The sequence below is a fragment of the Alnus glutinosa genome, chromosome 4 (assembly GCF_958979055.1).
Source record: "Alnus glutinosa chromosome 4, dhAlnGlut1.1, whole genome shotgun sequence".
Classification (NCBI taxonomy): domain Eukaryota; kingdom Viridiplantae; phylum Streptophyta; class Magnoliopsida; order Fagales; family Betulaceae; genus Alnus; species Alnus glutinosa.
The window spans coordinates 11,682,970-11,743,850 of NC_084889.1; the positions used below are offsets into that span (position 1 = coordinate 11,682,970).

Consider the following 60,881-nt stretch of genomic DNA (forward strand, 5'->3'; position numbering starts at 1 on the left):
TACCCTCCGTTGTCACTAGTGTGTCGTCTCCCTTTGAATTACTCTTCAATAAATCTCCTGATTTTAATCTTCTCAAAGTATTTGGCTGTGAGTGTTGGCCATATCTCCAGCCTTATAACTCTCACAAAATGTCTTTCAAATCTTTGTCTTGTGCGTTTTTGGGCTATAGTAAACCTCACATTGGCTATATATGTTTGCATATTCCAACGGGTAGGGTTTACATAGCACGTCATGTTATTTTCCATGAGACAAAATTCCCTTTTCAAGTGCCTTCAATGCCAGTTGCTCCCTTGGAACCAGCCTCTACCCCTTTGCCAGTTACCTTGCGTCTTACCCGTGTCTCTCCAACTTTGTCCCCACCTATCCAAGTGCACAACCCATCTGTGTCTGCTTCTTCTACCAATTCTGTGTCCCAAACTTCTCTAGACTCAGTTGCTCCTCCCTCTCCTCCCTCACAATTACCATTGTCATCTCCATCTAATGACCCCCCAACTCGTATGCACCCCATGGTCACTAGAGCTTAAAATAATATTCATCAGCCCAAACGTTACAATGATGGTACTGTTCGTTATCCTTTGCCTCGTGCTTATACTACCTCTCTCATTTGTGATGATGTTGAGCCCACTTCCTATACTCAAGCTGCCAAGAATGTCAAGTGGAGGGCTACTATGGCAGAGGAATTTAATGCCCTCATCAAAACAGGGACGTGGACTCTGGTTCCAAAAACTGCATCTATGAATATTGTTGGTGCTAAGTGGGTCTTTCGCATTAAGCGTAAGGCCGATGGCAGTATTGACCGCTACAAAGCTCGTTTGGTTGCAAAAGTTTTTTATTAGCAAGAAGGTGTTGATTATTTTGAGACGTATAGTCCTGTTGTGAAACCCATTATTATTCGTACCGTACTCTCTTTGGTTGTTTCTGCAGGTTGGTGTATTAAGCAAGTTGATGTGAGTAATGCTTTCCTCCATGGTCATCTGCAAGAGACCGTCTACATGTCTCAACCTCCTGGTTTTGTCAATCCCATGCATCTTGATGCGGCATGCCTTCTCAAGAAAGCTTTGTACGGTCTTAAACAAGCTCCACGAGCTTGGTATCACAGGTTAAGCTCTTGTCTTTTGGAGTTGGGGTTCCAAGGTTTGAAATCTGATAGCTCCCTATTCATTTTTAAATCTGCTTCAGTCACTATTTTGGCCCTAGTGTACGTGGATGATTTAATTCTAACTGGGTCAAGTTTGGATGCTATTGATGAACTCCTTCATAATCTCTCACGTGACTTCCCAATGAAGGATTTAGGAGAACTCAATTTTTTTCTTGGAATCTCAGTTGCTCGTGTTCTTGAAGGTCTCCATTTGTCTCAATCACGGTATATATCTGATCTATTAGCCCGCACGAAAATGTCAAATGTCAAGCCCATTACTTCTCCCATGGCAGCAACTACATCTCTCAGTCAATTTTCTGGTTCTACCTTCAGTGATGTTACACTTTATCGAAGTACTGTGGGAGCGTTACAGTATCTCTCTCTCACACTCCCCGACATTGCTTTTGCTGTCAACAAAGTTTCTCAGTTTATGCATGCTCCACGTGATCTTCATTGGTCTGCTGTCAAGAGGATTTTGCGCTACTTAAAATCCAATATTGATCACGAGTTACTAATCAAGAAGTGTTCCTCTCATCAATTATTTGCTTACTCTGATGCGGATTGGGCTGGATGTCCTGATGACCGTAAGTCCACATCTGGATACTGTGTTTTTCTAGGTTCCAATCTTCTATCTTGGAACTCTAAAAAGCAACCAACAGTCTCCCGCTCTTCCACTGAAGCTGAATACAAAGCTATTGCAAATGCCGCTGCTGAACTTATTTGGCTTCAAGCATTATTTCGAGAACTTGGTGTATTTCTCTCTTTTGCCCCTATTTTATTTTGTGACAATATTGAGGCCACCTATCTCTCATCTAACTTTGCATTTCATGCCTGTACTAAGCACATATCCATTGACTACCACTTTGTGCGAGAACGTGTGGCATCCAAAACTCTTGTGGTGAAATTTTTATCCAGCAAAGATCAAGTTGCTGATATTTTAACTAAATCCTTGGTGCCTCATCGGTTCAATCAACTCAAAACCAATCTCAACGTGTGCTCTCCAACATTGCGATTGCGGGGTGTATTGAGACTATTGATTCTATTGCATTAAATGAAGCCATTGACGTTACTATACTAAAAGAGAAGTTATGCAGCAATAGAGCTACTGCATCAAATGAGAAGTTACACAGCAATTGACAGCAACACCTTTTTGTCTTCATCTTCAATTTCCTTTTCAGTTACATACAAGTCATTATTGTTTTAAATGAGACCTTTTCATTTCTTACACATGTATGTTTCTTGTTCTTTATTACCTACCATAGATGTACACAAGTATATATACAAAGCCTGCCCAGCGTATTTTCTTGGGCTGTTTTCACTACAATTTATTTGTCATTATACTCTCACGTCTTCTCCTTCACACAAACCGTAGAACAGCTCCTCTCTCTCTCTCTCTCTCTCTCTCTCTCTGTTTCTGCGTTTCGTCTTCTTCCACTGGTATGAAGCATCTATTTTTGAGATCCCTATTATTTGAGCATAAGTTCGACAAAATGTCTCTGTAACTTGATATCCATATTGTGACTATACTGCAAGACAAGCTTGATTAACTTCTTGGTTGGGGTGGATAGAAGTACAAAAGGATCCGAAATCTTGATTAACTCCATACAGCCATTGGTAAATAAACAGATCCGAAATATACTCAAAATCCAACATTTAGTCATCAGGATCAAGCAAGTACTTCTCATGATGCACAAGTAGACAAATGGAGCCCAAATGTAGTTCGAATTTCCCCCAGTTGAGTCCACCATGTTAACAAGTAGACAAATTTGTGTTGCTCTGTTCTTGTGTATGTATAAATACATGCACTCAAAGTGTTTGTCAAAATGTCTCTATACAAGTTGCCTTATAATAAAAGAGTACTTGAGTTTACTGGACAGAAATGGTAAGGGGAAGAAAAATGGAAACGAAACCATTGGTGGTCTGTACGAACACACGAACCGTTACACGCATGAAAGCATCATTTGATGATGATGATGATCCTTCTGAAGAGGCACGTCGGCTTCCTGTATAATAATATGTTCTGTTTTCTTTCTCATTGTTTGATTGTCTCCCTTCTAACACGAGGACTTAAATATTGTTAGAGCACTTTCAATAGATTATCTATTTGCAACTTTAAGCTAAAATAAATAACAAAAGTGCTAAAAAGAGATTTCATCTGCTTATGTATTCCAACTCTATAATAGATTTTTCTTAATTCCACTAATCGTGCAACTCTACAAGTAGAGTTATACTATTCACTTATCTATTTTTTTTTTATTCTTTATTTTCATCTTTTTTGCTCTTTTTTTTTTTTTTTTTTTTTTTTTTTTTTTCCTCCTTGACTCCAGATCTTCCCTTTTTTTTCTTCCTTTATAGTGGAGATCTAAGGGAAAGTGTGTGAAGTAGTGGAGTTATCAAGCGAGACCCACATGGAAAAAAAAAATACTATAATAAAAAAAATTAATGAAAAATAATAATAATAAAATAATATAAAGTTAAAAAAAAAAAAAAAAAATCAGATGTATGGTGCATTTTAAAACTCATTAGCTAAACTAAATAAAATTGATTTTGTTTAGCTATTATAGATTGAGATATACATAAGCCATTGTGAGTACTCTTATGAGCTTTTGATATTTGGTGATGGAATTTGTAAAGAAGTAACAATAAAAAATAATAAAAGACAGCTTGGCACTTTAAGGGGCCAAATCCTCCTCTAGCACACAGTCACGGGTTTTCTGACGATAATATTCTTGATACCCATTATATTAATGATGCTGAATTTAAATACAAAGGATTCAAATAACTACCCGCAAGAATACTGTAAATAACTACACACTACCCATAACATAGGATAACTTCTATGATTGAGACCCACTAATACTTAACTTCCCCTAAGACAACTACCCACTAACAATTATTACCCATTAACAATTACCCTCAATTACGTAAATTACAACTACTAAACATATTAATTCTACAACTACTAATTAAATACATTAATCATGATTTGGCCCATAACAAACTCCTCCCCTTCGAAGCACTTTGCCCACAAGGTATGGTGTGAATGGATCTATTTCTAACTAAATTCAGCCTAGCCCAAGCTATTAGCCATTCCATACGTGTCCTTTCAAGTGATTGAGAAGTCGATCTTTGCTCATCATCAACTTCATTGTATTCACTGGTTGGTTGGACAAGATTCTCTTCATCCTTGAGCTTTTTGTCATCTTCAATAGCTGGATCATTTCTTTGACTGCTAAGAACAATGATTGTATTGGATGCAACAATTATTACTGATGACGAATCAGAATTGGAAGAAGACATTCCAACAAGGATCGTCCCTTTCGGCTGAACTTGTGTGGGCTGTTGTTAATGCACTTCATCAATTTCTTAGCTCTCCACTTCTATCATTTCTTTGTGCATGTGACTCAATGTTTCTTTTAAAATCTCCTATTCTTGCAATCTGGCTAGCCCAAATGCTGCACCTATTGAGGTTGGTTTCAACATGGCAACAGTAATTCTTACCTCCTCCTTAAGATTACAGATGAACATACGCAGCCAAAACTCTTCAGTCGAACTTATGAAGATTCCAATGGATAGTACCTTGAATAGTATTTCGAACTGTGATCGGTACTTCTCAACTGTTGATGTTTGTTTAAGATTGATGAGAGCTCTAATAGGGTCATCAAAGGCACTTTTTTCTCTAATCGTAATCATTGCTTCTACTAACTCAGAAATTCATGTAGCTTTTGCCATTGTCGCAGGAACCTGGCTCTGATACAAATTGTTATGGGCCTAGATATTTGGTGATAGAATTTGTAATGAGATAACAATAAAAAAAAGTAATAAAAGACAGTTTGGCACTTCAAGAGGCCAAATCCTCCTCTAGCACACGGCTATAACCTCACGGTTTTCTGATGATAATATTCTTGATACCCATTCTATTAATGATGCTGAATTTAAATACAACTAATTCAAATAACTACCCACAAAAATGTTGAAAATAACTATCCACTACTCACAACATAGGATAGCTTCTATGGTTGAGACCCACTAACACTTAACTTCCTCAAAAACAACTACCCACTAACAATTATTACCCATTAACAATATATTAGGTAGCACATGCTGCTTTGTTCGAAAAAAATAATTACCCCAAATTACTTAAAGTACAACTATTAAACATATTAATTCTACAACTACTAACTAAATACATTAACAATGATTGGCCCATAACAGTCTGATTGTTAGTACACTTTTTGATTTGCAAAATAATGTCTCATATCTCTACAAGTAGAGTTATATAATTCACTTATCTATTTTTGTTTTATTCTTTAACTCCACCTTTTCTGGTCTCTTTTTCTTTTTTTTTTTTTTTTTTTTTTTTTTTTTTTTTTTTTTTTTAGTGGAGATCTAAGGAAAAGTGTGTGAAGTGGTGGAGTTATCAAGCGGGACCCACGTGGAAAAAAATACTATAATGAAAAATAATATAGAATTAAGAATAGATAATCGAATGTATGATGCATTTTAAAACTCATTAGCTAAATTAGATAAAATTGATTTTGATTAGTTATTCTAGATTGAGATATACATAAGCCATTGGGAGCGCTCTTAGGGTCCGTTTGGGTTTGCGATTTAAAATAACGATTTTAAAATGTACGATTTGAAAAAGTGATTCTTAAAACCGTAGTTAAGCGTTTGGCAAAATCACAGTTTAATATTTAAAATCGCAAATTAATCTTTAAAATTTCACATTTTCAAAAAAGCATCATCTGACTTGCGATTTAAAAAATCAGATTTTCTGTGTTTTAAAATCGCAATTTTTAAAAATGCAGTTTCCAAACGATTTATGTTCTGCGATTTGATTTAAAATCGCACTTATTGTCTAGAAAATCGCAATGTCAAACGCACCCTTAGTCTCCATTAACTCTTTTCTGTTATTGTTTATGCTAATATGGTGATTGCTTGTTTCTTGTTCTTCTGCCTGTTGCCTTTTTATTTTCTTCTTCTTCTTTTTTTTTTAATTTTTTTTTTTGTTTATTCTGTACAACTGGGAGACATGAATGATCAATTCCATGAAATAACGAAGAAAAACAAGACTTTTTTTTGTTGTTGTTTACTAGCAAAAACATGAGCAGAATAAGAAGTGTAAAAGTAAAAACTCGAGTACTCTTTTTGTTAGGTTAGATTAGATTAGCCCTAATGACTTAACAATCTTGAGTGTATTCTTTCATGTAATAATCTTTACATTTTCTGCCAATAGAAGGGATTTTTGTACCCTTTATTTGGACGGAATCCAACACAGTTTATGTTTGGTTTGCGAAATTTGATGTTAACTTTTGATTTCTTACTTATTGCTTCTCTCGCTTAGGATTGACACCATTTTGGTATTGTTTGTAGATGGATGAAAAAATTCTTCCAACAATTATGGCCGCAGTTGCATCTATCTTAGAAGATACTAGATCTAGGAGATTATTACGTCGGGAACCTCATGTTAATTGAGAGTATGAAAGAGGAATTTATATGGATAGTATTATTTATGAAGGCAAGTAAGATTGTATTGATCAAATAAGAATTGAGTCCTATAGCTTTCTTTGAATTCTGTAAAATTCTTGTTGATAACAACCTCATACGTGACATGTCTATTAAGGAACAAGTGTTGACGATTTTACACGTTATTGGGCATAACGTGAGGTTTCGATAACATATATGTTATTACAATCAAGTAAGATACTAATTAACTTGATTGTAATAACATAATATGATTGAACTTGGATGGCCGTAGTACATTGGCCAAAACTTTGCAATATTTGTGGTTAAACTTGAATGGTAATATTTATGATTGAACTTTTGTCGGTAATTTAAATTTATTGTTGGATGTTATTTATGGCTCTCTCAATTTGAAAATATATGATTATTGTTAGTCAATGTGTATATCTTAGTTCAACATATTTTTTTAGTTTTTTATTATATTATTTTACGTTAATATTTTTATGTTGTGAATAAAAAAGTATTTTTATAAGTTAATATGATTGAATGAAAATATAAAAAGTATTTGTGATTTTCTGTATATGTCAAACACCGAAAAATGTTTGCGGCGGAAATCATTTTTCAACATTTTCTTGAAAAATGATTTCTCTGAAAATATTTTCAGACGAAAATCATTTTACGCCGAAACAAACGGAACTAAGTGAATTGCTAAAAAATGTCCCTCTTTTATTTAAAATGTTCTCGTCTAGTCATTTATAGTCTTTTACTCAACTGTCTTTTTATAAATATTCTAGAATTTTTATTCTTTAACTATGAATCAGAGTCATCAGACCATTCAAAACTCTTATTGTCCATTTGTCCCTATACTTTATTTTCTTAAACCTCTATGATACTTTTAGAATCCTCTTTTGATAATTAAAATCCTATTCAAAATCATCGATCAATTATTTCAATATACTCTCACAATAAAACTAAAAATCCTTAATCCTTGTAGCCAAAAATCCTTACTCAAATGTAATGCCACCATAACCTTTAAAACATATTTGCTCCTCAAATAGGTCACAAGTCCCACTTATGCATCCATAAATTATTAGTTTGACTTTTCTCAAAAATTCCATAATTTAGATAATAATTTCTTAAAATTTCATAAGTCGTCCTTATCATCAAAATTAAAATCACATTTCTAAGGGTAAAAATCAAGCTATTACACACACATATACATTCATCTATATAATATACATATAAATATTAAAGATAGTATTGTAGTTGCTCAGTGGAAAAAAAAATAAATAAAGTGTGTTCCTTCATATTTCATATCCCGTTCTCTTATATATATATATATATATATATTTTCCATTTTCCATTTTTTTTTGTTATTTTATTTTATTTTTAATGTAAGTGACACGCGTCACACTTTGATTGGTGTTGATGTGGCACCAGGGGCGAAGCTACATAGTAGCTTAGGGGTGTGGCCCCCCAAACCACTATGTTTTCCTAAAAAAAAATTTTATAATTCTTTAAAAATTAAATTTTTACCTCCTAATTTTTGTTTATTTTTTAGTTTTGCCCCACTAAATTCTAAATGGTAACTCCACCCCTGTGTAGGGGTGAGCATGGGGTCGAGGGGTGGTTTTTCGCCATTTTTGGCCCCGCCCTACACCCTTGTGGGTTGCACAAATCCAACCCCTGAAATAAATGTAAGGGAAATCCATGCGGGGCAGGGGTGTAGGGCAAAAAACACATCAATGCCTTCAAGGAGTTCAAGCCACAAAAATTTTCTGTAAAAGCCTTCAAGCCACATAAACCCAAAAGCCACCAAATCAAATCAAGCACAAAAACAAACCCAAAGATTGGCGCAGTGTGAAGAGAGGAGAAAAATAAAGAGAAGAAAAAATGACTCGAGGGTAACTGAGTTAGGGTTTTGGTGAAGGACTGAAGATTGAAGATGATGAAGTCATGAAGAGGCGAAGATCGGCACAGTTAGGGTTTTGGTGAAGGACTAAAGGTTGAAGATCGGCGCAATGTGAAAAGAAGGGGAGGGTCGGGAGGCTGAGACGCTAGGATGAAGGGCAACGACGGACTGGAGCTCTGGAAGTGCAAGAAAATAAAGGAAAAAATTATTGGGGGGGGGGGGGGGGGGTGGGACCGCGGTGTTAGGGTTAGTGTTTTAGGAATTTAGGGTTTTATATATATATATATAATCAGGCGAGGTGGGCGAGGTGGGTCGGGTCCCTGGGGTTTGTTAAAACTCCAATCCGCAATCCACCCTGCATCGCACGGATTGGTTAAAATCAAACCCGTACCCGTAAAAAAAAAAAAAACACTAAAAACCATGTTTTTAGGGTTGGGTGGGTGGGTTTTTGCTCACCCCTAGCCCTGTGTGGCACTTTAACGAATTTTCTTAACTTTTCTAACGACATTGGCTAATTTGCTTTTTTTTTTTTTTTTTTTGCTTATACAATGGATTGATTAATCATTTTTTTAACTTGTGGAGCCATTTTTAAAAACCTCAAATCACCTTAACCAAAAATGCATTGACCTCTTTTCTTTTTAGGGTTAAATACCTTTCAAGTACTTGTGGTTACGTTCGAAATCAAAACGCCGCCTCAGTTTCTAAAAGTGTCACGAGTAGTACTTGTCTTTAAAGAAAAAACACGGTTGGTACTTCTCTCTGGTCTCCGTCCACTTTTTTAATGGTCGTCCACATAACCCCCTTTAAAATGTTGATACCTGTCCTAAATCCTACGTGGCGGTGTATTACAGATGATATCCATGCTATCGGGGTGGCCGGCCATCTCAAATATTTTCTTCCTAATTTTTTGAAACCAATGCAACTTTTTAATTTCTGGGTAACCACAAGTACCTCAAGGTTATTTAATCATTCTTTTTATAGCATAAAATTCTTAGATCTATCATGTTAAAAAAATAAATAAATAAAGTCCCAAAACATAAAAATGGATGGAATACTTGCGTTGCTCTTTTGTCATTCCTTAAATATCCATTTTTCTTTTTACGGCATAGAAACGAGTATGTCAGTGCGTGTGTTCCCAAGTCTCTTTTTTGTGATTAGATAAAATATATAGGGACCGATTGTTGCAATACAAGATTGCACAATAAGTGCCTTTCTCCATCCTATAAGGGTGGGCCCATCCTCGTGCGAGGGAGAGGAAGAGGAATGCACAAATTATACAATTGTGATAAAATGATCATTTCTCAAATATATATAAAGAAGTGTTATGCTGTTGTAGTAAAACTAGCATTTCTCATATATATATATATATATATATATATATATATATATATATATATAGTCTATTTTTGGTCATTTTGTGTTCCCAACGCTACTATTTCATCTCATTCTTTTTGGGAAAATGCTTCTTGCACAACAATCATGCACAATAATTACACAACTCTATTCACATGGGATGGAGCCCATGTGAGTGAGACCTACCACATGAGTCTTTTTGTAGCATAAAATTATTAGATCTATCATGTTAAAAAAAATAAATAAATAAAGTCCCAAAACATAAAAATGAGATGAAATAGTAGCGTTCCTCTTTTCTTAAATAACGTTTTTTTTTTTTTTAGTAATGATTCACTACGGCCCAAAGATACAATTTTTCACCATATTGTTTATGTTGTAAGGTGGTTCACCACCTTATTTTATTTTTAAAATTCAAAAAATTGTAGAGACCACCTTATCACATACTCAATGTAGTAAAAAGTGGTATTTATAGGTGGTAGTGATAAGTAATATTTCTTGCACAACTCTCATATAACTTTTGTACAACTCTAACTATTTTTTTGTAATGATCAATCATTGGATTTCTTTTCGTACATATGAACCATAAATATTTAATAATTGATCTTAAAAAAAAATATTAAAATTATGTAAAATTATGCAAAAAAAATAATAATAATAATAATAATTTAACTTAGTGGTGAATCATTACTCTTTCTTTTTATGACATAGAAACGTGTGTTCCCAAGTGTCTTTTTCGAGAGCAGATAAAATATATATATATATATATATATATATATATATATATATATGTAGCCTATTTTTGGTCATTTTACGTAAGCCATCAGAGTTAGTTGGTCCAAAAGGATGTTACTATTTCACAGTACTTTCAAAGTAAAACATTAATTACTTACCGTCCAAAACAAGTAGTGCGCAAAATGGAAACGAAAATAAATTTAAAAGAATTAACACAAAAGGAAAAAGTGTCGACACTATCGCGCTCATTCCCTTACAAAAAGTTGAAAGTCAAGCTGCGACTTCCTGTGTTGCCCTCCGCCTTTCCTCAAACTATGTCGACACTGTGTTTTAATTATGTCCCAACATTCTCTCTCTCTCTCTCGGACATATTCCTTCGTCGGCATCGACACGGAACTCGATGAAGGTTCTCAAATGCCACGGTGCTCCCATGTGCGCAGGACGAATATCACTCCACCCATTCTCGGACAGATCACATCTCCGGGCTCTTTTTGGTGCATAAATTCGATATTCGCGTCCATTGGAAGCCTCTCTCGGCTTTCCAATCCGCTCTTTCCATGTTATCCATTGAGGTTCGTTCTTCGACACCCTTTTCCTTCTTCTCTCATTGGGAATTTATTAATGATGATCCTGATCCTGCCTTTCTAGGATCTCTGGCCGCTGTTTATCTTTGAAGATTTCAGAACAAAAGCTCGGGTTTTCTCAGGTAATTTTCAAAAATCAATGCCCCACCTATTGGTTTCCGTACGTGTAATACAAATTGAATTCAATTGGGCCAAATTGGTCGATTCAGGGTGGCCTTGCAAAATTCAGACTTCTTTCAATTATCTGTTTTTCTTGTGCAATCCGTGAAAAGTTTTCTTTTTCCGGCGGCCGATTTCATGTCATTTTGTACATTTTCCCAGCAACCAAACAATTTTCATCCATAGCTGACAGGAATTGGTTTGTTTTGGGAAGTATCTAAAATCTGGGAATTCTTTGTTTTTTTTTGGACCAATAAAGACTCAATCCACAAGACAATCTTGGAATCCATGGCCAACGCGAGCTGCGGAGGGAGCGAGTTAGAGACGTGCCGAGACGAGTCGGCCGCGCTCGACCTCAAACTCGTCGCCATCGCGTCGATCCTAATCGCCGGCGTCGTCGGAATCGCCATCCCCCTCGTCGGAAAGAACCGCCGCTTCCTCCGCACCGACAGCAACATCTTCTTCGCCGCCAAGGCCTTCGCCGCCGGCGTCATCCTCGCCACCGGGTTCGTCCACATGCTCTCGGACGGGTCGAACGCCCTCTCGGACCCGTGCCTGCCCGAGTACCCGTGGTCCAAGTTTCCCTTCTCCGGGTTCTTCGCCATGATGGCCTCCCTCTTGACCCTCCTCGTAGACTTCGTGGGGACCCAGTATTACGAGCGCAAACAGGGCCTGGCCCGGGCGAGCGAGGAGAGGGTCCGGGTCAGTTCTGCGGAAGCGGGTCTGGAGCCCGAGATTTTGCCGGTTGCGGATGATAAGGAGTGGAATGGGAAAGTGTTTGGGGAAGAGGAGGGCGGTGGAATGCACATTGTTGGGATGCATGCGCACGCGGCGCACCATAGACATAGTCACCCGCATGGCCAGGACGCATGTGACGGGCACGTGAGAGATCTCTCTCCGGGGCATGGGCACGGGCACGGGCACGAGCATTCTCACGGGTTTGAAGATGGTGATGGCGAGGATGGTGGCGTTCGGCACGTCGTCGTTTCGCAGGTGATTTTGTCTCTCTTAGTGTTATTAATTACTATTGACTGTTGAGTTTTACAGTGTTCTTTTTTTTTTTTTTTTTGGTAAAAAAGAGTGTAAAAAAGTTTTTATTGTTTGTGGGCAGATTTTGGAACTGGGGATTGTATCACATTCAGTAATAATCGGGCTATCACTGGGAGTTTCACAAAGCCCGTGCACAATAAGACCCTTAATTGCAGCATTATCATTCCATCAGTTCTTCGAAGGATTTGCCCTTGGAGGCTGCATCTCCCAAGCCCAGTTCAAGAATCTTTCAGCGACGATGATGGCGTGTTTTTTCGCCATAACAACCCCAGCGGGGATTGGGTTTGGGATTGGCATCTCTTCCTTCTACAACCCCAACAGTCCGGGTGCTCTGGCTACTGAAGGAATCTTGGATTCCATCTCGGCTGGAATTTTGGTGTACATGGCTTTGGTGGACCTGATTGCTGCTGATTTTCTGAGTAAGAGGATGAGCTGCAACTTTAGACTACAAGTAGTTTCTTATTGCATGCTTTTCCTTGGGGCTGGACTCATGTCTTCACTGGCAATCTGGGCTTGATTCTCGATGCTCTGGTATTTAACTTTGTGTCTTTCTTTGGGCCAATGCTCCAAAAATTCTTTTTTTTTGGTTTCTTTTGGGAGGGATAGGGAAGGTGGAAAAGTGAAAACAAAAGAAATGAGATTTCTAGTCTTTAGCTTCTCATCAAATATATATCATTTGGTAATTGTTAGAAATACAATCCGGCTGAGTTAACTCTTGAGTGCCTTATGAGGACCAAGCCTTGACTTTGTTCAAGGTAGATTGGGCCGGAATTTTGTTAGTTCTTTTAGAATTGGAAACTCATAATTTCCTCCTAGGTTACTATTTTACCTTTCACTTTGGCATTACTTTTTTAGATTTAGGTTTATTGTTGGGGAGCTCATCCCTCTCCTTTTATGTTTGTAACCCATCTTGTTGAATGAAATTCGTACTTAAAAAAAAAAGTTCTTGAGTGCCCAGCTACAGGAGAGATGCTCACAGTTTAAGAGAGCACTCAAGACAAACATAAAGAGAGAGAGAGAAAGAGAAGACTTGAAAATGTTTATTGGCTTTTTCGTTTGACTTGTATTTTGGGCTCACCATCTAATCCAGGCACTATGCTTGGCGCTGGCCTTATTAGCCAGTAATAGTAACACCCAATGAAAGCCATACATTATGCTTGGCTTTGATGGGGCTTTATTAGTCATCAAAGCCAAGCATAATATCTCGTTTTGGATTAGGATAGATTTTCAAATTACCTAATTTAGGTGCGTCTAAAAACACTTGGAAAATGCCTCATATTAAAAATTGTAGTATGTTATCGAGGCAGTCAAAAAGAATTTGTTTTTTAAGATGCTTCATTTTCACTTTTAAATAGACATTTCTTCTTCATAAAATCAAAGTATAATTTTTTGCTCAAATTTTTTTTACGATATAGAGATAAAGAACCTAATGAAAATATACTCAATTTATAATTGTAACATGTCACATTTTCAAAAGGTGAAATTTTCCAAGCGTTTTGATGTCTAGAAACCGCCAAAATTACGTAATTTAAGAATCTATAATTTTTTTGAAATTATAGATTATCCTAATCTGCTAGCTTTTGACATATTAGTCACGGCTGCCCACTATGGGTGCCTGCCATTTACTACATCTTCCACTTGCACATATGGGGCCCGACTTAGCCATGCATCTCTCTCTATTTGTTTGCAATCATGTTCATAATGATAAATAGACTGTCTCACCACTGAGCATAACCATAGAAAGGGTTGGGAGTAGTATACCAAATATTGTGAATGCCAGCATAACAACATCCTTGTAAATGTCTCATTATACCCTGAATCATATGGTGACGTCAAATTAAGTATCTTTAATACATTTCGAGTCCAATATCTCATAGCAACCTCTACACAAACATAAGTACCCACAACTATCACTACAAAAATACAGGCATTTTGTGACGCTTTTTAAACGTCACTATTCACACAAAAAAAAAAAAGCGTAGCTAATACGTTGGTGCCATTTATTCAACGCTTGCTAAGCGTTGTGGGTTACAGGTCTGGAGTTTTTTTTAACGACCCTTATTCAATAAGCGTCATAAATTTATGACGCTTCTTCAGTAAACGTCATAAATATATTTTTAACGACACTTCTTCTGTAAGCGTCATAAATGACAAATAATGTCCCTTTTTTTTAAAGGACGCATTTTTTTGGTGACGCTTACACAGTAAACGTCATTATTTTGTGACAGTTACTGTTTAAAGGATGTTAAAATTTTATGACGTTTTCTGTGTAAGTGTCACAAAATTATGTCATTTACCCAGTAAACGTCATAAACATTCCACAAACTAAATTTTTTAAAAAAATAAAAAATAAAAATAAAATTGGTTATTATATGAAATTTCCCCCTTTTTAAAAATTTGTTTTCACCTCATAAAACATTTGCAAAATAACTTGGTCAAAAACAAAATCATATGAACAAAATACTATCATTAGATTGCTAACAAATACCTTCAAACAATGTTTCAACTAATCCAAAACAAAACCATATATACACAATTTTATATACGCTATTGAAAAAACCATTGTTTCAAAATAAACAAACATCTAAAAGCAATGTACATATATATGGTACCATTGCTTCAATTCCTTAATTACAAAAATAAAAAAACCTACAAAAAGACCAAAATATCATATTGTTTCGCTTGACGTCCTGTTGTATATCAACCTTGTTCTACACCAATGAAATTCAACAGCTGCTCTAAATCCTACAGTCAGAGGAAAAAAAAAATGTTAGGGTCATCCATATAGTAGTCAAATAAATCAATACTAGTCAAAACAATATATGTTAAGTGAAAACAATATTCAAAAGCACTTAAAATTAACTAGAATCTTACCTAATGATACAAACATGAAACACCAAAGTGAGTTTTAAAGCTTAACTGAACTATAGGAACTCACTACGTATACAGAGTCTCAAAAAATTACAGGCGAAGTGTAAGGTTTGTTGCTCTCTAAGTTGATAAGAACACAAACGAAATAGAAGTTACTATGAAGACGTTTATGAATAAGTGCTTCTGATATTGCAGAAACTAGGAAATTACACATCGATCTCCCAAAACTACAAAAACAACCATAACTAGCAAATATAGAAACACATGATACTTGAGCGCCCAAATATTTGGTTGGACAGGGCCATTCTTTAGGGGTAAAATTTAAACTTTTGTTTTTTGGAGCAAGCTTATTAGGTAAAAATGAAGCACAATCAGTACGACACTTGAAATAAAATCTATATGAAAATTAAAAGGACATGCCGATCAAAACAGAGAACTGATTTTGTTCTCTCTCTTGCACCCAAAACAAAGCATTGGTTAGTTTTTATCTTTTCTAACTTGGATAGTATTAGTAATTTAGCAAATAATTTTTTTCAACCCATACTCGATAGTTCAATGCACAACATAAGTAGAAAAGGAACCGTCTTCAACAAGTTGTATTCTGTCAAACAATAATTTCAGATATTCTTCACATATTCTATGAATCCTTCTAGTTAGGTCACTTTGGTGACTACCAAACCATTTCATAATATAGATTTCAATTCAAATTAATAACACCGCAAAGCAAATGGTCATAATATGCCTTTAACATTGATTATAGAAATATTAATGTATCTAATCAATAAGAAAATAACATTTAAAATAAAATGAAACGATCAATGTTTTAAAGACAAAATATTTATTGCCAAAACATTATCTCGATCATTTAAAGTAGCATTAAATTTTGCAAATAACAAGTATGTTTATGTAAAAGTTTTAACATCTGCAATTGTTCGTTAGGGTCCGTTTGGGTTTGCGATTTCAAAAAGTGCGATTTAAAATAACGATTTTAAAATGTGCGATTTGAAAAAAGTGATTTTTAAAAACGCAGTTAAGCGTTTGGCAAAATCACAGTTTAGCCTTTAAAATCGCGAATTTACCTTTTAAAATTCTGCGTTTTCAAAAAAGCACTATCTTATCTGTGATTTGAAAAAGTAGATTTTCTGTGTTTTCAAATCGCAATTTTTAAAAACGCAGTTCCCAAACGATCTATGTTCTGCGATTTGGTTTAAAATCGCACTTATTGTCTACGAAATCGCAATCCCAAACGCACCCTTAGTTACTATAAAAGATCTTCATAAACTGTGCATATTAATACACAAGAATTTGTCATATGCAAAATTTAACTATACGTAAGAATTTTTGTTAAAAGACAAAATCTTGTCATAAACTAAATACACAATATTTAAATTTTAAAAATAATTTCAGATATTCTTCACATATTCTAATACTTAAGGTTAACCACAAACCGAACAATAATGTGCAGAACAATGCATGGAAGTTCTCTTCATAATTATGCTAGGTAGTATAATCCTACTGAGCCAGATTACGGAACAGGAACATTTGGTAAACTGGACAAATAGTTTGAATAGAATCCCCACTAAATTTAAGATCTATATTGAGAATACTAGTTAATCCATTTCACCCAATATTGATTCTAACTTTCTAACAAAGCCTATGACTGAGTATATTCTTATATCTATTCCAGGGAACCAAAAATAATTAAAAAAAAGGGAGAAAACGGAAACAAAGGTTCAACACCCCTTTTTCCATGCAAGCTAGATCAAGAATAGATAATGCACTCTCACTCCCCTTGAACGAGAATTTCCACACAAGTCATCCAAACCATTTTTCATGTAAATTGAAATGCGGTTAGCCCAACAAGACATACCTCAAGAGCTTTAGCATAAGAGTTTATAAAAAGCTGAGACTTTCCGGCTATTGTGCGAGCATGCTGCCTCAAATATCGACTTATCTCCATCTGCCACCCAAAAAACATCATTTTGAATCCCCAAAAAAGAAAGAACCATAATTTCATTTACCACTACAGAGTACAATAGAGCAGAACCCAATAAAACAAAACACAGTTCTCACTTAGACATTTCATCAAACATATGATAGGCAAATTTTTCTATGGGGTTTTCTCAAGACAATTTGACAAATTAATCTAATTTTTTGTACATATCCACGCTCTGAGAATACAATAGAGCAACTTTTTCACAATTTGCAATAGAGAAAATTACAAAGAAAAGCACAATTACAACCCAAAAATTCAAAAACCCAAAAGCCTGTAAACCAAATACACACAAAAACAAACTCTTGTAACTCGAACCTACAACAGAAACAACAACAAAAAACTCAAAATCCAAACCATATCATCCCCACAAAAGGCTAACCAAACACAATCTGACGGACCAAAACCAGAAATTAGAGTTCGAAAGCTATATTTACCGGAAGATTGGTTCGATTGCAGAACGCTAAATCGATCGTCCTGATTTGGTTTTCAGAATTGGGGATTTTGAGACCGAGAGAAGTAAGGGCTCGCCTATTATAGGGTCGGCGTGGTTGAGATGGAAGAGATCGAGTACTGAAAGATCAGACGATCGATCCTTGTGAAGAGAGAGAGAGAGAGAGAGAGAGAGAGAGAGAGAGAGATTGTGAACGTAGATGGAGGAGTCTTTTTCCTTTCTAAAGAAGTATCAGTCCATCAGAGCATTGCTATAGAGTGATTATCAAAGAGAGGGAGATTGTGCTGAAACGTGGGAAATGGGAAAGCAAGGCGGGAGTACTTCAAAATATTTCGTTTGTGTCGTTTCTATTTAAAAACGACGTGAATAAAACCAGGGTGTTTATTCGCGTCGCTTCGACAAACAAAAATGACGTAAATTATTCGCGTCTCTTTTAAAGGGACGCGAATTCAAGTCATTTTTTTTTGTAAGGGACAGGAATTCGCGTCCTTTTTTAGAAAAGACGGAAATTATTCACGTCGTTTATTGTAAAAGATAGGAAATCACGTCCGTTTTTTTAAAAGGGACGTAAATTCACATCGTTTTTAAGAAAAGACGTGAATAATTCATGTCATTTCTGGTAAAAAAACGTTGTAATTTACTAAGTTCACGTCATTTATAAAAAAAAAACTTTGCGTCCTTTATCTATAAAGGATGCAAAAATTACGTCATTTTTAAATAAATGACACCAAATCATAAATTAATGTCACTTGTCGCAAACGACACCAAAAAAAAGTCACAAAATGCCAGTTTTTTTTTGTAGTGTATGTTGCAAAATCCAAGCAGTACAACCTGCCGACAGTGAGTATAAACACAATATAGATGTGTTACCAAATTTTCTTCCATTCTCACTCATGCTAGTCAACTTCAGTCCAATCACTTCCTTAGCAATTCCCCTTTAGACGTTATCATACACGGTCATGGGTAAGATACTAAAACCTCAAATTTGTGAGATGGTCAAAGGGCATAAATAAGGTCATTAACGATGGCATATGGGACTCACACAATGAGAAAGTAGGGATTGATCTACTCACCTCTATCATCAGTTGAATAAATACATGTAGTATGAAATACATGCTACAATGGAGTTTTCTTTTTAAAAGAGTGTATGTCTAAATTTAATACATCATACAAATCTTAGTCTAGTCGTTGCCCAAACACCTACCCCGAGTCCTTCATTTGCTCGTCATCTCAGGCACCAAACTAACGTCTCATGTATAACTTATTACACACTACATAGATTCTGGGCTATCCGTGCACAATAAATAAGATACATAAAACAAAATACAAACTTAAAACCCAATCTAAGCATATAAAACCAAAAAACTAGGCTTGGTTGAAATTTTAGAAGTTTGAGCTTGTTCTCTTAAACCATAAGCAAACTCATTAACTCATGACGTACATTGAAATTTGAAAATTCAAAACAATCACTCAAATATTGCACTTTTTTTTTTTTTTTTTCTTCTGAACAGATAGTATGTGCTACCATATATTGCTAAAAAAAGCCCGAAGGCAATACAGAGAATAGAGAACCAGGACACCCTACACTCTAAGCTAGAGTTAAACTCTGACTTGAAACAGCTGCCTAAACAATACTCAAGAATTACAGGAACACCGTTTGAGCCACTAAACATTTAAGCACACTATAACACAGAAAAGATGGCCGATCTAGCTACCCAGGCCAACAAATAATCCAGTAACATTTGGGTATTACATAGACAGACTGTGGAAATAGATCCCAGAATATACAAAACATAACAGAAAACACCCAAACAACAGAGCTACCGTCGGGGAGGAATTCCATCGCCAGAAAGACGGCGCGTGGAGGCCACGCGCCATTCCCGAAAACATCCTTGCAAAAACCGGCCACCAAACAGCACCGAACACGACCTGGAAGGCAGAACGTGGCCCACATGCATGGCCCAAGGAGGAAACCTCCTTGTCGAGTGCAAGTCACACGCCGCGCAAGGAGGTCCGACACGGCCGTGGTTGGCGGCGACTGAACCGGAAGAAGTCTGGGAACCTAGTAGAGGGGCACGTGTCGTATAGAAATCGGCAACAAGTTGTAAATCTATCTAGGAACACCGGAGACGCTAGAGGAAAATCTTTCCAAAAGACACCTCTTGATGAGCTTTTCTGCTATAAAACAAATAAGGAAAAAACAAAGAAATAAAACCAAAGAAAAGCTCCATAGTCCCAGAGGACTAGGAGGAGATCAGCTCTACTGGAAACAAAGCCAGGGAGAACAAAACTCCCCTGGATCATCCAGGAGAGAAAACAAAACCTCCACAGCCAGAAGGGCTAGGAGGAAAAAGCACCATGGAGGAGGGAGGCTCCTCCTTCACAGAAAAAACTAAGGCCTCTCTCCCTCGAAGAAAATTCTCGAGAGCTTCTCTCTCTTTTACTTTGAACTTTAACAAGAGGCCCACACAAATATTGCACATTGAATAGACCACAAACACAATGGAATCTGAATCATAAAATCCATTCTCATTCACATTAGAATTTTAAGAAATGTCAAGATTACATCCTGTAGCATCAGCAGGTTCAGCACATTGTTTTGACATTTCATAAACAACATCCCAAATTGTTTGTAACTACACAAAACTAAATCTCATAAAATTGTGGGAAAATTACAATTTAGCCCTCCTAAATTATCACCCGTTTTGCAATTAGCTCCACAAACTGTTGACACTTCGACTCCGGCCCCCAAATTACCAAAACGTTTGAAAAATGCCAAATTTAGCAAAATATGCTCATAATACCCCTGTCACGTGTCATTTTTCAATTAAAAAAATAAAAAATAAAAAACTAAACTAAAAAAAAACTTTTTTTTTTTAAGAAAAGGAAAATGCTTGGGAAGGGGGTGGCTCGCTGCCCAACCCCTTCCCTTCCATTTATATATATATATAGTTTAGTTTTTTAATTTTTTAATTGAAAAATGACACGTGACAGGAGTATTATGGGCATATTTCGTCAAAATAGGTATTTTTTAAACGTTTTGATAGTTTGGGGGGCAGAGTCGAAGTATTGGCAGTTTGTAGGGCTAGTTGCAAAACCGATAATAATTTAGGAGGTTAAACTGTAATTTTTCCTAAAAATATTAATCAGAAAACAAATTTATCATCAACAAAAACCTTATTTGTTTTTCTTCGTATTTTTAACTTCACTCTTTTTGTTTAAAACCTTGTAAAATTGTTTATGTAGCATTAACGAGATTAATGCTATGTAAGTAGCTTTGCACATAAGTTCGAAAAAAACAATTTTATTAAAAAAAATTAAAATTTTAAAAAATAAAAACAGAAAAAATATATTACCATTCCCCTTGCAAGGGGGACCCCCTTTGCTTGGGGTGGCCTCGTGAGCCACCCGTTTGTTGGGTGGTGGTCGGCCCTTCGCTAGGGTGGAAGGGTGGCTCCACCGCACCGGCTCATCCGTATAATTTTTTTTTTCAAATTTTAATAAAGCATTATATATATATATATATATATATATATATATATATATATATGCTAAAACCGGCTACATAGCATTAATTTCATTAATGTCACGTAAGCAAATTTAGACGGAAGGAACCAATTGAAAAACGTGAAAAGTTTAAGAAATTACAAATTGGATTTAAAAATTAAGAAGTTAAATTTTTATCTTCCTTATAAAGAAACATTGTTAGTTGTTGAAACAAAATTAAACTAATCATAGTCAAAATATTTGGCTTTAAATCTGGAGAAGGATTCTGACAAGAACTATTTTGGTGAAGGGATGGGAAGCTTGATGCATAGGTGATTTTGAGAAGTTTCACCAAAATTTGGTAAAATGTTTGAAATGCCGAGTTCAATACAGATGCTCTAACTCATTTCCAGTCCCGCGTAGTTCACATCTTAATATCTTAAAAGAACAAAAATTCTGAAAGAAAATTAGAAATACTAAAGAAATTGAGCAAAAGAAGCTAAAATAAAGAGACAGAAGATTAAGACTCCATTTTTTCGTAAAGAGGTTTATACATATATATTTGTGTTTAGTATAACGAAAAATCTGGATCAAACCGAAAACATTTCGATTGCTCAGTTTTTTTTTTTTTTTTTTTAAGGAAAGTTGAAACTTTCATTGATATAACTAAACATTACAACAACATTTCAGAATACATACATTGTAGCATTCATCCACTCTAGGTGTACAAACAATTTGAGTCCAAAGACTCAAATAAATACAGACAGTTGCAACTAAAAAATCCAACCAACAGAATGGTGCCTCTGCGTTGACATACACCTTTACATGAACAAGGAGTCGGTCACACAAATCGGGCAAAATCCAATGATTTCAGTTAAAACATCTTTTAAGTGGTGTAAAATGTTTTTTATTTTTTATTTTTATAAACCAGTTTTTGAGTTTAAAATTTTCTTTTACGCACGCATTCTCTCGCGCAATTCATTCTTTGTCGCCGTCTGAAGTCGCCAGTTGCTGCCACCGAAATTTGCTAGAAGTTGTCAGTTGCCGACTTGCCGTCAAAGTTAGCTGGAAGTTTTTTACTATCACCGGAGGTCGCCAGCCATTGCGATTGCGATTGCCATTGTCATTGCTAATTTTCTTAAAGTCAAACCCCCGAAAATATTTTAAGCTGAAATCTTCTACGGAAAATGTTTTAAATATTGTTTTTAACAGAACATTTTTTACTTGGGTAAAAAATGGAAAGGAGGAAGAACGAAAGAACTGATTCAACTGCAAGACACCAAACAGGTACTGGGATGGTTCTTTCCGACAGAGACACAAACACTTCCAGCACAAGAAGTGCGTCCGTACCGAGACACCCACTTCACTCACTGTGTGTCCAAGACTCTGATCCCAGTCGCCTTCTCAAAATTCACGGAAATGCCACTCTTCTCTCATAGTAACCGCCCCTCACCCTCTCTTCCCACCTCCTACTCCTCCAAACCCCTGAAGCCCCAAAAACTCAATTCTACCCCTCCCCCCTACCGCCTCCCCCTGCCCATTCTCGTCTTTTCACTCCTCTGCTTCCTCTTCGGCCTCTCCGGCACAATCTTCGCCGTCTCCTCCCTCCGCCGCCCCAGACCCGTGCCCGTCTTCCGATGCGGCCGATCCGAAGACACTTTCCGGGCATTCTATACGGCCTCCAGTTCTCGGCAGCTCGGAGATCATGGGGGCTTGGTGGAGCGCCCTAAGGTTCTTGGGTTCGTCGGAATTCAGACCGGGTTCGGCTCCGCTGATCGCCGGGCAGCCCTGCGGAGCACTTGGTTTCCTTCCGACCCAGATGGACTTTTGAGGTATCTGACTATTTTTTTTTTTTTTTTTTTTCATGAATTAAATATCTGACTTCTTTCTTCAGTTAAATCATTGAAATGTGGGTTATGATCAGATTTTATTGGGTGTATTAGCGTTTGAAATAATTGATGGGTTTTGCATATGATTATTGGTTGTTAATCTGAATTTTCAAAATGATTTTCAGTTCAGTTAGTTAAAATAATTATGTGGTAACATTTAGGAATTTTCGGTTTTACTCTACAGTTTCAGAGAGGATAATGGAATTTTACAACATAAAATATTTAGTTGTAGTAACTAACTGAAAAGGGAAAAATTAGTTTATGCTACGTTGCTTTTGTTAAATGTAAGGTACACAATATCTATAACTTCCAAGATCTTGACTATCATGATTTTCACAATAAATAGAATAAAAGAAACATACCAGAATCCATAGCAATAAAAGTCTTCTTCAAAGCTCAAACACTAGGAAATAATTTCTCTCACTTGACCTTCTTCAGATATACAACGTTGATAGATGTTGTACATATTTATAGGGTGTAGAGAGGACTAGTTTCCTTTGTTTTTTATCACCATTAATTCTACTTCCCATCAAAGTTAGAATTAATTAATAAGAAACATTAACTTCTCGTAGTTAATTAACCAACACTTCATTAAGGTGTATAAATTAACCATTAACCAACAATTAATTAAGGATGATTAATTAACCAACATTAAGAGTCTAATAAATTGTCTTATATGCCATTTCATGTGGGACATTAAATTTTTACATTCTCCCACTTGGCCCATATGACTAATACTATTTTAGACTCAATAAGGTTAACATTAGGCGCGCAAAAATTTAATCCATCCTTCAATTTGGTCAACATAAATACCATAATCAAACAACCTACTAGTATGAGTAATGACGGTTGTACATCAAAAGGCGACATAGTAGCAACTTGTTCAATCATGGTTCATAAATGAAAGTGTTCAAAATGGTCCAACGAAAATGTCTTTTGTCAAAGACTATTCCTGTTGTCATTCATCTAATCTTATATGTACGTACAAAATGAATAAACAGGAAAAATCAGAAACATATTTAATGAGATCTCGAAAGTGTCTAATAACATAAACAAACACTATGCAATCTATAAACATTACGGGTACAATAGGTTACAAGCAAGACCCATTTTGTTAACGTGTTCCTTAAAGGTCTTTGGTGGTAACCCTTTTGTTAATGGATCTGCAATCATAAGTGTTGTGGTAATATGTTCTATAGACACTCGTTGTTTCTAAACTTCTTCCTTAACGGCAAAATATTTAAGCTCTATATGCTTAGCACCATTAGAATATCTGTTGTTCTTGGAGAAAAACACAGCTGCGGAATTATCACAATAAATTTTCAGCGGCTTAGCAATAGTGTCGACAATTCCAAGTCCTGAAATAAAGTTTCGCAACCATAAACCATAAATTGTGGCCTCAAAGCATGCCACAAATTCAGCTTCCATTGTGGATGAAGCAATGATGGTTTGCTTTGCACTTTTCCATGAAATTGCTCCTCCAACTAATAAAAATAGATAATCAAAGTTGATTTTCTACTATCAATACATCCGGCAAAGTCTGAATCGGAGTAGCCAATCACTTCTAAATGATCAGACCTTTTAAAAGTGAGCATATAATCTTTTGTTCCTCGCAAGTACCTCATCACTTTCTTCGCAGCTTTCCAATGATCCATTCCAAGATTGTTTTGGTTTCTGCTCAACATACCAACTGCAAAACTGATGTTTGGCCTAGTGCATGTCTGTCCATACATCAAGCTTCTTACAGCAGAAGCATAAGGAATTCTTTCCATCTGTTTACGTTCCCATTCATTCTGAGGGCATTGCATGAGACTAAACTTATCCCCTTTTTGAAGTGGAGCAACACTAGCTGAACAGTTCTCCATGCCAAATCTCTCTAAAACTCTTTCAATATATTGTTTTTGAGACAATCCTAACAGCCCACGTGGTCGATCTCGGAATATTTCTATTCCTATCAAATAAGTTGCCTCACCCATATCTTTCATTTCAAAGTTTTTAGAGAGAAATTCCCTGGTTTCGTGCAACAAACCAAGATCACTACTGACAAGCAATATGTCATCGACATATAGAATCAAAAATAGAAACTTGCTCCCACTAACCTTCAAGTATATATACCGATCAACAGTGTTTTCCTTAAAACCGAAGGAAGTAATAGTATCATTGAACTTAATATACTATTGTCTGGAAGCTTGTTTAAGTCCATATATCGACTTATTTAATTTGCAAACCATGTGCTCTTTTTCCTTTAATGAAAAGCCTTCAGGCTGATCCATATATACTTTCTCTTCTAAATTCCCATTCAGAAAAACAGTTTTCACATCCATTTGGTGCAACTCTAAATCATAATAATTCTAAGTGAATCCTTCTTAGATAGAGGAGAGAATGTCTCCTTATAATCAATGCCTCCTTTATGAGTAAAACCTTTGGCCACAAGTCTAGCTTTATATCGTTCTATATTGCCTTTTGAGTCACGCTTGGTCTTGAAGGCTCATTTACACCCGACTGTCTTATATCTTTCAGGTAATTCAACGATATCCTAAACTTTATTTTGGTCCATTGATTTCAACTCATCATTCATGGCATCAATCCATTTAATAGAATTATTACCTTCAATGGCTTGTGAAAACGAAACCAGGTCCTTACTTGTCTCTATATCAAAATCAGATTTTTGTAAATAAACCACATAATCATCTGAAATAGCAGATTTACGTTCTCTTTAAGACCTCCTTAATGCTATTCCGTGTGATTCTTCTATAATTGGTTCATTGATGATAATCTCATCATGGAGTGATTGATCAATAACTTGTTTAACGTTGTCAAATGATTGTACAATTGTAGGAACAACATTTTCTTTAGAAGTTATGGATAGTGAGACTTGTACACTAACTTCTTGAATAACCGCATTTTGTGGTTTATCACTCCCACTGATTTCACCATTTTCAAGGAATCTAGCATTACCGGTTTCAACAATTTTCGTACTATGTGTAGGACGGTAAAACCTATACCCTTTAGATTTTGTTGGATAACCAATAAAGTAACCACTAATGGTTTTAAAATCCAATTTCCTTTCATGTGGATTATAGATTCTAGCTTCCGTTGGACAACCCCAAATATGCAGGTGTTTCAAACTTGGTTTTCTTCTAGTCCACAGGAGTCTTTGGAACTGCTTTAGAAGGAACTCTATTCAGTAAATATACAACGGTCTTAAGAGCTTCCATCCATAATGAAATGGGTAGAGAAGAATTACTTAACATACTTCTAACCATATCCATTAAAGTAAGATTACGCCTTTCAGCTACACCATTCTGTTAAGGCGTACCTGGCATAGTATATTGTGCACATATGCCATGTCTTTCAAGGAGTTTAGCAAATGGGCCAGGGCATTGACCCAAACCATCATACCTTCCATAATACTTACCACCTCTATCTGATTTGACAACTTTCACTTTTCTATCTAGTTGTCTTTCAACCTTAGTAATGAATACCTCTAAGGCATCCACTGCTTAAGATTTTTTATGCAACAAATAGATATAACAGTAACGTGAAAAGTCATGAATAAAAGTGATAGAATACTTTTCTCTACCAAAAGACGGTGAGTCAAAAGGTCCACAAATGTCTGTATGGACAATTTCTAGAAGTCCACCACTTCTTGTAGCATATTTCTTTGTGTGTTTGGTTTGTTTTCCCTTAATACTTACCACCTCTATCTGATTTGACAACTTTCACTTTTCTATCTAGTTGTCTTTCAACCTTAGTAATGAATACCTCTAAGGCATCCACTGCTTAAGATTTTTTATGCAACAAATAGATATAACAGTAACGTGAAAAGTCATGAATAAAAGTGATAGAATACTTTTCTCTACCAAAAGACGGTGAGTCAAAAGGTCCACAAATGTCTGTATGGACAATTTCTAGAAGTCCACCACTTCTTGTAGCATATTTCTTTGTGTGTTTGGTTTGTTTTCCCTTAATACAATCCACACACGCATCGAAATTAGTAAAATCTAGATTCGGAAGAATCTCATCTTTTACTAATCTCTCTAATCTTTCTTTGGATATATGACCCAATTGTTTGTGCCACAAGATGGATGGATTTTCATTAATCAGGCTACGCTTAGTTTCAACGTTATGATGCAGGGTTAGGAGGCTTTCAGCAAAATAGCTATTAAGATTCAATTTATACAAACCATCACATAGATTCCCAAAACCAATAAAAATGGTATTTTTAAACAATTTGAATTTTTTATTTCGGAATGTAAAGTAATAGCCATCAAGATCAAGTTTAGATAAAGAAACCAAATTACGAGAAATTGAAGGAACATAAAGTGTTTGAAACAAATCTAAGTAATAACTAGTTTCTAGAAACAAACGAAAGGTTCCGATGGCAACAACTTGAACTTTAATCCCATTTTCCATGACTATGAAATTTTCATTTGGGTTTAAAGTTTGGATTATAAGAAAGCCCTGTATCGAATTAGAAACATGAACAGTAGAACCTGAGTCAATCCACCAAGTATTGGAAGGAACTACAGTAAGATTTGATTCAAAACATGCAAGCTAAATGCTTACCTTTCTTTTCGAACCATGCCTTAAGTTTGTCTTATCAAAAAAAAAAAAAAAAAAACCATGCCTTATGTTTGTGACAATCTTTCTGAACATGCCCAAACTTTCTGCAAAAATGGCACTTGATATTGTTCAATCCCTTCTCATGAACCTCAATTGCTTGAGGAGGTCCATTAACTTTAGATGGCTCTATCATTTTGCCTTTGTTAGGCTTCTTCCACTTCTTTTTGGCTCCATGACTTACAAGATGAACTGAATGATGTCTTTGTAGCTTAAGCCTTGCCTCTTCTTGAACAAGCATGCTGGCCAATTCATTTACATTCCACTTATCCTTAATAGTGTTGTAATGAATTTGAAATGGCCCATACTGAGGAGGCAATGAATTCAAGATAAATTGTACGAGAAAGAACTCATCCACATTCATCCCAAGAGCCTTTAACTTAACAACTAGATTTGTCATTTCAATGATATGCTCATGCATTCCACATGTACTATCAAATTTCATGGTGGTAAGTTCAGCCATCAAAGTCCTAGCAAGAAACTTGTCAGCTGAACGGAAACGTTCTTCCACAATTGTAAGGAATTTTTTAGCACTGTCACATTTAAGAAGTGTTGACTTAATATTACTCGCAATGCTCATTCGCATAAACATAATGCTTAATCTATTCGATCTTTTCCAAGACATGTATATAGCTTCTTCTTCCGCACTGCTTGAATCAGTAATGGCATGCGGTTTCTAAGTGCCAAATCAAGATCCAGAGCACCAAGGTGAAACTGAACTTGTTCAGCCCAGTTTGAGAAATTTGTTTCATTAAGAATCGAAACAGATGAAGTAAGCAAATGTAGCGAAATAGGAACTGACACTGCAATTAAATTAATGCTCACTATATTAATGCTTTGAGTTATCAAACATAAAATATTTTAATAAATAGTAAGTAGTACTATTGCAATTCACCTTTGGGTGGAAATTACAATATACTAAAAATATAATCATTATGGTGATTCCCATTCACCTATTAGGAATAATTAATAATGCATCTGCAATTCGATAGGTCCGTTACCTTTGGGTATTCGGTTCCAACTCTCAATTAAGGATACACATTAATTATCCTATCTCAGTTTATCAATCACTTGAAAAGTGGTGCACCTTTGGGCTAGTCCAAAATATTATTGTGATTTGAAAAAATTGTAAAAAATTTACAATGTCATTATCTTAATACTTGAGATTTGGGTATTAAGTTTCAAACATACGACTTAAAATCTATGAATCCTTCTAGTTAGGTCACTTTGGTGACTACCAAACCATTTCATAATATAGATTTCAATTCGAATTAATAACACCGCAAAGCAAATGGTCATAATATGCCTTTAACATTGATTATAGAAATATTAATGTATCTAATCAATAAGAAAATAACATTTAAAATAAAATGAAACGATCAATGTTTTAAAGACAAAATATTTATTGCCAAAACATTATCTCGATCATTTAAAGTAGCATTAAATTTTGCAAATAACAAGTATGTTTATGTAAAAGTTTTAACATCTGCAATTGTTCGTTAGTTACTATAAAAGATCTTCATAAACTGTGCATATTAATACACAAGAATTTGTCATATGCAAAATTTAACTATACGTAAGAATTTTTGTTAAAAGACAAAATCTTGTCATAAACTAAATACACATAACATTGTATGGAAAATCATGAAAGTTACAACTCAAGCTCTGATACCACATGTTAAATGTAATGTACATAATATTTATAACTTCCAAGATCTTAACTATCATGATTTTCACAATAAATAGAATAAAAAAAACATACCAGAATCCATAGCAATAAAAGTCTTCTTCAAAGCTCAAACACTAGGAAATAGTAATAAAAGTCTTCTTCTACAACGCTGATGGATATTATTCATATTTATAGGGTAGAGAGAGGACCGGTTTCCTTTATTTTTTATCACCATTAATTCTACTTCCCATCAAAGTTAGAATTAATTAATAATAAACATTAACTTCTCGTAGTTAATTAACCAACACTTCATTAAGGTGTATTAATTAACCATTAACCAACAATTAATTAAGGAGGATTAATTAACCAACATTAAGAGTCTAATAAATTGTCTTATGTGCCATTTCATGTGGGACATTAAATTCTTACAGCTTTGTCTTATAAAAAGTTAAAGATTTATATTGGAAAAATCTTGGCAAAAAGAATACGTGGGCTAGAGTTTTGGTCTTTTGGATAGTAGCTTCCTAGAGGGAACTAGGCCTCCTCACAACAAGAGTTGTTGAGCTAAATTTCATCGATGATTTTATTAATTCCATGGCTTGTCTTAAATAGACTTACATGATGATAATGAGATAACAATACTAATCCTAAGATAACAATTATAATCCTAAATCTGATTATAAAGACGAGCCAAATAATCGATCCTCCAAGCTTTATATTCTCTATTTGGCTTTATATTCTCTATTCGGCTTGGCACAAAAGGAGTTCCCACTGATCTCTACTTCCTCACCCATGCAAGACTACTAGCCCGTAACATCATCCCCTGTTAAAGTTGACCTTATCCTCAAGGTCAAAAGAAAGGAATCGAAGCTATAAATCTAACTTATCCCAAGTGGCGGTAGCAGGAGAACAACCATGCAAATGGGCTAGAAGTTCTTCATTTCTTGGGTTTCCACGTTTGTCCAAGACTGCTTGTGGGAAGAGATCATGGGCCTCTTCATGCACGAGGGATTCGGCTTAGCTCTTGTAATTCAATAACAGGAGATCTCTAGTTATTGAAAATGGAGGGTCAAGATTAAAAAGCCCCTATTTTTAACACGGAGGACGTCGCTTTCTAAACGAAACTAACAAACACCTCCCAAACGGCATTTGCACAACGTCTTCCTCCTATTGTTCTTCCTTTTCTTCTAATACTCACGGAGTTTGAATGGCTCAACAGGCAGCATTTTTGGTGCCCTTATTATTAACACTTGTTCTATGAGTATCAAGTAATCACAACAGCCACATACTGTTGACCGAGGGTGAGCTTGGAGTTGGGGTCTGCTTGGTCTGCACTTGAAGAATTATGGCTGCACAGAGCACGTGCGGAGATATAGGCCCCACGTAGCTTATACGCCAGCTACCCCTCACCATTTTCATGTTCTTTTGCTGTCCTTTTAACTCTCCCAACTCCTCTGTTTCGCATGGCCCAAAACAGAGATGAACGGAGGAGTTGTCGTGGCTGTGAATGCTCGCAGATCATGTGTGCTGACTAGGCTCTTAGAATAATAGGCTTAACAAGGAAAGGCTACACATTGCTCTTCAAGGATTTTTTTAGACAGTCGTAGATGATATCAGCTGGTAACAGCTTGCCATCCCCAAAGGTAACAGCTTTCACAAGATCATTCCTTGCATCCTCCCACCCTGTATAAGCAGCAACCATGCTGATAAACCAAATCTTGTGCTGCCTTGTCTTGTCATATTTAATAGCTGGGATTGGACCCATTATTGTTTTCACTGCATCCACCAGCCATTCCAACTTCATATCCAACTTAGCAGCCCTGTCAAATATGTTGGTCGAGCCATATTATCTCTTGGTCCATATTGAATAACTTTTTAACTGTTTATGATTGAATGTGTTTGTGTATTTTGAAAAACCATTTGAACGAATGATTTGGGCCACACAGAAAGTGCACAAATTTCAACTGAAAATAGGATGTCTATAAGGTAATAAGACCTTAATGTCCTGAATAATGGCACTGTGGCTGCCTGGCTGCTATTATCTATCAAGTCAAAACACAATATGAAAGCAGTACAACAATAGAGGGTTTTGCACCAACACATTTGTTGCCCTGTTGAGTTTGAAGATAAGAAGTTACTACAGAACTGATCACATATCAAAGTGAAGCAGAACACGATAAAGACAAAGTCTAGAGCATTGGTGTATCATGGGGAACGACTCTGGACTCTAGAAGGTCAGAAACTAGGGTTCTGTTTGGGAAAATTTTCAAAAACAGTGTTCACTTCTCAAACACTGAACAAGTCCGGACTCTAGATGCTGCATTGTGGCTTTCAATAAATCATGTTTGTATTGGGCGAACGTTTTCCCATGTTAGTTGGAAATAGTTTTCCTATAAAAGATATATCATGCTATGACGTAGCGGAAGACTAAGGTAACTAATCAAAGAGCAGCATCTTTGATTCTGCAAGGAGAAGCGTCTTCGTCTTCTACCTAAAAAGATAAAAACAAGTCTGTAAGCTAAAAGAAAGATAAAACTCCGCAGAGTATTTGAGAGGAAATTCTCTAATTTGATAATAATTCAATTGAGTGAGTTTTACATAATAAGCAAGCCTATTTATAGAAGAGAAATACTTGTAGAGAAAGTAATCATAATTCTAATAGTAATAGTACACCTTATTCTAGTAACAATAGTAAACCTTATTCTAGTAGTAAAAGTAAACCTAATCTTAATAAGGAAAAGAAATAAATAAAGCAAATCTAATCCTAGTAAGTAAAGAAAATAAAGTCTAAATTCTAAATAAGGAAATAAAATAAAATCCTAACTTGACGATAAAGTCTTTCCTTTTGTACTTCCATTGTCTGAGAACATGTAAACTTTTAATCAAACGGCTCTGCTCCAATATTATTTTTGATATTTTTTCTATTTTCGTTTTCACCGAAAATATTAGTAAATTCCGTCCTACATCAGACACCCCCACTTGAAAAAAACTCGTCCATGAGTTTTCTTTGAGATATGTGACACGCGGCTCTTCTGAAGAAAGATACTTGGAGAAATCTACATAGATAGCGCTAAGACACGAATTTTCCTTTTCGTCTCCTTCCATAAAAATTCTTCCAAATAATTTCCTTTTGAGACAATCTTCAACTTTATGGTTTTCTTCAAAGGAATCACCATTGTTTTTTATTTCTGTGGTGATCGTGATGAGTTGCACTTGTAGTGGATATTCTTCCACTGGTACAATAGTTGGAACCAATGGTTGTGGTTGCACATATTGTTTTTCTGACGGCAACTTCACTTTTTCACCGTAACTAACATTCTCTTCATATACGGGTTTCCTATTTAGAGAGTCATAAATACGGTTAGAAACAGGTCGAGGGCAACTTACATCATTGTCACTAAGATCTTCATAAACCGGTGGTCGGTTTATGGGTGCAAGTCGTTGGTGACGAGTAGGCCTCACTCGGATCCCATCGTCATTATGGACAAGATTGTCCCTGTGATTATGAATAGGACCCATGTACATGCACTCTATCATCTCTCGCATCTGTCGCATCTCTTGTCGCATCGTCTGCCGGAACTCTTAAAATTCGGCTCTCCAAGGAGCCTCCCTGTCATGAACAACATCGTTATAGAAGTTGTTACTATAGTATGAGTTGGCCATCGAATCCGGATAACGCCGGCTCGGATACCCCATGAATTCGGCTCTCAAAAGAGCCCCTCCCCTACAAGCAGCGTTGTTGGAGAAGGTCGTCACCGTTACGTTGATTGGTCATGATCAGGATAAAGCCTGCTCTGATACCAACTGATGTAGCGGAAGTCTAAGGTAACTAATCAAAGAGCAGCATCTTTGATTCTACAAGGAGAAACGTCTTCATCTTCTACCCAAAAAGATAAAAACAAGCTCGTAGGCTAAAAGAAAGATAAAACTTCGCAGAGTATTTGAGAGAGAATTCTCTAATTTGATAATAATTCAATTGAGTGAGTTTTACATAATAAGCATGCCTATTTATAGAAGAGAAATACTTGTAGAGAAAGTAATCCTAATCCTAATGGTAATAGTAAACCTTATTCTAGTAACAATAGTAAACTTCCATTGTCTGAGAACATGTAAACTTTTAATCAAACGACTCTGCTCCAATATTATTTTTGATATTTTTCTATTTTCGTTTTCACCGAAAATAATATTAGTAAATTCCATCCTATATCATGTCACATTTCTGTCAATGAACTTCAAGCATGAATTAATAATTTATCATGGAGGGATATACTAAATTTATGATGTGATTTCAATGGAAATGTTTCATTATTACTTGGCATGGGTTGCTTGCCTCTTTCTGTTGTAACTCACTATTCCATTCTTCTTTCTCATTTCATTTATCACAACTTCTATGGTTTTACCATTTCTGCAATTACATATTCACCTCGTTTACGCTTTTTATAGATTGGAACAAGCTACTGGTTTAGCTTTTAGGTTTGTAATTGGACTATCGAAAAATGCAAAAAATATGGCAGAGCTTCATGAAGAGGTGGAGAAGTACAGAGATTTCATGCTTATTGATGTCGTGGAAGAATATTCAAAGCTTCCATACAAATCGTAAGAGTTGTCTACTTGTACTAGTCATAATGTTGATAGCTTGATATTCTTGGCAGCTTATGTGTTATTGCCTTTTCCCCTGCTTTGTAGGCTGGCATTTTTCAAAGCAGCTTTTGAACTTTTTGAAGCAGATTATTATGTCAAAGCTGATGATGACATTTATTTACGCCCAGGTACATTGAAGTGCACATTGATGCTTTAGCTAGTCTTATAGGAGATTGCAATGTAATGCTGTTCCTGTAATTTGTCAGATCGGCTATCAACTCTTCTAGCTAAGGAGCGAACACATTCACTGACTTACATTGGATGCATGAAGAAAGGACCAGTGATAACTGACCCTAAAAATAAATGGTATTTGGTTTTTCAAATTGTTTTCAAAATTTTGGCTTTGTGATTGCTTATTTGCTTTCATGAAATATATGTCTTTCTATGCTTCACAATTTACCAGAGGATTTATAATCACCAAAATTTCAGGTATGAGAAATCCGGACATCTGATTGGAAATGAATACTTTTTACATGCTTATGGTCCTATATATGTTCTTTCTGCAGAGGTGGTAGCTTCACTGGCAGCTGCTAGAAATAACAGGTTCATAATTTTTTCCCTATATTAGTCTTTATATTGTTATTTTCTCTTTGCCAGTGATTAGATTGTGGTTTTACATTTACATTTTTCCTGGATAAAATTTGTCCTGAACATATGTCGTAAGGCACAATTCTTGAAAATCAATAGATCAGTTTGCTTTGCTGGTGGAGTTTTTTAATCACTTACAATTTCCTTTACATCTAGTAATTGCTGGCTTTTTGCTTGTAATGCATCCAAGCAAATTTCTTGGTCCATCAAATAGATTGTTTACTTGATTGCAATAAATGGAGTAAAAGATTGTTCAAATTGACAATCATGATTAACAATTAATAATTCCAGTTATAACCAGGGTAAAGCTTCAAAAGCAAAAATTTTGACAAGAGCCTATATGTTTCTCTATCTTGAAATTGTAGAATTTATCCCATTATTCCCATAATTTCATGCTAACGATGCCATATTCAAGAAATGTTTGCATTGATGCCCAGCGTATTGTTGACTGATATAAACAATTTGGTCTGTATTGTTATTTAGATTTGATGTTTATAACCTTTCTATTATTAGTTTAGTGGTTAGTGAGACATGCTAGGCTAATGAATTATGATTTTATCTTACTGTTTAATATTACAATTATGTTTGACCAAAGTCCACCAAGTTCCTTTATAAAACTGATGAGGAGGGCATTAGCTGGGTTTCTTTGAATTTGTAGCTGAAAACTGAACCCCACCTGAACCCTTTTTTGATTTCTAATGCTCTAGATCTCCTACAGTAACAATTCTTTTATGAGTTACTGGGTTTCTATTATTTATGTCATGGAAAAAATGGGAAAGTGAACTTTAAAAAAAAGAAAAGGAAAGTGATGATGCTATGTTGGGACCTAATTATTGTTAGGGAAATTGCCTAAACCACCCTGAGTTTTCACCTGTTGTCAGATCTGGACATGAGCTTTTTTTTTTAATGCCAAATAAGGACCTAGGATTTTGATCGTTTGCCAACAAGATCCATCTATCCAACCTTCTGTCCAAGTTTTAACAGGAGGTTTGCAAAGTAACCAATATTAAGATGCTGCATGTAGTAACTGCCACGTTATGAATCTCAATTATACCTTAAAAAATATTATTTGAGGGTGGTCTGATCACCCCCTCAATGTGATTTTGGCCTCAGCTCCTCTTTTCTTTTTCTTTTTCTTTTTTTATAATTTTGAGGGGGGCATAATTGAGATTTCAGGTAGCTTAATTGATGTGACAACTCTGATACAAGATCTCCTATAATTTGGACGGATGGACCTAGCTGGCAATCAGCTAAATCCTTGGTCCTTATTTGGTGAAAAAAAAGAGGAGGTTTTGATCCGGTAAAAGGTGAAAAACTACCTTGCTTTATGAATTACTTACCAAAAAAGAAAAGATAATTGAACTAGCAAATTATCAACATCTATCCTAAACGGAAGCATGAAGTCCTAAGAATCTTAATGGCATTCATTCATTCTTTTGAATTACCTTGGTCCTTAGAATAACTTGTGGAATCAAACATTACTGTGTCCATTTCTTCTCTCTCTGACTGAAATTTCTTTATTTGTATTAGTTATGCCACAGCAATATCATCTATAGAACTCTTTAAACTGTAATGTTTTCCTATGGTTATTATTCTGCTTACTGGATGCACTTTCTAGCCTTCAGTTTGAGGATACTTAGCAATGAGGATGTCACAATTGGGTCATGGATGCTTGCTATGAATGTCCATCACGAAGATAACAAGGCAATATGTGACCCTCGATGCACGCCTACATCTATTGCAGTGTGGGACATCCCAAAATGTTCAGGTAAAGCTACTCTTCATGTCAGGACCTCATGCTATTAGTCCATTTCTATAAATACAGTTGACCAACTTAAGGGCCGATTCCTAACTTCATGTTCTATTTTAGAGCCTTCTTGTCGGTAAGTCATACTTAAATGCTGAAATTTGAAAATTGAAGGTTAATCTCAACAGACGCCTCGCAGTATAATAAGAATGTTATATTGGAGATAATAAATAAACACATTGTACGTCTTGTCAAGTGAGATGTCTTGCTCTGAGCTGTTTACTTTTATTGTCTTTACCATGTTGTAACACTTTGGCCTTCCATGTCTTATTGATTTACCTGTATATTGTTGTTAATTTAGTGAAGGTAGCACTGATTTAAAGAGGACGTGTTTCTTCTCTAGGATGCTTTTATAATATGAAAACTGTTGAAAATATTCAGGTTTATGCAACCCATCTACCAGGTTGAAGGAGCTTCACGAGATTAGTATGTGCTCCAAAAGTCCGACCTTGCCTCCTGATGACAGATAGTACGTGAAAATAGTCTGGCATGAAATTACACCCTACATGCTGAAAATACAGGAAGATGATCAGCTTGCTTAAGGGGGAAAAGATAAAAATATATAGGTCTTTGAAGCTACCTTCTGAAGACATGACATCTCCTTTTGTAGTCTTCCATCTATGCTTGTTGTGCAAGCCATGTACTTTTATTGAGCTTCTCCTATGACATCTTCCTCGGATGATTCCACTCATTAATCTACGGTACCAGTGAATAGTACGGTGTTAGTACCTGAAGAATATATGAATAGGATGGCGGTATATGAAAATAAATAAATAAACTATATATAAACCATGGTTTTTCTTTCATTTCCCAACATATAAACTGTCTATACCAAGGAAAAAAAATCTGTTCATACTATTTGGTTTATTTTCTTTATTTTTCATCTATAACCAAATAAAATCTGTTCATTTCTTTAAATAAGCTAAATTCGCATAAATTTCTTTAAATAAGCTAAATTCGCATAAATTCAGTTTGACTCATTCAATTTAGGCTGTAGACTAAGTTTATATAAACTCGACTTAACTCATTTAAGCTCGATCATATGACATGACGATACAATATAGATATAATGCATGATAAATAAAATAAACGTGTCATAGTTCAACACCGTACGGTCTATTCGAGATATTAACCCATTTTTAGCAGGATTAGTGCTGTTTCGAGGAACTTGTAGCACAACATCGATGCCCTGGATGTTGCAAACTATCGTCCCTTGCAGTGGATATGCCTATATTAGATTCCACACGACCTTCCACATAACGATAGCCAAGTCTACCTTGGACGCATTTGCATTGAACGTTCGACACTACCCTTACCAAAGCATATGTTTTCTCAATTCCAATCGATTCTTTAGTGAGGTACAAGACTACGAATAATTTTAAGGAGGACTTATGTCTTCTTTTGAGTCCTCTCAAAATTAATGTACCATTTAAAATCATCATTCGATATGTGATAGAGATATAATTGAGAAGTAGAGATATATAAAGCCAAACATTAAAATGACAACTTATATTTCTAATTAATGCTATGTTAATTTCGACAAAAAATATTTTTTTGGCGTTGTACTCATAAAAAAATAAAAAAAAAAAAAAAAAATGATCGGTGACTTTCGACAGTGGTCCTGCAGTTTGAGAAAAATAATCTTAAACTAAAAAACTAGTTTAGGAAATTTAAAAACGAAAATCATTACACTCAAAAATATGAAAAATATTTTACCACAAAAAGACAAATGAAGAATAAATTAATATTTCCAAACTTGAAACCGGAAACTTTTGGGCTTTTGGAAAGCAAGCCTAGCAGACAAAGTTTTGGCCATCAGCTTGATACCTCGGTTACTAGTACAACATAAAATTGACACGTCATCCTCCGCTATCTACCGTCCTACGCGGCAACCTCCATGCCAGCGTGACACCTCCCTTTGATCCCCCATTCATACACGCTATTTCTTTTTTGTCTTCACACTCACTCAGTAGCTTATGCTTATTCACACCACTCTCTCTCTCTCTCTCTCTCTCTCTCTCTCTCTTATATTCATGGAAGAGAATTCAAACTGGCTCAAATCTGAAACCACTGGCAGCCTCACATGGAGATTGGATGATCTGCTGACCGAGCTCGAGCGCGACAACGACATATCGTCGTCGGAGGAGTTCTCCATCAAAGAAGAGATGATAGAGGAGGTCATGCAAGAGCTGCAAGAGGAGATCAGTCTCTCTGCCTGCACCGAACCCACAACATGGCCCGCCAGTTTCCCGTTACCGTCATCTTCGTCTTCATCGACGTCGCCGTTTGCCGACACTAGCGAGAGATGTGGGGCGTCGGTGTCGGACTCAGCGTCGACGGTTATGGCCGGCATTGAGTATATGGGGCCGGCGTTGAAGATGGGGTCGCCGGAGAACGGGTTTTTGGGGGTTGTGGAGGGAGGAAGGTGTAATTATTATGGCGTAGGAGTTGCTGGGGAGAGAATGGACGGCTGTGATGGAGGGGAGTTGGATGATGAGTGGCTGGGAAGGCTACTCCTCTGGGACCCACCGCCGGTCGATGATCAAAGCTAAGCTATGCTGTGGACCTAGGAGTTCCGTACAGACCACATACAGGTCCCTATTCTCTTTCTCATTACTAGTTCACTCGTTTCGGCAATGCTTTTCTACCCTCTACCCTCTAGTGTCTAAGAAAAATTTAGTGACAAGCTAGCGTTTATTTTTTTGGTGGCTTTTCTGTATTTGCCGATGCCAGGGAAAAAAGTGTTTATTCTCGATCTCCCTAGCTCTCTCTCTCTCTCTCTCTGTGAACATGCATGCTTCTTTTTTTTTTTTTTTGGAAAATATAATGAGAAACTTGAAGAAAATAAGAAAAGATATGCAACCTGCAGCTATATATCGGCGATCTCCATCAACGGCGAAGAGGCAACAATGGTGATTTAGGAGGATTTGGTCTAGTCTAGTAAATAGTATTATGATGGGGTTGGGACCACGACCACGTACGGTCCATTTTGGTGATGGCTTAAACATGTAGCATTGCTATAATAAGAAACCCTACAGCCCTACGAGGTCGCCATTTATTTGCCAAATTTACAGCAAACGTTCCGTTGCCAACTTGCTCATACTGCAAACCGGTCACCATCATGGTTCCTCTTCGACCTCTTTATCTCTACTTTCTTTTAATTTTGTTTATGGTTTGAAGTCATCGCAAAATGCAAGATGCTACGTGGCTCGTCCGTGTTTCCGAGGCGTTGCCTACACTGACTGGCATGTATATATATCACAGAAAAATCATTTTTCTTTTTCTATTTTTTTTTTTTTTTTTTTTTTTGGAAAAAATACAATTAACTCCCAAAGTTTTATTATTTTTTTTTTTTAATTTTATCTCAAATGTTTAAAAAGTTACAATGTCCCCCAACAAAGTTTTCAATGTGACTAATCCGTTAGTGATTTTTGTCTTTTTTTTAACTGAAATGATTGAAAAGACTTAAATACCCTTCTTTTCATTTTTTTTTACTAAAAAAAAATTAATAAGTAAAAAAAAAAAAAAAAAAAACAAGAATAGGGAACGGCCGTAGCCACTCCCTTAGGCCAAAAGAGGTGGTTTGGCCACCCCCATTTGACCAGAATGGAGGTGGCCGAAACCACCCCCAAACCCTTTGAGCCACCCCCATTTGGCCAAGGGGGTGGCCAATCCACCCCCATCTGGCCGGATTGGGGTTGGTGAGCCCCGTTCTGCCCAGATGGGGTAGCTCAGCCACCTCTTTTCTCTAGTTTTTCAGTCGTCTTTTCTTCTTCTTTTTTTTAAACAATGGCATTTTGAGAATTAACATGTATATAAGGGGTAATTTTGGAATTTTTGTAAAAAAAAGGGCATGTGTAGTGCATGTGAGCCATTTTCTGTCAAAGAAGACGGAAATCACTAACAAATTGGTCACATTGAGAATTTTGAAAATTTTGTTGGGGCACATTGCAAACTTTTTAACATTGAAGGTAAAATTAATTGTATTCTCCCCCCCTCCCCCTCCTCCCTTTTTTTTTTTTTTTTAAGAAAATTGATATTGAATTTCTTGCTTACAATTCGTATTCGCATGTCGGATCTGAATCGTATTAATGCATTAATATAAGATTTATAGGTCAACCATAACCAAACTTATTTAATTAAATGGGCCAGACGCCGTAACCCTAACTCAATAATTTCGTGTTGGGTTCTTATTAAGTTTGCGGGTCGTATAAAAAATTACTAGATGTATGAAATGAGGACGTTTAGACTTTCCCTGTAATTAAAGGTTTAGCCCATCTAAGTATTACTAAAGTCTAAAGATACTGGGCCCAGGTGGTCAAAGAAAATAAAAAGGCTAAGTATATCGGCCCACGAAAGAAGAATTACAGTTCATGCATCTTAAAGGACGTGTGCATTCAACTCATATTTCACTGATTTCAGACCCAATTAGGATTTTCTGGCCTACTGAGGCTTACCAATTTCCCATCGGCCCAATTGGAAAATGTTCGATGAATCAGATGACAACATAGAAAGAGTTAAATGCATTAATGAATCACATGACATACCAAAAACAAACAAAAATTTGTTGAATGAATCCCCAACCCATTAGGGGGGGCATTTGGATCCTCTTCGGTTCAAATGAACCGGAGACGATCCGGTTAGCTAGCTAGTTTAAGTAGAAGGGTAAAATTGTTCAAAAAAAAAATAAAAATTGAAAGGATAATCTTACCTTTATTTTTATATTAACTAACTTTTTTCCTGTTCAAATGAACTAGAGATGATCTTGGGAAGGGGAAGGGGAAGGGGAAAGGGAGAGGGGGGGGGGGGGTTTAAGGTCATCAAATAAATACAACGGCCATTGCGGTGGCTACCAAATTTATCTGACGGTCTTGTGATGATTTAGCGATGTGGGTGTTTTTTAGTAATTTTTTAAGAATAATGTTTAATACCATTTTTTTTTTTTTACAACTATCTACAATAATTATTGGCGGTCCTAACCAATTAATCCTTAAATTTGTTTATTTTTATTTTTATTTTTAACAATAACTAATCTAAAAGTTGGCTTAAACTGACATGTCGGCATTGTATGATAGTTGTGAGATAAAAATGTAGTTTCTAGTATGAGAAATGTTAAATGAATTCTCTCTTTTATACTCACAAGTGCTTACGTACTCCTTCCCGTCACATTAGTGAAAATAAACACTTAAAAAGCAATGTAAAAGATAAAGAGAGTTCGTGTAGCATTTCTCTTCTAGCATTATTAATTTTTGAAAATAATATTAATTTTGTATGTTCAAAGTGGAGGCACGTTAGTGTTAAAAGGGTGGCCGGGACAAACAAAATATCAAATTGCAATGAGAAGCGCGACCCCCTGGCCTTTTCCTTCAAGGGCATTGTCCTCTAGCTCTACTTCAAACGATGACCCTCCAACACTTGCCACGTATTTATGATATTATCGCATGTGTATATGTATGTTACAGCTGTACTCTCTCTACGAGTCTGTATCATGATGACATATCTAATCTATGGCTACTCCCAACATGCATATGCATGCATACGACTTATGAGTGACTCACGCCTCTCATACGTAGCACTATTCTTTATCATATTATTGTATATTTCTTTTTTTATCTTGTCAACCTACGTTATCAACATGCAAAGCTTGTAGCTAGAGATCGAGTGGTTCGAAAGCAAGGAGCTTTGCGATTCACTTGTTCTTTTGGCCCTCAAATAATTGTACGTTTTCGTCTTGTTCGAATGTTTTGGAGAATTTTTCGAATTTGATTTTCAAGAAGATCATCGATCAAGAACAAGTCTCAATCTACAGTGACCCTTTTAAAGAATATTAATTTTTGTTTTCCGAATAAGTTAATAACTTTAGATTAGGGAGCGAAACCAAGATTTTAGGCTCGAGAAAAGATGAAACTAAAAAATAAATATCTTTAAGGGTAAAAAACTTAATTTTGGAGAGTTATGTTCCGTTTGTTTCGGCGTAAAATGATTTTTTGGAAAATGGTTTCGGCATTTTTCAGTGTTTGGTAGGGGCGAAAATAATAGTCAATCGGAAAATGATTTTTGTTTGACCAAAAATACTTAGTAAATTTCGAAAAATGATTTACGCTTGATGCCAGACGCATTCGACCCTTATTAAACGACACAGTCGACCTTTACTTCAAGCAATCGACCATCACCGAAATCTTGCCGGTACCGAAATCCGACAGCATCCGGTCAATGTCGCCGGAATCCGGGCAGCCCAGATTGCGGTGACCGTATTTCGGCCATGAAGCCGGTAAAAGTAGCCGGAATCTTGTCTGTCAGTGACGGAATCTCGTCTTCGATAATTTTTATATTATTTTACATTAAAATTTATATGTTTTGAATAAAAATTAATTTTTATAGGTTAATATGATTGAATAAAAATATTAAAAGTATTTGTGATTTTCTGTACGTGCCAAACACCGAAAAATGCTTTCGGTGAAAAATATTTTTCAGAAAAATAATTTCCCTGAAATCATTTTATGACAGAAACCATTTTACGTCGAAACAAACGGGGCATTAAACTCATAAAAAAACATAAAATTAGGAGATTTTTTTTTATAAAAATTTTGAGGTTTTTAAAAAGTTTGAGAAGACTTCTATGCCCCCAAGCTCAATGGCAGTTCCGCTCTTGCTTAAATCTGAATAATGAAAATGAAAGATGCAGGGATGGAATTTTTGGCCCATGGCTCTGTCCTGCCAATAAAAGTTTTTGGCTCCATCCTTGAAAATAAGCTCCTTTTGTTTTTCTTTTCTTTTCTTTTCTTTACTGTCTTTTGGGTTTAAAAAGTTTTCAAAACTAATATAATGGCTCAATTTACTTGACCGTTAGTAAAGTCAACTATATGATTAAATGAAATTTGATTTAACGGTTGAAATTAAGTAATTGTTACTAACAGTTATAATTATTAAATACTGTTAATTATAAATTTAATCTAACGCTCAAGATTAAGTGTCTGTTAATATCGAATAGTAAGATTTTAACGACGGTTAAATTAATTAACATCATGAAATTTTCTATTCTTCTATCTTTCTCAAAATCCTTTTGCGCGCAGTTTTAATATTAGTGTTTCTCTTGTTGGAATAGAAACTCTGATGATACATGCTCTGGTTTTGTTTTGTTTTGTTTTGTTTTGTGTATTACGCAATCAAATTTCAGAAATTTTCTGGGCTCCATTAAATGTATTCTAGAGAAGTGTTGTTATAACCCATTGCACACCAATTGACCACATTGGTAGGGCAAATAACTTCTTAAAGAAAGTAACTCTGTAACGCACCTTAAAAATCTTTATTTTTTCTTATTGAGATTAATTACGTATTAACATTTTTTTTTTGTCAAAATAACATAATTAGCAAATAACCCAAATACAAAACACTCATCAGGAAAAAAAAAAAAAAAAAAAAAAAAAAAAAAGATATTTAACAAACCAAAATGTTTTAATTATGAGTTTGATGACTGCTATTAGTTTTGGAAGCAAAGCCAAGGGATAAGTTTTCAACAAGTCGAGTATATTTTTATAGTGATAAAAAGCTGCTAATTAACATTCTTTCTTATAATTTCCATCAATTAAACTGACCATCAGATATATTGATTTAAAAATTAAAAAAGAAAACAGTAAAAGTATGAATTGTGTGTATTAATTGGCGCCAAATGGGCCCAAACGCATGAAGCCCTGGACAATGTAGAATTCACTTGGAGTGCAAAGAAAATTAGAAAAGGAAAAACAAAAAATATTTTCTTTCATTAATTATACTCGTATGTGTGTCTGCATATTCATGTTTGAAACTTTGAACGGCAGCTATATTTACAAGGGAACTTTAAGTTTCCATCTAATTGATAACGTTTTTCAAACTTTCAATTGTAATAATGTCCTTTAAGAACAGTAAAAAGACAAAAATAATCTTATAATTTTTTCAATAAAACAAAAATACCCCTATAAATTTTTAAAAAAAATTAAAAAAATTTTCATTTTTCTTTTAATTTTTAAATTTGCCAACCCTTGGTTTTTATGTATTATATTTCTTTTACTTTTTTTTAGTTTAGTTCAGTTTTTTTTTTTTGAATTTTTTTCTATTTTTATTTTATTTTGTTAATGGTATTTTCGTTATTAGGGGAACATTGTCAATTTTTTGTAATTTTTTTTTTTTGGGGGGGGGGGGGGGGGGTTCGGCCACCCCCGATGACCAAAACCCATCAATTTTATTTTATATATTTAATTTTTAATTTTTTAATTTTTTTCTGCCATGGGGTGGCATAGGGTGGTTCGGTCACCCTAGACTGGCCAAAGGGGTGGTTAAACCGTCTTCTTTTTTCTTTTTTCAATTTTTCAATTTTTTAATTTTTAATTATTTTTTTTGTTTTTTGTTTTTTTTTTTTTGTTTTTTTTTTTATATAGTGCCACATGTCAACCTCAGCAGTTGACACGTGGCGATGCGTTAAAATTTGGACGAAAAATTTAACAGATGTACCAAATGAGTTTTTAACCCTAATTTAAGTACCACCTATGATATAAAACAAAACTGAAGTACTAAATTTAAAAACACGTAAAACTCAAGTACCAATGAAATATTGAACACAAAAATTTAAGCTGTTAGGTGCATGCAGTCACTTTGCAATGCCTGCGGTATTCAGCAGTGGAAGGCGAGACGGGCCATGGCAAAAGCTACAGCCGCTGCAAATGGTTTAGTAGTTGCGGCGGCCGACATATCTTCGACGAAGAGGAAGGTACTGCACAACAAGGAAAAGAAATTGCGTACAAGTTTAAGCCATGTTGCACAACACAAGAATAAGTGCAAGCTTGCTGCAGCCGACTCTTCAGCTCACAACGATAGGAAGCTTTCTTTCAAGGATTTAGCTCTAAGTTTGAGAAACAACTCAGCTTTTGGCCGAGTATTCCCACAGGATGAGGCAAAAGCAGCAATCTTGCTAATGGAGCTGTCTTGTGGCCTTGTTCACAGTTGAACTTTCCATCTACTTTATTTCATTTTTTAGGCAGTTTAATTTGTTAGTTAATCTTATTATGTGCGTCTGTGAGAGAGAAATATGTTTTGATCTGCATGTTGTAAACGAAAATGTGGGTTTGCTTCATTACCGCTTTTCTTGATATTAAAATAAATAATTAGGAGAATAAAATATCTAAAGTTATTTCAAGGGATAACTTCACAAAAGGGTACCCAACTATAGCGCTTTTTCACTTAAGGGTACCAATGTAGCAAAACGTTCAATCGAGTGTATGAATTTATCAAAACTGTGCAATGTAGGGTATTCCGTCACCCTCCGTTCTAAATCGATGACGGAGCCCAAAACACGTGCGTTTCACGTGATATTTTAGCCTCGAACTACCACTTTTGCCCCTCATCTAAACGATCAAAAGACGACAACTCCACATGGATTAAGCTTTGAAATGTTAGAGAGAGAATATTAATGCGATGACTTGAGTGCAAGGCCGGCCATCAATGAAGACGACGACTCCACAATTATAAGAGGTGTTCTAGTACTCCTCCATTCCCAACGCTTTTTCCAGGTACCAGCGAAGAAGAAGAAGAAAGATGAACGACCTCTTCTCTGCCGGCTCCTACCCTGGCTTCTCTCGCTTCCGAGGCGAGCAAACCTCCCGAGACTACCATGTAATCGAGATGTCCTCCACCGGCGTCTACCTCGACGAGTTCTTCGAGGACGTGGAGGCCGTCAAGGACAAGCTCAAGGAGATGGACAGCCTCTACGAGGCCCTCCAGAGCGCCCACGGGCAGAGCCTCACCCAACAAAACGCCAAGGCCGTCAAGGACCTCCGCTCCCGCATGGACGCCGACGTTGCCCTCGCCCTCAAGAAGGCCAAGCTCGTCAGGGTCAAGCTCGAGGCCTTCGACCGCTCCAACGCCGCCAACCGGAGCCTCCCCGGCTGTGGATCCGGTTCTTCGTCAGACCGGACTCGGACCTCCGTCGTGAACGAGCTCCGGAAGAAGCTCAAGGACTCCATGGACAGCTTCAATGGCCTGAGGCAGCAGATTTTCTCACAGTACCAGGAAATCGTACAATGGAGGTACTTTACAGTCACCGGTGAAAATCCTGATGACAAGACCGTTGACCTTCTCATCTCTACAGGTGAGAGATTAAGCTTCATGAGCTCCAGCTTAATTATCTTGGATATTTGAAAATTGAAAATGATTTGGAAATAATATTCAAAATGTGGTCAAAGATGCTACAAAATTTGGTACCATATTTGCTTATACCCATTTGATCGTTTAGATGAGGGGCAAAAGTGGTAATTTGAGGTTAAAATATCATGTGAAACGCACGTGTTTTGGACTCCGTCATCAATTTAGAACGGAGGGTGACGGAATACCCTACATTGAACGGTTTTGATAAATTCATACACTCGATTGAACGTTTTGCTACATTGGTACCCTTAAGTGAAAAAACGCTATAGTTGGGTACCCTTTTGTGAAGTTATCCCTTTTTTCAAACACATCTTTTTCCACCTAAATCAACATTTGTATATATATTTGATTGAGAAAATTTCAGTTGCTTGAGTTTCATCTTATGTTGAAAAGCAGCCCAGGCAATCCTGGTAAAATTATGGCTGGCCATGTGCAGATGGGACAGATTCGTCCTATTCTCTTTACTCATCTAAGAACACTAGTAGCAGTTTCCTTATATTGGTTCCCTTCCCTAAATATAAGGAAAATTTCGCAAAAATTCTCAAAAAAAGTTCCACAATAGCCACCCTATATTTAGATAATTTGCTTGGGTAGCAACTATGCTACCCAATCGAATATTTTATTCACATAATCACTACAACGGACATCCTCACTCCTCATTCACGCTTTTCTCTCTCATCCCGATACTCATGCGACTCCTCCCCCCGGCCCATACCCACCTCCTCCATATCCACCCCTGCCACCTCCTCGCCCACCAGATCTCCCATTGCCGGCCCATACCCACCTCCCAACAACCATTTTTCACACAAGATGCTCGGAGTCGCCCCACCAAGACACGGTGTTGTCTCTCAGTGCCTGATTTTACACGCTGAAATCATCATCACTGCCTCATAGCCATTTGATTTTATAGAACCAAAGAGAGATAGTGTGTATGTGTATCAGAGAGAGAGAGGAATAGGGAGGAATAAGAGGATCCTTTTACGTATGGAAGGCGATTTCGGTAATTAAGCAAATCATCGGTTCCGCAGACCATTTAGGCAAATCATTCTTTGCCGTATGGAAGGCAATTTTGGTCAGGTCTTGCTCATTGTGGAGCCTTGGGGTCGAGCTTGGAGATGAGGTCGCCGTCGGAGATGGAGACGTGATGAAGTGAGGACTGGGCTGAGGTCTTCCCATGGCGACGATGCTTCTGGAATCAAGATAAAAACAAGAAGATAAAAATGAATAAAAAAATAAAAGTATGAAAGAGAAAAAAAAAAAAAGAATAAAAAATAATATTTAATTGATATAAGGGATGGTAAAGGAATCTATTGTGGGATGATTTTTTATAGGGAAGCAAAAAGTAATTTTGTTCCCTAAATATAGGGAAAATAGTTGAGAATCTGCTGCTAGTGCTCTTAAAGAGAATGTGACCAATCTTTATTCAAAGACATAATTTAAATAAAGTTACAACCCTACAATTTTACCCGATCCTACTGCAAAACTGCTAAAAGACTCCTAAACTCGAAGCAAACTCGATCCAACACCGAGACATCTACAAATGTTCTCTTATTGAAAACAAAGATAACTCTGGCCAATTAATTAGAACTCAAGACTCCATTGAGACATTTTAAACATGTACTCCTATTGAAAATACTACTAATATAACTAGAATACTAGAGAAAGATCCAACTAAACAAGATAAAGTATTCTAGTTATATTAGTAGTATTTTCAGTAGGAAAGAAATATACATTCTTGCATACTTTTGTGAGGAGGTACCAATTTGGTTCTATTGTCTTTTATGAGGATAATTATCACATAATTAAGAGTATTAGCAATAGATTTTTTTTAAATCTCATTCACTTTCTTAAATATTGGAAAAACTCTTAACAAGTTTATGGAACAAACTCTCTTGGTCTTGGTGTTCCTTAAAATAAGAAAGAAAAACCCAAGGGAAGCAAAAGTGATACCCTAAATATAGGCTCTATCCATTATCTTATATTAAAAAAAAAAAAAAAATAGCTTTATATTTCTTCTCTTTCCTCTTTCTTTTTCTTAGCATTTATTTGAAAAAACATTGAAATCTTGTTGTTTAGTTGGATCTTTCTCTAGACTCCGATCCATTGAGACATTTCAATGTTCTTTCAACACAAACTTTGATTCTAATTTTATTCAAACTATTTGGATATGGGACTGAAGATTTTTTCCACCTAGTTACTTGTCAAATCTGTAGTAATCCCGCAAAGCTACTCTAAAGTACCATCTTATTAAATTCAATCAAGATTTTGAAAAGGGCAAACAACCTCCAATCAAATTCATTTAATGCTCCGTTTGTTTCGACGTAAAATGGTTTCCGTCGTAAAATGGTTTCAGGGAAGTCATTTTTCTGGAAAATATTTTTCGCCGAAAGCATTTTTCGGTGTTTGGTGCGTACAGAAAATTACAAATATTTTTTATATTTTCATTCAAACATATTAACCTATAAAAATTAATTTTTATTCAAAACATATAAATATTAATATAAAATAATATAAAAATCATCGATAACGAGATTCCGTCACTGACCGACAAGATTCTGACCATTTTTACTTGATTTCGGTTAATACAGTCAGAATTCAAGATAATGGCCGGAATCCGGACAGTTTTGTCGGAACCTGGGATGGAAGTGGCCGGAATCCGGCCATCCCGCCGGATTCCGGCCAGAGAGGCCGGATCTGGCCAGATCCGGCCGGCATCTGGCCGGAATCCGGCCTCTCTGGACAGAGCCGGCAGGGAACTGGCCAGAGCCGGCTGGGATCTGGCCAGAGCAGGCCGGCTCTCTGGCCAGACCTGCCGGATCCCGGCCAGATCCGGCCGGCTCTGGCCGGATCCCGGCGATCTGGCCGGATCTGTCCAGACCGAACGGATTCCGGCCAGATCTCCGGAATCCGGCCGGTCTGGCCAGATCCGGCCAGATCGCCGGAATCCAGCCGGTCTACCCAGATCGCCGGCAACCAATCCGGCCGGTCTGCCCAGATCCGGCCAATCTGGCCGGATTGGTTGCCGGAATCTGGGCTGACCGGATTCCGGCGAAGGTGGCCGGATTCCGTCGCCAGATTCCGACAACATTATCCGGATGTTGTCGAAATTCGATACGGGCAAGATTTCGATGGTGGTCGGCTGCTTAAACGTGAAGGTCGACTGCGTTGTTTAAAATAAATCGACCGCGTCAGACGTCTTCGGAAAATGATTTACGCTTTTAAAAAGCGTAAATCATTTTCTGAAATTTACTAAGCATTTTTGGTCAAACAGAAATCATTTTCCGGTTGACTATTATTTTCGCCCCTACCAAACACCAGAAAATACCGAAATCATTTTCCAGAAATCATTTTACGCCGAAACAAACGGAGCATAAATTTATTAATTGCAGTACAAATTAATTAATAGTAAACAACCTCAAATCAATTGAAAGAACCACCCACTAACGCATTGTTGGTGAATGAAGTTTTATTAATAATCTGACGGTTCTCCATAATTTAGAGTAGCCAATTGAAAACCACTGCTTCAAAAGTTGAGCTCATTAAAATTGAAGTGGGCGAGGGGGGTCATTTGCTCCCACGCGCCCACCCCTCCCTCTAGTACTCCTGATCTCTAATATTTGATTCTATTGAAAAATGATCAACACTTAAACGATACACCCCACCTAACACTTGAAAAAGCCCATATTTCTCTCCTGTTTGCAATTCTCGCTCCAAATCTAAGTTAGGCCTCCTTTCCAACCATAGCTTGTAGAACTCCTCTTCTCCCCCCATTCGTTTATATTTTCTCTTTTTCTCTCCGCTATAGCTGCTTTTATTTTTATGTTGTCTAGGTTTTGGATGTTAGATCTAATGTTTTTCCTCAACCTCTTTTGGCTCTCTTTTTGTGGACTCTTTTTTTGTGTTAAGAAATTTCCATATCCAGATCCAAATCCATCTCACAAAATATATTGTCCTTGATACTATTTGTCTTTTAGTTCTTGAAGCAGCCTCCATTACAATTTGCCCTGTCCTCTCTTGGTCTCATCAGCTCTTTATGAAACCAGTTGAAGCAGCTCTATTGGCGACATTCCCTCTCGCTTCTTCCATTTCAAAAATTCCCTCCGAAGCTATAAAAAAGGCCTCCTTGATTTGTTGTTTAGGATAGTCTTCTTTGTTTGTGGTTTCTCTATTTTTCTTTGTTGCTTGATTTCTATGGTAGAATAATGCTCTATTTGTTTCGACGTAAAATGTTTTCGACGAAATTATTTTTCAGAAAAAAATGATGTTCCTGAAAATATTTTCTGACATTTGGTTCGTTACAAAAAAATCACCAACAGCGTAAAACGGAATCATGCGACGTTCGACAGCCGTCGCCGGATTCAGGCAAAAATTTCCAGAATTCGGTCAAACTAGCCGGAATCCGACTATACTAGCCAGATTTCGATCGTAATGGCCAGATTCTGGCCATCGTCAGAATCTGGTCCGCCAGATTTCGGCAATTGGATACTAAAACTTAGGGATCTTTGGCAATAGAGTCGGGTTATCAACAAACTCCAGTGTTCGACGGTGGCAGATTACACAAATGTATGTGCAAGAATAAATAGTTTAAAATCAGAAAATAATGTACAGTTTTTATTTTTTAAAAATTAAAGAGGCTTTTACGGTCAAACATAAATTTATTTTTGTTGACCATTATTTCACCCTCACCAAACACTGAAAATTGCAAACGGAGCATAATAAACCCAACCATTTCCAATCCCGCATATGTGAAATCCTTGTGTAGGCAACGCTCAATGCTTTGGGTATGTTTGGCAAAGAACTTGCCTGAACACGATAGTGCTCTGTCATTATTCCCATCATTTTTCTCACTTTTTTCACATTTTCCAATAACAATTCATATTAAAACATTCTTATTTTTTTCACTTTTTATATCACATTAATAATTTTTTATTACTATTTACATAAAATAATTTACTATAATACAAAATTTTTTCACTTTTCTATATAATTTTCTTTTTTTTTTTACTTTATATCACATCATTACTTTTTATTAATTTCAAAATTAACAACCCCTACTCTATTTTATAAAAGCATTTGCTAAACATATCCTTTATATTGCTCAAAAAATAAAAAAGACAAAAAGAAAAAACCGCCCAACCAAAACAAGAAAGAGAAAAAGGAGCAGACCAAGTCCTATCCCCTAGGTAGGCTCTAGATTCCCATTTCTCTAAAACAAACAATAATAGTAAGCAACGTGGTGAAGTGAATTTCAACAACGCCAAAATAAGAAATAAAACGTAGAATCTCAGCCACATGGGTTCCACGAGGATGATCCTAAGTCCGGACATGCGTTTTCCCAATTTTACCCTCCACCAGATCCACGGGTCCCACTGAACCAAGAAATTAAATAAAAAAAAAAAATTCCGGAAATAAAAGTAAAAATTCATTCAAATATCACATTCCGAGATTGATGGTTCAACATGTGGTACCGAAAATACCAGGAATATGAATTTAGATGCGGTTGGAGTTCCAGGCCTCACAACCTAACCCCTAACTACTATGACTTTTATTTGTTTGTAGACTATCGCCTTTTGTGAGGTGAGACATTAAGATAAGCCGAATGTGAAACAGAATCTGCCACAACGGATGAAATGAATCTCATCTACGATCTACCCCTTATATATAATATATATATATATATAAATTAAATTTCTACAAAATTAGGTCCTACGAATTTCCTCCATCCAACCCCTTAAAAATATTATTATTATTATTTTTTTTTTAGCATAAAAAAATATATTGTATAGTATACTTGCCGGCCACTTGGGTGTTTAATTCTTTGTACTTTCATTTTAAAAATCAATCATTAGATCACGTGTTGGCGCTACAGGTTTAATATACCCGTATGTAAGGACCCGTAACACTTTTAGAAATGAGTTTAAAGAATTTTGTTGTAAGAAATTTATTTTCTAGAAGAATATGCAAAATTCCTTTGGATTTTCCGTGTTGAATAAAACGAAAATTCAATGCATTTTGATCCATTGAAACTCAATCTCATTTGCTTCATTTCCTTCCATTCATTCCTTCACCCACACCCTCAAGATTTTGTACAGTTTTTCTGGTGGATTACTGTGAGTCTGTGATGTCATTTTCTCCCATAGGTGCGCAGTCACCCACCACCCACCATCTCCACCAGATCTTGGACTCGCATTTTCATATTTATCGCCATTATTATTATTTTATTTTATTTATTTGTCTGCATATATATGAAAGTGTACACATAAAATAAATACAACCACTACATATTATCAATCCTCATTCCTCACTCACTCCAATGCAATAATAATATTCAGCTTCAGCTTCAGCTTCACCAACCCCATTTTCCCTCTGCTTTTGCTGTTCTCCTTTTGTTTCTGATTTCTGTGTTCATGGAGCGTGCCCGGCGCCTCGCGAACCGGGCGATTCTGAAGCGCCTGGTCTCGGACGCGAAGCAGTACCGCCAGAATGAATCGCTGCTGCACAGTCCCTCGCCTGTATCCTACACTCCGTCGAGGTATGTATCGTCCCTGACCCCGTACGTTTTCATGCGCAGAAGCTCTAGATCAGATTCGTTGCATAATGTTGGTCACGGCGCTGGGTCTCAAACTCGATCTATATCGGTCGAGGCACTGAAACCCAGTGACACTTTTCCACGCCGCCATAACTCGGCGACCCCGGAAGAACAAACAAAAATGGCTAACCTGTGCGGGTTCGAGAATCTCGACTCCCTTATTGATGCCACCGTGCCTAAATCGATTAGAATTGAATCAATGAAGTTTTCTAAATTTGATGAGGGATTAACCGAGAGCCAAATGATTGAGCACATGCAAAAACTGGCTTCAAAGAATAAGATTTTCAAGTCATATATTGGTATGGGGTACTATAACACCTATGTTCCGCCTGTGATTTTGAGGAACATAATGGAGAATCCGGGTTGGTACACGCAGTACACGCCGTACCAGGCCGAGATAGCACAAGGGCGTCTTGAATCTTTGCTTAATTTCCAGACTTTGATTACGGATCTTACCGGCCTGCCCATGTCAAATGCTTCATTGCTTGATGAAGGAACAGCCGCTGCTGAGGCCATGGCTATGTGTAATAACATTCTCAAGGGGAAGAAGAAGACTTTTCTTATTGCCAATAACTGTCACCCGCAAACTATTGATATTTGTAAGACTAGAGCAGACGGTTTTGATCTTAAAGTAGTTACCGTGGATCTTAAGGATATCGATTACAAATCCGGGGATGTTTGTGGTGTTCTGGTCCAGTATCCGGGGACCGAGGGTGAGATTTTGGATTACAAGGAGTTTATTAAGAATGCTCATGCTCATGGGGTTAAGGTTGTCATGGCAACGGATCTATTGGCGTTGACAATTTTGAAGCCACCTGGTGAACTGGGTGCTGATATTGTTGTTGGCTCAGCTCAGAGGTTTGGAGTTCCTATGGGGTATGGAGGACCTCATGCGGCATTCCTGGCCACATCCCAAGAGTACAAGAGAATGATGCCAGGGAGAATCATTGGTGTGAGTGTTGATTCTTCAGGGAAGCCTGCTCTGCGCATGGCTATGCAGACAAGGGAGCAGCATATCCGTAGGGACAAGGCTACCAGCAACATTTGCACTGCTCAGGTACTAAACTACTTTTTAATGTGATTACTTTTGTGATTTTTCTCTAAAGGCTGCTTCTATGGAGATACGAAAATCTTATATTCATGCTTTTGAGTGAGCTTTCTTTGTTTGAATGAATATCCTGTTTTATTAGGCATTGCTTGCAAACATGGCTGCTATGTATGCTGTTTATCATGGACCTGAAGGTCTTAAAGCCATTGCTCAACGAGCTCATGGTCTTGCTGGGGTATTTTCACTTGGACTGAAGAAACTTGGGACAGTGGAAGTTCAGGGCCTTCCCTTCTTTGACACTGTGAGGGTTAAGGTTGCTGATGCAAATGCAATTGCTGATGTTGCTTATAAAAGCGACATAAATTTGCGAATTGTAGACCCAAAAACCGTAAGTTCGATTCTGTCATTTGAATCAATTGGTTAACTATAAGTCTGTGATGAGATTAATTGGGTCTCCTTGCCTTTAGATCACTGTTTCCTTTGATGAGACAACAACCTTGGAGGATGTTGATAAGCTTCTCAAAGTTTTTGCTGGTGGCAAGCCTGTGGGTATTGTATTCCTTTTATGGTGAGGGTGTTTGCAATCAATCAGGATTTTCATCCACCTAACTAAGACTTAGGTTTAATTGTCAGGTTTCATTCACTGCTGCATCTCTGGCACCAGAGGTTCAGACCGTAATTCCATCTGGGCTAACAAGGGAGAGCCCATATCTCACCCATCCAATCTTTAACACGTACACCACTTTCTTGAGAATTTGAATTCGCATAGTTTACAATTCAGAACCAACCCTGACATTTGTTTTTCCTCTTCTCTTTCTTCCTTCTTCCTTCTTCCTTCTTCTCCTTCTTTTTTCTTTTTTTTTTTTTTATTTTTTTTATTTTTTTTTATTTTTTATTTTTAATTTTTAATAGATATCATACAGAGCATGAGCTGCTCAGATACATACATAGGTTACAATCCAAGGATCTCTCTCTATGCCACAGTATGATTCCGTTGGGATCTTGTACAATGAAATTGAATGCAACAACTGAAATGATGCCAGTGACATGGCCTAGCTTTTCTGATATTCACCCTTTTGCCCCAATTGAACAGACTAAGGGTTATCAGGTATTTACGAATTACAACTTTCCACGAGAAGTTCAGTTGTTTGCTTTGCTCAAAGTTTGGATATATGTTGCTTCTTCTATGTATAAATAGACAATTTGACAAATTTCTCTTCATGAATAATGGTTTCCAGGAAATGTTCAAAGATTTGGGTGACCTATTGTGTACCATCACTGGGTTCGACTCTTTCTCCTTGCAACCTAATGCTGGTGCTGCTGGAGAGTATGCTGGCCTGATGGTTATCCGAGCATATCATCTGGTACGGTGCACTGGGCATGTTTAAATATCATTCTCTTCCAGTTGTATTAAAGAAAGTAAGAGGCATTTGATGCTTTCTCAATAAAGCTTAATTTGATGTACAACTCAAAAATAATAACCTTAAAGGCTCAACTTAAAGTTCTTGAAATTTTATATTAAGATTTTTATGCCCCTAAAGTGAGTAGTGCACATGAAGCACACCTCAAATTCTCTCTCTCTCTCTCTCTGGGGGAAATTTTTATTATAAACAAGGAAAGGTTAACCTCAGGGTGATTATAATTTCTTCTGACTTACCACTTAAAATTAATTATTTTCATAGAAGATGAAGGTGTACAAGCCTTCTAGGAATTTTTTCTCTTTTGCTGTGACTGATTTTGATGATTGAAATTTGAAATATGTGTGTGTGCGCGCGCGCACGCAATATAATGGTATAATGTTTTGTTCTCAAATATTTAAATGAACGGAAGTCTTAATTCTAGTATTTTCTTGCTGTTAAACTGGTCTTTTTCCTGCCACTAATTTGACGTTGTATAAAGCTTATTCTCTCAACTAATCATGCCGATCAATCTGCCGAATGAATACTGTAGGCAAGAGGGGACCATCATCGCAATGTGTGTATTATACCTGTTTCAGCACATGGGACAAATCCTGCTAGTGCTGCTATGTGTGGAATGAAAATTGTCTCTGTTGGAACTGATGCCAAGGGAAACATCAACATTGAAGAGTTAAGGAAGGCTGCTGAAGCTAATAGGGACAGCCTTTCAGCTCTTATGGTAATTAAGTTGTGCATCCAATGTTGGAAATCAAACTATATAATCTGAAATTATTGAAGATGGAGGTGGAAAACTTTTATTCAATATCAACACTCATTTAATTTTGTTGACATTATAGGTCACATATCCTTCAACTCATGGAGTCTATGAAGAAGGAATTGATGAGATATGTAAGATAATTCATGACAATGGAGGTCAGGTATACATGGATGGGGCTAACATGAATGCACAGGTCAGCTATTCCCCCTATATTCCTTTGTCTCCTTTATATATTAATGACAGCTGTTGAGCACATGATCCAGTAACAAGATATCAAGTGCAGCTTGAGTTGTCTTGATTCATATTCTCTTTCCGATCGGCAAATGGTCCACCAAAACTTATAGCTGTAGGGCTAGTATTTAGTGTTGGCTGATGTTTGTGGTTCTTCAATTCATATTCCTTGGGTTTTAACTAGTTAATTGCAAGTTCATTTGAATTTCTTTATTTGGGTACCTTTCTGCATATCATGGTAGTTACTTTTATGTATCTAATTTTTCCTGGGAGTATGTACTTTCAAGTTAAATCTAAAGAAACTTTCGGTCTTTATAGGTGGGGCTGACAAGCCCTGGTTGGATTGGAGCAGACGTTTGCCATCTCAATCTCCATAAAACATTCTGCATTCCACATGGAGGAGGTGGTCCTGGCATGGGTCCTATTGGTGTGAAGAAACACCTGGCACCATTTTTGCCATCACATCCTGTGGTAACTGATCTTTTCATTGAATAACTTAATAAACAAATGCACGCGTGTGCACATGCAGACACAGTACTATTAGGTTTCTATATGCATCAAATACATATAGCTTCCTGTGAAAAATTACTTTTGTTTTCCGTCATTTTGGACTCGAAATACCTATTTGGAGATGGTATCTCATCCAGATTTCATTTCTTCTGTTCCATCATGTTATTCTAAATGCATTGGAACTGACGGCCTTATATGTACATACGTAAGTACGTACATACACACACACATGAATAATCAGAGCATAACCTCACCTCCATCAAGTCACATGTTGGTGATTATTTCTTGCGTACTCTGCCGTTATGAGATCTTTTAGAGTGATCGCATATTTGCTCAGCTGTGTTTTTTCTCATTCAATCTCAAATCTTGTTCTGGTTTTACTTTTAAGGTATCCACGGGCGGAATTCCTGCCCCTGACAAGTATCAGCCACTTGGTACCATTTCTGCTGCACCTTGGGGCTCTGCACTTATTCTGCCAATATCATACACATATATAGCCATGATGGGGTCTAAGGGACTCACTGAAGCATCAAAGATAGCAATTCTGAATGCCAATTACATGGCAAAACGTTTGGAGGTTCATGCTTCTTCCTTTACAATTCTTTGTATTTCTTTTTTGGAAAAAAACTAGGTGCAATGAAAGTAGGTCGGTGCCATGCTTTGGCAATGCTCCTATCTTCGGAAAAAAAGAAAAAAAAAAAAAAAAAAAAAAAAAAAAAAAAAAAAAAAAAAAAAAAAGAGTGCATGGATGTCATTTGTGATCATAGCAAGTTCCAGGATACCTGGGATATGATTGTACTGAACTTCTTGAATAAAATGTGTGACCAGTGCATGACACTAGCATGTGGTTTCTCCTGTTAAGCAACTTTGAGGTTGAGTGATTGCTTTCTTTTGCAATTAAAATCTCAACGAGTTTTTTCCTAGTTTGCTCAATTGTCTTTGTATTTTGCAGGACAATTATCCCATTCTTTTCCGTGGTGTTAATGGAACTGTTGCCCATGAATTCATTGTTGATTTAAGAGGCTTCAAGGTAGTTTTATTCATTGTTTGTTTTATATTTGTCTAACTGTTTCCATTTTGTGAGCAATTGTAAGCTATTGTTGTTGCAGAATACTGCTGGGATAGAGCCTGAAGATGTTGCCAAACGTCTAATAGACTATGGATTTCATGGACCAACAATGTCATGGCCAGTCCCAGGCACACTCATGATTGAACCAACTGAAAGTGAAAGCAAGGTATGCCCTGCTGGAAGTCCTTCCTCTTCACATACCCTCCTCATCCTCTTTTTCTTTTTCCTGTTTAAGTAAATTTAAATTCTTTTTCAGGCCGAGTTGGACAGGTTTTGTGATGCACTTATTTCCATTAGAGAAGAAATTGCTCAGGTTGAGAATGGAAAGGCAGACATCCACAACAACGTCCTGAAGGTGAAATGGCTCATTTGTTTCACTGTGGCTATTAGTTTGTGATTCACATTATAGCAAGACATTAAAAATGCAATTCAGTTTGATTGTTGTCCGTGAACAATTCCAGATGCGTCTTGATACTATAGATATAAATTAATTAATGAACTTCAAGGGCAACTATCTAACAAGTACAATTGCAGGGCGCTCCTCATCCACCATCCCTGCTCATGGGAGATGCATGGAAGAAACCATATTCTCGGGAATATGCTGCCTTCCCGGCTCCTTGGCTCCGTGTTGCGAAGTTCTGGCCTACTACAGGTATCGATGTCCATCTTCCTCTAATTTCATAATTCTGGACATTGTTATGTAGTTGCCTTCTTCAACTCTTCATTCCCCGTCTCTTATTTGCTTTCTTTTTGTATGACCCATTGTCATTTCAGACTGACCTGTTGTCTATAATTGACTAATTTAACAACTTAGTTTTTCACATAACTGAAAATAGAAATTTAAAGAACAGTTTCTTTTATTGATTAACACCAACAACGCTATACCGATTCAACTGCTGGATATATTTTAGTCGTTTAAGAAGATCTACTTAGTCCATGATTATTTGCAATTCATGACATATGCTTCTGGTGTAACCCTAGTTAATTTTACTTAAAATTGAATTCTTGTTGCACTGTTAATATCAGGACGTGTTGACAATGTGTATGGCGACCGCAACCTCGTCTGTACCCTTCTCCCAACATCACAAGTTGTTGAAGAGGCGGCAGCAGCCACCGCTTAGTCTTCAGCGCCATGCTCCTTGCCCCGAGGTTTCTCTTTGAAACCGCTTTCTTCTCCCACTTGTTGTAAATAAGTTTCCATATTCATGAAAGTCCTTTACAGCTGGTGACATTGCCAATGATAACAATTGTTATTCCTAAGACCATAATGATGATCAGATGCCCTGATAACAATTGTTGCCTGTGTGGGATTGCATTGAAAAATAAAGCTTTTATCTATAGAAAAAGCCTCATTAAAACACAGTTATGAGCTTTTTTTAGAACAAAAAAAGTACTTTTAAGTTTTTTTTTACCAAATTAAAAGCATTTTTTTGTTAGAAAATTTGGCAGGAACAACTCAATATGCTTTTATTTGCTGGACAGACTAACATGGCAAAAGGCACTGGTTTTCTTGAGACTCTTCCGCTCTCATAGAGCTCCCTGGAGCTTGGTGTAGTCCAAATCTTTGGGCTATCTTTTCAGTGCAATCTTAATTATATGTATAAAAGTTTTTAGGCACATTTTTCTTTGTGAACCGGTTTTTAAGGGTGGGTTTACCTAAAGTTTGTATTATTTGGTATCAGAACTAGCTATCAATTTGAGTATGGTGGTCGAGTCACAAAAGAGGTGCTATAGGCTAAATTAAAATGTCTTAGTACTTGGGTATAATATTAAGTCATTGAATACTGATAGTGATAGATGAGTGGAGCCACTAAAAGAGAAATGGCTTCTATCGAGTTAGTATCGAACGAGTGGGCTAACATGGACGTCGACTGCGAGGCGTGGTGATTTGTTACAGTTTTAAGTGTCTTGCATGGTTTTAAATGCAAGCTTAACTATATGTATATAAGCTCGTAGACACTTCGCACGATAAGTTTCTTAGATGGTTTTTAAAGGTAATTCTACGCGAGATTTGTATCACGGAGCGTGCTGTGATAGGTCTCCAACGGACGACGGTCTTCCTTCCAAAATCCTACGATAGGGAATGCTTGGTCCTTTGTTATGCAGCTCTGACAATTGGATAACATGTACGTTACTCTTCACATTTGTGTCGGTTAAGGATAGAAAACAGGTGCCCAAGCAGGGCCCTAGGAATGAGACAGGATGCTTATTGCTTGCTCATTCTTTGACCAACCGTGGGCGCGCGTGGCCGTTGGGATCGACACTTGAGGAAATAGCCGTTGTGTGCGTAGATGGATACATGATCTCCCTCTGGACCATATGACAAGGGCCAACACGGCAGGTAAAGGGAAATGGGAGTTTCTCAGAGTCATAAGTATAATATAGACATTGACACAACTCCCCTATGTGATCTTCAACCTGGCTGTAGACACTAGACAGTAGACAGTCTGGCGATCAAGGAAACGTGTCTTTTCCAAACACTCAGGGGGGTTCGGCTAACTGGGTCCACCCTCTGACCACAGGGCCGAAAAGATGTCTGAATTGGCAATCTTTAAAGCCCATGGGGCTGCGGCTAATTAATTTGAGCGCTCGAAGTTGACTCGTAGACCCGCCTTCGGGCCAGTTGCTTTAATTGGCTACCTATGGCTGAAAACTGACAGGAAGTGGT

The 60,881-nt window shown here is 36.6% G+C and overlaps 5 protein-coding genes and 1 long non-coding RNA gene across 7 annotated transcripts; 5 read left to right on the forward strand and 1 right to left on the reverse strand.

Annotated features, from left to right (window-relative positions):
- The first annotated feature begins 10,892 nt into the window (after nt 1-10,892).
- Nucleotides 10,893-13,043, forward strand: LOC133866936 (zinc transporter 4, chloroplastic). The gene is made up of 4 exons (XM_062303602.1): nt 10,893-11,173; nt 11,250-11,307; nt 11,604-12,337; nt 12,456-13,043. The coding sequence occupies exons 1-4, from the start codon at nt 11,159-11,161 to the stop codon at nt 12,909-12,911; spliced, it is 1,263 nt and encodes a 420-aa protein (XP_062159586.1). The 5' UTR covers nt 10,893-11,158; the 3' UTR covers nt 12,912-13,043.
- Nucleotides 13,044-14,879: 1,836 nt separating this feature from the next.
- LOC133867229 (uncharacterized) lies at nt 14,880-18,123 on the reverse strand. Its single transcript, XR_009900011.1, has 3 exons — nt 17,696-18,123; nt 17,136-17,225; nt 14,880-15,139 (listed from the first exon to the last, which is right to left on the reverse strand). It is a non-coding gene; the product is annotated as an uncharacterized LOC133867229 (long non-coding RNA).
- A 4,302-nt stretch (nt 18,124-22,425) lies between these two features.
- On the forward strand, nt 22,426-37,221 carry LOC133866404 (probable beta-1,3-galactosyltransferase 12). 2 transcript variants are annotated; one of them, XR_009899873.1, is made up of 7 exons: nt 22,426-23,030; nt 33,823-33,975; nt 34,066-34,148; nt 34,227-34,326; nt 34,450-34,563; nt 36,227-36,376; nt 36,797-37,221. XR_009899873.1 is itself a non-coding variant. In XM_062302917.1 (7 exons), exons 1-7 carry the CDS (start codon nt 22,618-22,620, stop codon nt 36,883-36,885), a joined length of 1,095 nt encoding a protein of 364 aa, XP_062158901.1. In that variant the 5' UTR covers nt 22,428-22,617; the 3' UTR covers nt 36,886-37,221. The 2 variants fall into 2 exon arrangements, 1 of the variants encoding a protein (XP_062158901.1); XM_062302917.1 differs by having other exon boundaries at nt 22,428-23,030; nt 36,234-36,376.
- Nucleotides 37,222-45,032: 7,811 nt separating this feature from the next.
- Nucleotides 45,033-45,464, forward strand: LOC133866125 (GATA transcription factor 21-like). Its single transcript, XM_062302679.1, has one exon. It carries the CDS (start codon nt 45,033-45,035, stop codon nt 45,393-45,395), a length of 363 nt encoding a protein of 120 aa, XP_062158663.1. The 3' UTR covers nt 45,396-45,464.
- Nucleotides 45,465-45,982: 518 nt separating this feature from the next.
- LOC133866127 (syntaxin-121-like) lies at nt 45,983-46,585 on the forward strand. The gene has a single exon (XM_062302680.1). The coding sequence runs from the start codon at nt 45,983-45,985 to the stop codon at nt 46,583-46,585; it is 603 nt and encodes a 200-aa protein (XP_062158664.1).
- Nucleotides 46,586-52,853: 6,268 nt separating this feature from the next.
- LOC133867269 (glycine dehydrogenase (decarboxylating), mitochondrial) lies at nt 52,854-59,506 on the forward strand. The gene is made up of 15 exons (XM_062303989.1): nt 52,854-54,237; nt 54,371-54,616; nt 54,696-54,773; nt 54,862-54,962; nt 55,141-55,336; nt 55,467-55,592; nt 56,179-56,364; nt 56,483-56,596; nt 56,953-57,105; nt 57,533-57,721; nt 58,097-58,174; nt 58,254-58,379; nt 58,470-58,568; nt 58,748-58,865; nt 59,240-59,506. Exons 1-15 carry the CDS (start codon nt 52,999-53,001, stop codon nt 59,332-59,334), a joined length of 3,144 nt encoding a protein of 1,047 aa, XP_062159973.1. The 5' UTR covers nt 52,854-52,998; the 3' UTR covers nt 59,335-59,506.
- Nucleotides 59,507-60,881: the final 1,375 nt, after the last annotated feature.

Bases quoted from the DNA above. Each gene is read 5' to 3' on its own strand.
- LOC133866936 (XM_062303602.1), top strand. The intron at 11,308-11,603 runs GTAATTTTCAAA...GGACCAATAAAG, and splicing joins AAAAGCTCGGGTTTTCTCAG to ACTCAATCCACAAGACAATC. The intron at 12,338-12,455 runs GTGATTTTGTCT...GTTTGTGGGCAG, and splicing joins GGCACGTCGTCGTTTCGCAG to ATTTTGGAACTGGGGATTGT.
- LOC133866404 (XM_062302917.1), top strand. From the start codon at position 22,618: ATGCCACTCTTCTCTCATAGTAACCGCCCCTCACCCTCTCTTCCCACC. The intron at 23,031-33,822 runs GTATCTGACTAT...CGCTTTTTATAG, and splicing joins GACCCAGATGGACTTTTGAG to ATTGGAACAAGCTACTGGTT. The intron at 36,377-36,796 runs GTAAAGCTACTC...GAAAATATTCAG, and splicing joins GGACATCCCAAAATGTTCAG to GTTTATGCAACCCATCTACC.
- LOC133866125 (XM_062302679.1), top strand. From the start codon at position 45,033: ATGCAGTCACTTTGCAATGCCTGCGGTATTCAGCAGTGGAAGGCGAGA.
- LOC133866127 (XM_062302680.1), top strand. From the start codon at position 45,983: ATGAACGACCTCTTCTCTGCCGGCTCCTACCCTGGCTTCTCTCGCTTC.
- LOC133867269 (XM_062303989.1), top strand. From the start codon at position 52,999: ATGGAGCGTGCCCGGCGCCTCGCGAACCGGGCGATTCTGAAGCGCCTG. The intron at 54,963-55,140 runs GTACACCACTTT...AATTTTTAATAG, and splicing joins ACCCATCCAATCTTTAACAC to ATATCATACAGAGCATGAGC. The intron at 58,380-58,469 runs GTATGCCCTGCT...ATTCTTTTTCAG, and splicing joins CAACTGAAAGTGAAAGCAAG to GCCGAGTTGGACAGGTTTTG.